The 72089-nt window shown below is 43.2% G+C and overlaps 2 protein-coding genes across 2 annotated transcripts in view; one reads left to right on the top strand and one right to left on the bottom strand.

Annotated features, from left to right (window-relative positions):
• LOC136973153 (acetylcholine receptor subunit alpha-like) overlaps positions 1-10322 on the bottom strand; it is a 12465-nt gene extending 2143 nt beyond the window's left edge. Inside the window, exons 1-3 of the mRNA XM_067267852.1 lie at positions 10069-10322; positions 1378-1422; positions 1055-1164 (exon numbers count right to left, since the gene is read on the bottom strand). Coding sequence (XP_067123953.1) covers positions 1055-1164; positions 1378-1422; positions 10069-10275 — 362 coding nt within the window. The 5' untranslated portion in view covers positions 10276-10322. The remainder of the gene's footprint in view (positions 1-1054; positions 1165-1377; positions 1423-10068) is intronic.
• A 9204-nt stretch (positions 10323-19526) lies between these two features.
• LOC136973156 (uncharacterized) lies at positions 19527-61942 on the top strand. The gene is made up of 3 exons (XM_067267855.1): positions 19527-19699; positions 57933-58057; positions 60639-61942. The coding sequence occupies exons 1-3, from the start codon at positions 19527-19529 to the stop codon at positions 61940-61942; spliced, it is 1602 nt and encodes a 533-aa protein (XP_067123956.1).
• The last annotated feature ends 10147 nt before the right edge of the window (positions 61943-72089 follow it).

The following is a 72089-nucleotide window of genomic DNA, read 5'->3' as shown; positions in this document are numbered from 1 at the left end:
TTCCGACTACGGTCTAAGAATGCCGATTCCGTCCGCGGTGTCGGGATTTGGCTTCCGAAACGACCTACGGAAGACGGACCGGACGAACGTAGGCTGTAGGTTATTTTAATATTAAAAAGGAAAATGCACCGCCACCGACATATGTCTGGCATCGTTGTTCGTCCGCTCCACCATTCCCTTCGCCATCTGGTGGGTCCGGTTTCGGTTCTGGCAGTACTGGTAGCTGTGTGTACGCTTAGCTTATATCAGCTTGGTCGTTCGTTTATTATAATCCTACAGTGTTCTTATGTTATCCGATACCTACAACTATAAGGAGCGAATTTACTGCCCTTATATCAAACTAAACTTCTGCACGATACTTTATCTGTTCGTCGTCTTAGTGTTAATTCTATCGTACCATTATTTAAAAATAAGATTTACTCTTACGTTATTAGATACCTACGTAAAATGAATTCTTTCGGTTACTCTTCGGATGTACTGCACAGTACAGTACGCGTGTGCCAGGGAGCCTAATCGACGATAAGACGTCTAAAAGAAAATCGCAAAATTCATCGCGGCCGGGGACGTTGGAAAGCTTATTACTTCCGACGAACTGTATAGTACAATACAGTACAAAAGCTATCGTAATTAAAGCTCGACTCTTCACTCTCGCCCTACGATTTCATTCCCACAAATTTCGGAACGTTTTGACCGATTTGCACCAAATTTCGTATAGTTATTCTCTGTCATTCTACGGAAAACATAATCTACCTTATAACGGAGACGACTTAACCCCCTCCCCGAGTTTCCGGACAACGCCGAGCATTCTTTGCTAATATATACGTATATACATAGAATATCTTAACCGTGGCGAAATTCTCTTCCTCGGTCGACTCGACCGGTCTTACGCCGTAATTTATTTAAATGGAAATCGGTTAAAGGGAGACGAAATCTACCGGTTCGGTTGGGCCGTTTGGCCGTTCCGAGAAAACGGTCGTTCCCGACAGGCGGGAAGAACGAAAACCCGGCGCTGAGCAAAAGAGTAAGGAAGAGAGAAAGGACAGAGGTTACCTACTTGTTGAAGAGAACGATGTCGGGTAGCCAGATGTCTTCGGCCGGCACGTGGATCATCTCCACTCCTCCGTACTCGGAAGGGTTCCATCTCAGTTTGTAGTCTTGCCACACCTATCGAGACACGCGATTACCAGTCAAGGACGGAGAAACGATTAATGTCGATCTTAATTCCGCCGTCTCGACCTCGACCGTTTCACCTATTTCTAAATTAACACCCAACCGATAAAGTTTAAACCTCGGGCGCAACGACGAGGCAAACGTCGCGTTTATGTTTAGATTTTAACGAGGTCGAAAGGAGCGAAAAGGATTTACGGACGGGCTCACCTGTTCCACCCAGACGTTGGTGATCATCACCTGCTGCTTCAGATTCTGAAATTAAAAAATCTCGGGTCGGTTACGTCGAACATTTAAATTATATAAGACCGATTTCGAATTAAACAATTTCCGCCATAAATTCTGGCGGCAAAAACCGCGGGTGAAGGAAACTTCCAAGCATTTTAACCCGGTCGGGCGGGACCCGACGAGTTACCCGGGCGAAGAGGGATCTTCCTCTTCGTGGGCGAAAGGGTGGCGTGGCCTACGAGAAATAGTCGGGGGACCGACGGGGCGCCGGAAAAAGCGGGTTAACGCAACTCGGTATGGGCCGAAGGCGAGGCGATTTCCGAGGGAAACGAAAATCGCGGGAAAATAGTTAAAATAACATTTTGGAAAATAAGAGAAAATTGGGACGGGAGGCAAAGACGAAAGCGGAGAGAGAGATTTAATAACGGCGTGGATATAATAGGAAAGAGGAAGTAATAAATGTCGATTTAAAACATTGTGTAGAGAAAATTTCTCCGGCGCGATTGGCGGTTTGATCAAACTCCTACCTTAAGGTGTTTCTTATATATATTGTATTGTATCCGTACAGATGAGATTGGGTGGAAGAGTCGAATAAAATGGAATAAAAATGAGGCGGGTCGGGCGGAAAGAGGATATAGAATCCAATCTCGACCGACAAGATAATGGGACGGCCGCCACAGCCGTAAAGGACCGGCCCCTTCCGACAAATCCTATCGGATATTAACCGTAAATCGTTTCGGGAAATATCGCAAAATGAAATTAAAGAACGATCCGGACAAAGAATTCCTTTTCGTTAGAACTTGGCGGAAAACAAATATCGCCGGCAAATTCTGCCTCCGAAATGAAAATACCGCCGCGGATTAAAGAAAACCGTGGGTTTATCCGCGAGAAAGTCGACTCGGCCACCCACCTTTTTTCTACCGCGTACGGAGGAGGCCCAAACCCGCGATTCTAACCGTTCGTCGGCAATGGAGAAAAATTGCCATCCCATCGTTTACCGGGACGGGGAGAAAATTTCTAGAAATTCTTCTGCCGCAGAAAGCCGTTTAAAAAAATATATCATATTTGCGGGCGGGAAGAGGCCGAAGAAACGTCTTCGTCTGGAAAAGAAAGCGCGGGAAGGTAACGATTAAAACTTACTCTCCGGGAGCGATATTATTATTTTACGTTCGCTAAACTTTTAATTGGGACGCAATTTTCAAATTTCAGACCTATAAATTCCTACCGACAATCGTCTGTCCGCAATTTCGTCCTTCCGTAACCCGGAGAACGGAATTAGGCAGACGAAAGTAAAGGCTAGATACGGAACACCCAGGCGCGGAGACCTCGATCGACAATCTACCAACGTTATTTCCCTCGAAAAATTATTGCGGATAGACGACCGACCGCGGTACTCTATTTTTACTGGGAAAAGCGTGATGTACGGGGGCAAAACACGACTAAATTCAATTTACTCGGTGACTATTTCGACCTAGGCAAATCCGTTGCTACGTACAGTACTTGGCTAAACAATTATTTCTTATCGAGGTGAAGTAAAATAAGCCTAGGAGATTCACGCCAATGAGGGATTCCTAGAGGCTCCGTATTAGAGGGATTTTTCTTCTCGGCCTACATTAATTAAGAAGTTTAACAATATATCTTCCGGGGTTATAGCGTACGCCGACCGCATTAAAATCCTACATCGCCACCCATTCTTACTAAATCTGACTCATTATAAATACGATACTTTCTGTTATCGCATAATTTAAATATTAGACCGTTATTACGCGTCGTTCGTCGATTTGCAATCCGCACCTTCCCCCAATTTATATCGAAACACATAAATTATGAAAAATTTATAGTATCTTTGCACGGTTTTGGGAGATAAACTTATCGCTAGAAGATAGTCAAATCCTTGTCAATGGGCGACGAGGATTTGATTATTTTCTAAATGGCAGAATATTGTGGCGTTTTCGTAGGACTATTTCGTCCAAATCTGTCCGAAGATCCGTTTATTTTACGAATTTTTAATCCACTTTTGACCGACTACTCCTTGTCCGTCCGGTGGGTGAAGGACGGCCCCGTTCCTTCCGAATAAGGCCGATAAAGAAATTCAAAAGATATCTTTTCTTCTACATTAACCCCGAAACCTTCTCCGTATGCCAATAATCTGGAAGATACGAGAATACGACTCGGATTACCCCGCCTTATAAAACCAATAAAATATTTTGAAGGCGTACATTCTTTCAAATATCATAATTGTATAACAAATAATTATTGGCCTTGTCCGACAATCCCCGATAAAAGAACCCGTAATATTTCTTGTCTGTAAACTCCACATTACCGTCAATCCATTTTTCATAGACCATTCACCATTCTTTTCTTCTACGGCCGATAACGAGACCAACGGAGCGCCTATCGTATCTCCATTATACTACCGTTAAAAGTACAGTACTGTACGTGCAAACGTATTCTATACCGTAATTAACTGGTTTGTTCGCACAATTTTAACTGATATGAATTTTCGTGTTTTCATTATTTTAAATTGTTCTTTAATTTTTTTTTTTTTTTTTTTTTTTTGTATAATTTTGAATTCAGCCAAACGTTTTTCGTATATATATTTTTTATCAATTGCACGCTTATAGATGTATCGTACCTTTTTATACAATGTCACCTCTATAAATATAGTCTACACGTACTGTATTAAATACATTTAAATTTGATTCGTATTGTAAGTATTCTAATGTTACATTTATTATTGTCGTCGTTGTTTCCCGGTATTAATTATAATGCCGATATAATCAATTAAAAGGCGGAGGTGCACCGTCGACGTATCGTAAAATAAAAAACCGATATACTAAACGAGAGTAGGCGCGTACCGTACGCTGGCAATCCGAAATAGCGTATAACGAACGTCGATGCCCGACACGTCTACGTCTTCGTATCGATTTGTATACATTAGATGGAAATATGATAACTCGAGTAATTGAAGAAATATTTCGCTTTGTTCGCGATTAACGATACGGCCTTTGTCTTTCCATTCGCTCTCGTCATTTATCCTCGTACGAACGTAAGGTGTGACGCTAAATTTTCATATTACGAGAGATTAGCGTATGTTAATTTCGTTGGTGGCCGTCGATTTTTATCGTCGTTTTCCCAAGATGCCCATTTTAAGTTTGCCGGTTAAATAAGAGTTTGGCCGAAATTATTTGTCGTCCGCGAGTTTACAAATTTTAAAAAATGGAGAAGGAGACGGATTTCCAGATTAAACGAAACGATACCAATTGCAAAATATGTCAAAATAACCTCTTGGCTTAAAAAAATTTTGGGCTTTGTAAATAATTTTCTGTTTTAGAACGTTCTGAAAGTAGACGCGACGGAAAGCCCAAAATTCCCCCGTAGAATTTTCGGGAAGACCGAGTTGGCCTTCCGAGGACTCGAAACTGCCGGGTCGAGGGCGCGGACGAAAAGTTCGAGGATAAACGGAACCTTTTCGGACCGGAGACGACAAATTCCCGGAAACTAACAAACGGACGAGGGGTAAACGTCGGACGTGTCCGAACTTACCGGCCAATCTGCATTTTTCCCGTCGGTAATCCTATTATTTGACAAAGCTTTTCGAATAATACGGAAGGCGGTGACGCGGGACTGGGGTTAAAATAACGGTAGGTATAGAAAAAAGAATTGGTTTATTAACGGCCAGGTCCGATAATAAAAGAGCTTTAAGGTAACCGAACAGAAGAGTAAGGAAAGAATAGAGAAAAAGGTAAGCGCGCTAATACCGGCGGCGGGCCGGTTCCTAATCGACGGGTAAATGAAGGGCAGAGATAAGCAAAGCCTCTTAAGAAGTCACCAATCTAGATCTCGACCTATTTATTAAACAAATAAATAAGTAGACGCCCGGCGGCAAATCTCCGGTCCGGTCCCGTCCCCCCGGGAAACTAATCTCCCGTCACAAAGGCATTTGGAAGGATTACGGCGGGTAATCTGGACGCGGGCGATTGTTCGACCCGCGCCTCCTCCTTTATGTCCCCTTTCGGATATTACGTCGGCGGTCGATTACGTCCTTCCTCCGCAAATCCCGTCGCCCCGTTTCTCTTCCTAATTAATCGTCGAGAAATTACGCCACTCGACCACAAAGGCGGCCCACTACGAATGGGAACGGTTTCCGACGGCCGCTATTTCCGGCCGATTCCGGGAGGAAGAATCTACGGACGTCCCTACCCCCGACCCCGATAAGGGATTGGAGAAAAAATGGAAGACGGAGGAGATATTTTCGCGGGAGCGGTCGAGGGCCGGGAAGGAGAACCCGCCTATACCGGGACGGTTTCCGAAGGTGCGGCGCCCTCACCCGCCCGGGGAACCCTCCCGGTACGAGAATAAAATGTTCTAATATTCTTATATTTGAATGGAAAAATCGAAGCCGGTCTGCTTAAAGCGCGACCACGAAAAACTAAAAATGACGTGTTCCGTCTTCGTTTTATTTGCATTAACATTTTCAAAACTAAGTACAGTTTCTCGAGTCGATTAATTAATCCCCGGCCCTTTTCGCTTTTCGCTTCCCGCTCTGTTAGAACGGCAAGTTTTTAACAAGGGGAAGACATTCTTTTAAAATGTTTGGTTTTTACATTTTATTTATACGTAATTCGTGTTACGACAGTTGCGGATAGAAATTACTGGCGAATCTGTGACCGGGCGTAATTATTCCGTTAATTTTCCGGGATATTCCCGGGGTTCTTTTGAATGCCAAAAAGTAACGACAGGCGTTTCATTTTTCAAATGTTTCGGAGGGAAAGAATCGATACGGGTAGGCGGGAGGAAGGAGGTCGGAACAAAGAAGAACGTGGGAAGAAAGGATTAATAAACCCGGGAAAAGTCGGACGAGTGTTTCCGCGGAAACGAGAATTGGCTAGACGCGGAGAAAAGCGCAATTTTAAACCGTACTTTATAAAATGGGGCGGAGTGGAACAAAACGGTCGGACGGATTACTTACAAATAGGCTACTTTGTAAAAATTGTCCTTCGTCCACCGTTCCCGTACTGGCAACGAGTATTTATCGCCGATTATTAAATGGCGAAATCTTTCGGACGAGACGTAAATAGGTAGCCTACGCCACGTTACTCCGCCCGCCGGCCGGGTGTCAAATTTTAAATAGAAACCAGCTTTTCGGTCTAATATCGTACCGGGGACGAACGGAAGAAAGTAACCCCAAACGGACGATGGCCGGCAGGAAATTATTCGACTTACCCACTCCGCGGGAGGACCCGATAAGTCGCGATATCGACCCGGCATTTCGGAAGCGGACGGAAATTACACCCGGCCGGTCGACGTAATACGGTTTCTAGCGGCACTCGGCCCGGCGGACGGCTTATTTCGTCGCACCCCGGTACCCCGGTAGCCCGCTCCGTACCGGAAGGTAGCGGAAAAATTGGGCCCGGCAAAATTATACAAATGTTTTGCCCGTTAATTTCCAGAGGCGGTTGGGGAAATTAATTTGCAAATTGACGGCCGGAGACGAAAAACGGAAGAAGGCGGAAAATTCGTTCCGAAATCCGACGGAAGGTTTAGCGAGGGAACCGGGAATTTTCCCCGGGATTTGCGAGTAAATTAAAATCGACGTTTCGATAAGTCCCAGAGGAAAATATAATCGAGCTTTCTCTGCCAATTTCCTAGGTTTTAATACCGTCGTTTTCTGCTTTTACTTTCTCTCCTTCTCCGTTTTGCGTGAAACGTATTACGTGTTTCCGACCGGAAATAAAGGACAGAACGCGCAACGGGAAAATTGAAGTGTCGGATAACGGCCACCGATTAGCCCGCCGGGCCCAAATTCAAATTCCATAAATCTTTATCGTCCGCCCCTCCGGCCGGCGGGAGTAACGGCATTATTTGTAAAGACTCGGAAGAGTGCGCGAGCCATCCGGATAACGTCGAAGAATGTATCTTAAAACGGCCGAACGACGTTTGCTTTTCCTTCTTCGAATCGTCGCCGGTGGCGGCCGCAAAACCCGGGTTTGTTCGCGCCCGGCCCGTCTTTTTCTATCTCTCGCGGCTTTTGCTAAAAATCGGGTTTAGGCCAAATGGCGTCCGGGAAGGCGGTGGCCGCCACCCGGACGATTCGGGTCTCCCGGGTAGCGAATGGCCTATCGATCCGCGCCTCCCACGTCGGCGTATCCGGTGTAGGTCATTTTTAGCCACGTCGGCCAATCTACTCGCGCAAACCGCCAAAATTATAATTTTCCGAGAATCTTTATATCGTATTATAAAGGAAACGAACAATTATTTATTGCGACACGGCGGTCACCTTGCCGAGTTACAATTTTTAATCGTCTTTTTAAAATTTAATTTAAAATATATGTAATATCTCGCCCCTGTACGTCATACTTTTCCCGTTAGCCGCGGAGTCGTGCCGGTCGTCTATCTAACTCCTTTTCCGAGATACGACAGTGAAAATTTATACAAGTACAATTTTTTCAAATTGCGGCCCAAAGACGAGATTTGGCTATTTTTATCGGAATATGTAGCTATAGATTTGAATTTTGAATCGGTCTGTTTTAAGGGGTCGGGATGGCGCCGTAAAAGACAAAGACCGCATTCGGACAGTCCCGATTTTCTCGTCCTTAATTTTACAAAATTATTTTAAAATAAGAAAAGAAAACGAAAGGCAAACGAAACGTAAAGAATAATCGCTATCCGTCGAAATTTATGGAATACGATCTAAAGAACCGGGGTGATAATCGTTTATCATATACTAGAAATTGTTTTCCCGGCAAATGGGTTGGTGGTCGGCACTTAAATGTCTCCCCTTTTTCTTTTTAACGATGCCGAGACTTTACTGCCGCGGCCCGCGATTTTTCCATCGGTTGTCGCACTCTTCGTCTAAGTAAAAGACTCAAACTATTACCGCTATCGCCGTACGTTTCGTTACGCCAAACCAACGATTATCGTCCTCTTTTTCGAATAACTAATTATAATGTAAATAAAATCGAAAGAAACGCGACTCGGGCGATGGTATTGTATTTTTAATAAAGACGTAAACTACCAATTCGTACCCGAACTCGCTAAGGATTACGTCGATATTATAGTCGTTACATTACGCAAATTTCGGATTGCAACAATCCCGCTTTCCAACCGAGCATCCTCTTACGTGCCGCGAAATCCGCTAGGGTCATCACCCGCGTTAAGTGTCCACGAATACGGGGTAGTAACCGGAGATTTCGACCGTAGACCTAAGACCAAAGCGTTGGACGGCGAAGATTTAACAGTTTTAGAAAAAATTACATAACCCGAAGCGGGACGGATAATTTCGTATCTCTTCGGTCGATATTACTGGTCGAAGCGAATAATTCGATTCGGACGGTTTTAAAACGGACAAAGGAGTTCCTCCGGGTGGACGGTAGGCCCGCGGCTATTTAACATACGTATAAACGACATCCCCGACGATCCCCGTACGGAACCCAAACGCTAAAAGCGCATTTTATGTTTGGTAACTTAACCGCGTATTCCGAAAGTTATAATTCGTGGGTCGGCGAAATCCGGAGGAAATTTCCGTTCTGTTATAAGAAGAGAACTTTCCACCGATTTGCGTAATAAAAAACACAAGATCCCGGGAATTATAACGGACGACGATTTCCGACGGTACCCGTAAATAATCTTCTCGCGGATTGGGCCAAATTTACTGGCACGGATAACGCTCTATCCGGATCCCACCTCGACCCGAAAAGGATGCGCTAAGCGTAGGGCCTAGCAATTTGGGGCACGGGGCCCCGGACGACGATTAATAGACCGGGGATGGAGCGAAATAATTACGTAAGAGCGACGGGCCGGTGGCAACACGGGCCATCCGTCTCCTCTAAATATGACAAAGACGATCGATAACATCCGGACTCCGTTTGAGAAAACGTATTCTGCCGGACGGTTGCCGAGTGTTTATTCCGGGCTTAAACGGTTCTTGGGTTGAGAAACTACTACACACCTCGGCCCGCTTTTTAACGTCGCCCGGTCGATTCTTTTACCGTTTGATTTGGCACGTGTCGCGCCTTTCGTCGCATTCGAATTCGAAAAGGGGCTCGACTCTTTTTCCCGTCGTGCGGCGCTTCCGTACCGGTGTCGGTATCGATTTTCGGTGGTATCGGAACGTCTCCGGACCGATTCCGTCGCGACGGTGGGTCGAAATTTGCTCGTTTTCCGGTGTCGGAATTATCATCGAGGAAAGACGTGGCGCCGATAAACGTTATCCGACGCGTGCCTTATAATTATCCGGTAATTAAAATTATAGCAGCGGGCCGTTTCCGCCTGCAAATACAAGGAGTCCGGAGGAGAACAAAATTTGGCCCAATCTGCAGAACATCGTTCTCGTCCCAACCTTCGATTGTCTTTCCGTACGAATTTAAACTCGTCGAAGAGGACGACGGGAGTTGTTCCGACCGCCGTCGCGCCTTCACCCGCCGATGAACAAATTACTGGCCCCGGGATAAAATTCGCTCTCCGACTTTAAATCCCCGGGTCGTTCCGTCCGGTTATTTCCGCTCCGCGATAAGACCCGGAAAAATAGCGGCCGAGGCGCCGCGCCGCGCCGCGCCGACGGCCACTTCCGGTCCGGGCAGCCGCGTGTCGCCATCTGGAGTCCGAGGCGGCGGAGGACGGGCGCGGACGGGGTCGGGCGTCGGAGGAAGAGGCAGAAGGAAAGGTACTCACGATGTCGATGAGCTGAGAGAGCTTGAGGCTGAGTTTGACGGTCAGCTTGACGGACTGGTTGGCCACCGGTCTGATCAAGCTGTTGTAATCGCTGAGCAGGTCGTCGTGCAGACGCTTGGCGTCCAGGTGGCCCTGACAGACCGCGGCCGAGGCCAGGCCCAGCAACAGGGCCAGGCGCAGGGCTTCTCTCGGCCCCGCTTCGGCCATTCGTCCGCTCCGTCCTCGGCCGGGATGCGCGGATGCGGTCGGAGCACAAATCGATCGACGCCGCGCGCCGTCGTTTCTCTCTCTCTCTCTCTCTCTCTCTCTCCGCTCGCTCCCCTTCCTCCCGCTCCCGTGGCGTGAAAAACGCGCACCGATCGATCGATTCCCGGTCCCGCCGTCGCTCCGGGCAGAGAACCACGTCACCTTTAACCCGGCCCGACAATTACGCTCCCCTCTTCCTCTAATCTCTAATCGCCGGCTTAAGAAATCCAATACCCGCGCCGGAAGGTTAAAGGCCAAACTCGACCAAAGGTCGGTTTTGGTAGTTTACCCGGACGATGGCGATGGACTCTTCCGTTTCCGGTTTGTATCGATTGGGAAAACGGCGGGATTCCCGACCAAGATCGATGGCAGATTTTCCGTTTCGTAGCTTACGTGCGAAGGGGGGACGGCCGCCTTGCGTAAAACTCCGTTAACGACGGAAGGTGGCCCGGGAAATTTCGGGCTATTTTTTTTTACCGGTCGAAGGCCGTTTACGCGGAACGGAAAGAGTTTGCGGACCGACTTCCGGAATCGGACCGGGGAGACTTTCGTTTGGTAATTGCCGATCGATTTAGTAGAATAATTAGGGGGACGAGACGGGGTGGCCTCCAACCCCGATAATCGCGATTCGTTTTCGCTTTCTGGCCTCGAAACGTCGGAAAAAAATTCGAATTAAATTTCCGCCGGCGAAAGAACGTCGGAGACGTCGACCGGGGTGGGGTGCAGTATATTTACGTCTTTTCCGGTCGGCAAGTTTTAGAGGATAAAGTTTTAGATTTCACCTTCCGAGTTTTAGCTCGGAAGGTGAAATTTGTTCCCCAATATAGGCTGTAAAGAAAACGTTACGTCGAAGACCCGCCATTTATTTACTCAAAAACCAACAACTAATACTAAAATTTAGATTTTCGAAGAAGACGAGTGCTGCCGACTATTTTTCCGGCCCGGCCATTTCGGACTATTTCAGCCTAGTTGTTTAAGATACAGTGCCGTAACTAGGATTTTGGACGCCTATGGCCAAGAATAAAAATGGCGCGCCTTTTTAATTTTTGTTATTAAATAAAAATAAAAATGGTGGTTTATTTCTGAAGTATATGTTGGTAGAAATTACGGATAATAAATACTGTATAAATATAATTATAGAAGTTCGTTTGTGTTATTAGTTTCGAATACATATTATTCCAAAACCTTCCCGTTGGCGCCTTTATTAAATCGGCGCCTATGGCGGGAGCCGCGTTGGCCATTCCCTAGTTACGGCTCTGCGAAGATATTATAGCGTAAGAGCGAGTCTGCCGTGACGACTTGTAGTCGCGCTACAAAAAGCCAGAAGCGCGTGAATAGAAGTCGCGATTAATCGCCACATCGCTGGCCATCAATCGCGACTTCCATTGTGAGTCCGGGAGCAAAAGCTTGATTCCGGGATTTTGCTCCCGAAATTATAATTCCGGGAGCAAAAGCCCACAATTCCACGTCGGCTTTTGCACCCGGTTTCTTGATCGCGTTACCATTTCGAACTTTGGCGCCCGTATTCTGAATGGATGGCTCTCGCATAATGTAGCCGCAGAAAAGCCGGGAGATTTTGACACCCGGTCTACCGGTGCGCGGAACAAAGATACGGTTTAAGCCATCGGCACGCCGGCGCCCGAACACTCGAATGGTCCTCAATCTGTTCCCCATACTGATGAAGTATTTCTTATATATAACACGAAGTATACGACTTATACTTCGTATATAATACGAAATATAAGTTCGGAGGCATTTGAAGAGGGTATCGGTAAGGATAAGAACGTGCGGAGGACACTACTAGTCTATACCTCAAGAACTTGCAACTAGTTGGAACTCCGGTCGACACCCGTCCATAATTGCGCATTCATAAATATAATGTATTGCGACACTCTCTCCACACGTGGCAGTTAGGCGGCGTTCGTTTATGGCCACCACATCGAGACGGGAGGAAGGTGTCGAGAGGGTGTCGACAGGGGAAGGGAGTTGATCCGAGTATTTTCGCATACGAAATAATTCGTTTATTTCGGAATATTCTGTTGTTAATTTACATTTATTGTACAGTACATACGTATGATTGCGCGAATGGGGAGGAGAGACTGTGGTGACGACGAGTTGTACGCAGAAGGGAGGTGGGAGTAAAAAATGAAGTAAAATCTGTCGTCGCAATATGTACCCCTCTCCCATAAGTGGAACCGCCCGTAGTCAGCCGTGCCCGATGAACCTCCTCACCAATGTTCCCTCTAAGCTGCGCGGCCGCGCACTGCTCAAATTGTTGTCGCGCACGAGAATTTATGTGCCGCGCAGGCGAGCATGCGCATTGATTTAAATTGTTGTTTACGTATTTCTCACTCTGTCTGCAACATGATTATTGCTACGTATATTTCGATTAATTAAATACATTAAATCTTTGATAAAAGGTAATATTTTGTCTGGAAGTATGTTTTAAAATGTATTTTAATCCTCGGGGTGCCTGGTGGGGTCTGAGAGGTCCGACTCATTTTCAAAACTTCATAACTATTTTAATATTTGCGTTAACGACTTAAGGTTATCAGTAGCTTCAGTTCTCTTCACGCGCTCGCGATCCCCACAAAATTTTTAGTTCATCGCGCGATATTCTGCGAACAAGACGTAGTCGAATAAGTGCCGGGCCTCGCAGACCCCACCAGGCGCTCCGCGTTGCAAAAGTGTAAGTAATATTTTTTGTGTTTGTTTGATTTTTAACACGTTTACGTTGTCAGTAGATAAACGTTTAAGCAGCTACTGAGCGTCTGTAAAAAGTGATCCGGATTTATTTGCATGGAACATGCGAAATTACTATGGGAAAAATGCCCGAATTCTCGATTTCAAATTTTAACCGAAGAAGATTAATTTTTATGCCTTAACAGATAGTTATATTATGTGCCATTAAAATGAAGCCAAAATACTTAAATTATAATGAGATTACGTCATGATTTCTAGAAAACAAAGTTAATATTTTTGTTACAACAAAAAAGTTAACGTTTTTTATTATGTAGTCGTGTGAATAAATATTTCACGTAAATCAATGATTATTAAGACATATTTAAAATAAAACAAACTTATTATATATATATATATTAACATAATGTTAGAATTATCTTTACAAGGCATATAATGTAGTGTTTTATTTTGGAGTCTCTGAGACCCCACCAGGCGATCGGCAGAAATTTCTTCACCAGGCACCGCGAAGGTTAATCTCTACTTTATAATTAATTATTTTAATTTTTATAGGAAAAAATAAGATTTTATATATATATATATATAGGCACAGAAAATTTTTGCTCGGAGAAGTACATGTTCCGCTCAGCTACAAAAACAATTAGAGGGAACATTGCCGCTCACGTGTGCAACTCGGTTACTCCGTCCGGTAGTAAGTGGCCCGGCAGAGAGTCTCGGGCGACCAGAAATATTCGACGCCCGGCGGAAGGCTTTCGCTGCCCGAACGGAGGGTAAAGGTCGGCCGGACTTACGAAAACTCGTGAAATACGGAGAGGCGCCGACGACACGACCTTCGGCGACGAAAAAAGGCTTTATAACACGATGTTCCGCGTGTACAATAACGCCGGTAATCGGGGGCCTGGCCACTTTTCTACGGCATCAACGACGCCGGTTTTCTAAATTTGCAGAATGAGTTCACCCTCACAATTAACTTTATCCAACCGAACCGAATCGTTTTGTAAACGGCGGAAATAAATCAATGCCTTCCGTCCTTCGGACCACGAGTGCTCTCTAATGCCGAACGATGTTTGCGTGTTCCCGCTGGGCTGGACTTTGTCCGTAATCCGAAATATTCCTGGAAGGAAGCGACCGAAAGAACGAAGCTTTCGAGAAATTATATAACGCGCTTTCGTATTTAGCCGATGAAGACACAACGGTGTCCGCGGATAGTCAACGCGTACAGAATTTTTCGGAAGCGGCGAAGAATCTCGTATTTCCTGTCGACGTTTTACCAAATGAAAAAAATAAACGTCACTCGTCCCTTCTTTCGCTCACCTTCTGTTGTTTTACTTTCCCGGCTGTTATGCCTACGTAAGGGAGGAATGCATTGGAATCGAGTCAACTTTCACCTTCCGACTTTTTTGCAAATCTCCACGTTTTGATACCTTCCGAACCACCCCCAAAAAAGTAAGAAAAAGGCTACAAAAAGTTTCCTCGGATATTTATATATGTATGTGCGTGTGTGTGTTGACTTCTATTTCGTTTAATATCTCGGAATGGGATGAAGATTAAGAAACGAAATTTGGCACGGTAGCTTTTGTATGAATTGTATGGTGCGACCAAAATTATTGACACCTTCAAATGCCGGGCTGCAAATTTTAATCGTATTTTTAATTTATTTAATTTAAAATATATCCTCTCCGTCTCACACGAATAGTGTCTTGCCCCTTACACTACCCTTTTCCCTATATGAACAGACTCGTGCCGGTCATCTATGTAACCTCATTCTGGAGGAAATATTTGGATCGGGGCCCGCTATCCTTAAACGTTTCATATCGTGTCTGGACTTTTATCTATCTGACATCGTTCTCGAGACCAAGGAAGGACGGACAGACAGGAAAGGGACGACTGTAGAAATTTATAGGTTTACAGTCTTTTTTCTTAAATTGGAGCTCAACAAAATGGTCTGCGGTATCGAAAACGTTATTGTTCCACGTGTCGTGAAAATTACAAGCAAGAAAATCAATTAAAAAATACTTACTGTAGTAATATGCAGAAATATCAATATTTTGATGTTGACAAATACGACGTAATAATCTAGTACTAATTCGAACTTTTCCGTCTCAATTGGTATCCGGGACGTAGGAACCGTTAACGAGTGATACGTACACTACATTAGAAAGTTGATAAAAGACGACGGACCAGGCGCATAGCGGAGGAAGCGATGGATTACTTCAGAATATGCGGGTTAAGAAATACAACGATAAAAGTACGTTAAAATATTGACGGAACACGCGTGCAAGACGGAAATAGACTCTACACCGTAGTTCTAATAATCGCACGCAAAATAATCGCACGCATTGTTTCGTTTTCTTCAGTTTTGGTTTTGTTTTTTCTTTGAGCGACCATTCGTGGAGTTGTTACGTAAAGAGCCACGGTTCGCAGTAGAAAACTGAAAGAATTCGATTTATATTGTAGACTTACCGATAGATACATAGACCTATATTGTTTTTACGTGTTTAATAAAATTCTGCCTTACATATTTTACAACTCCACTACGTAATTGACTTTTTTCCACAATAAAACATCCGCCAACTGTAGATACTTTCTCCTAGTCCGTTATCGAAATCGGTTATAACTGTTCAGGAATTAGCGCAGTATATATGACAGGTTTCTGTGTATTCGCAATCGCTCTAGGCCTCTAACAATGGGTACAACTTTATTCGATATTATAAAAGAGCTCGCGAGCTTTACGCGAGACGACTAGCAGGCCCACCAGTGGCCAAGCGGTCTTCCTACCCCGAATACTGGCAGTTCGGTCGTGGGTTCGCGCCTCGCTGGGACAGGCCACGTGGAATTTTCCGGATTTTCTCCACGTTTGTAACGCCTAAATAGGGACCAGTTTCCCTTAAAAAACTTTCCGGAAGGCGACCTCCCTAGGCAGATAGCCCGAGTTGCCATAACAAACAAACAAACAGAGACGACTGGCGCACCTCTTGGCGGAATGCACAGTGGCGCAATCTCGGTCGAAACGTATCCGTTGCACTCCCGTAGCCAAATTATAGCCACGACAATAACGTAATTCTGCCGTATAGTGGCTTAATTAATGGACTTTTCGACGTAACAAACGAGTCCGTAATAACGGATAATGGCGATAAAATGAACTTTCGTTATAACGGATTAATCTCTTCGGTCCCGTGGACGTCCATTATATCGAACTCTCGCTGTAATCTTTATGGAATTTGGTTAATGTTACCCTTGGTGGCAAGATGGCCGCCATAGGGATTTTTCCCTACATTCTACACGGCGACGGGGAAATTTTTTCCTCTGATCACGTGACCGATGCGTTTCCGGTCGCCGACGTGGTCTTCTATGGAGACTGCGCGTTACGCACTGTATCGTAATAACACGACCTAGTAACTCCTATACTATAATAAGCTAATTCAACCCTATTTTAATAGAAATAAAAACATTTTTTTTACTCACGTTGATTGTCTGTCATTTCCCTTTTTTACTTTTCTTCCGGCCTTTAGAATTTTGATCTCCGTTTGTTATAGATCTTTTTTTTCCCCCTTTAACGGCTTCGTTTACTACTGTCGATGACTTCTTATTTCTTCCTTTTTTACTCGCGGTGGACGATGTTTCATTATCCTGATCCTTCTCTGATTTCTTTGAATAATTCTTCTTCTTTTTGTCGACGTTTTGAACGGGTGCAGACGGAACCGTCTCGGGTTCAACCCATTTCGGAGTTTTTCCTGTCCCTGGATAAATCATAGCAAGATGTTCGATGAAAGTTTGAAATCTTTCTCCGGCAGTTTTTTTAGGCCAGTCCATGAACTTCTTGTACATGAACAGATACATGTACGAGTCCGATAAATCGGTTGTGTAATGCTTTGGCAGGTGTTTTTTATTTTTTAGGTATCCCCATAAGCGTTCTATGTTTTGAGTGTGGTCCCCTGTCTTCGGATTCACGAAGTTTTTCGAGTGATTTACAGTTCTATGCACTACATCCACGCCTTCGATGTCGTCAATGTGGTTGTACCCCTTCCACTCGTCGGTTATTATCAAACTTCCCGAATTGACGTATTTGTAAACTATCCAGTTTAGAGTTTGTTCGGATCTGTCGTTTACCTGACAAATAAAACAGTTCCCGTCCTGTCTACATATGCCGCCCACAACCCATTTCGTTGATTTCAATAACCTGCCTTTTTCGTACTTCCTTTTGCAAATGACAGTTTCGTCGATCTCTACGATCTTATTCGGCCCACCTATTTTGAAGCTCGTCATGTTACTTAGTGATATCATCATTACTAGACGTATGTGATTCGACCAATCCACACCAGCTTTTCGAGATATCCCGGATGCTAAAGCCGAAATGGTAGCTCCACATTCTAGACATAGGTAGTGCCATATGAATGACAAGATACATCCCCAGGAAAGACGACCGCACTTGCTTTTAAAAGTCCCTTCGTAAACTGAATATTTAACTCCACACGAACTGCATCTTAGAAGACATTCATTTCTTTCTCTTCTGTAATATAATTTGCATATCTTATCGCACGCAGAACACGTCGACTCTATCTGCTGTATACCTAATTTGACCGCAAATTTGAATGCATTATCAATTGCCGGGTTCAATCCCAATTCAGAATAATCTGCTTCCATCATTTTATAAAACTTCCTTGTAGTACATTTTGCCCATAATTCCTTCGAACTGAAATCAACGTCGCCCATGACTAGCACAAAATTAGTAACCGCCTTGAAAAAAATATCCTTAGTACCGAAGTTACTAAAAAATAAAAAAAAAACAATTTAACAAAACAAACGCGCAAAAAGAAAGCAATTTCGTATTGTTTGTACTTGTAAAAAATATAAATTACCTCTTTAACAATTCGGAAAGAACAGATATTGTAAAAAAAAAAATTCTATGCCAACAACGAACATGCACCACACCACTGTCTTCTACACTCCCACCAAACAAAATTTGCATAATTCGACGATCTCGGCACCAACACATTACGTCACAACATTTCCAAAGAGCTCCCTCTCACGTCACAAACGCGAAATCGCGCGTCTCCGTTTCGAGGTTACAGGAAACGCGGTCGCCACGTCGAACGCAGGGAAAAAAATTTTCCCCGTCGCCGTCTAGAATGTAGGGAAAAATTCCCCCGGCCGCCATCTTGCCACCAAGGGTAACATTAACCTGGAATTTATATGGTTTATATACGTTTCCGCGCAAAAATCGAACACTACGAGCGTAAAAGTTATTTATTTCTATTTTTCATATCACTTAAAGATTCTTGTTTTCTAACCATTTATTACGCTTCGTTACACGTTGAATAAAAGATTTCTTTAGGCGATAAACAATTTCTTTTTTAAAAAAATGTTTTTCGCATATTTTCGTACGTATCTGGTCGCTCGTATTATATTGGCCTATAAATTAGTGATTAGTTGCAGTCGTTACGTCGTTTCATTTCCTTGTCTGGCTTTGGATCTTATCTGATTTTCACAACTCCGCCATGCAATTTCATTAAACACGCCAGTCTCGAGCCCGGAAAAAGGAGGAGGATTGTTTAGACGAGTGTCGATGCGTTAACCATAAAGCAACAACACGAACGAAATCTGATGTCAACACAAGCAAAATATAAAAGATGCCGACCGGACGTCGTCCGAATAAACGAGAACCGCGACACCAACCGAACAATCGGAGTTGGGTCGAAAAAATGGCTACCGAAAATAAAGCCTCACCAGCAACACGCGTCCTTTCAATAGGAACTTGGAATGTCAGAAAGTTATGGTCACTTGGCTCTTTCGGAAAGAAATGAAGAGATATCAATGCGACATATCAGGCTTAGTAGAGATGCGTTGGACAGCATCGAGAGAACTGAGTGGGTGGTGAAGTCATGTGGTGAGGAAATAACACAAGGCACGAAGCCGTTGTTGGATGTTTGAAGCAAAGCCATTTAATATATCAGTATATGCACCTACCCGAAATAGCAGCGAAGACGAGATCGCCCTTTTCTATAAAGGTCTAAGCACGATGATAAAGAAAACACCGCGGAGAGATGTGATCGTCATTGGAGGTGACTGTAATGCTAAGATTGGAAATAATAGTGAAGGTTGGGAAAGAGTAATGGATAAGTATGGGTTTGGAGCAAGGAATGAACGAGGAGAAAGACTACTCGAAGTTTCTCTCGATCACGATTTAGTGATCTGTTACACCAAATTCTAGCAAAAAAACTGTAGAAAATGGACGTGGTGATCGAGTGATGGAACGACAAGAAACTCGATCGATATGATTTCGATCCAAAGGAGATGGTCGACATCAATTCGACAGTATCGAACATTTCAGGGAGCCGACATCAATTCTGATCACAGCTTAGTCATTGCAAACGTAAAGATAAAACTGAAGAAGAAAGTTAATGCACATTTCTAAAAGAAAAGAGACATTTCAAAGCTGAAACATGGGAAAATAGAGAGCGTACATAGAAATACACTAGAGAAGAAAATAAAAACCCTAGACTCTAGACAAGATGAAAGAGCTAGACACAAGAGTGGAAGAAATAACAAAGGAAATAGGAGAAGCAATCGAGCAGACCCTACCAGAAGAGGAAAAAAAATCAACAAGTAATGGATCGCAGAAGAGACCCCAAAGATTGTCCAAGAGAAAAGAGCTCTTAGACATTTCTGAAGAGTTGGAAAAACAGTATAAAGTGCAATGAAGTGAAAAAAGCAGTTGGCTAGAAGATCAGTGCAGAAACATGGGAAAATATTATGAAGAATGTAATACCAGAGAAGTATATAAGATGATCAAAAATGTCAACTAGAAATGGAAACCAAAGCAAATGGCAATCAAAGATGAGAAAGGAGAGGTTTTAGTGGACGGGTGGAAGTCCTACAGAGGTGGACAAGTTATTGCTCCGAACTGATATAAGGAAACGTTAGATAAAGATGAATTAGAAAATCTAGTAGATGAATTGAGGAACATATCGCCACCAAGTGTTCAAAATGAAAATGACATTACGAGGGAAGTAGTTGAAAGGGCAGTGAAACGGTTAAAAGACAATAAGAGTCCCGGACATGACAAAATCACAGGAGAAATGATCGAGCATGGAGAAGAAAGCTTAATTGGCCGAGATACATCAAGTGTGCAATGAGATATGGAAACAAGGAAAGACACTATAAATATGTATTCCGAGACCGTGTCTTCTTTTATTTGTATTTATATTCACTACTAGGTGTATTAAGATAGATATGGAAGAACCAGAAATAAAGATGTAAAAAAGCCTTGTGTCTCTTAATACACCTAGTAGTGAATATAAATACAACGAAAGATACCTAAATAATGGACAAAATCAGAATTTGTGAAAATACATAAGAAAGGCAACACGTTGCTCTAACAAGCCACATAGGAAAAATTCTAATGATGATCTTAAAAGAGAGACTAAGTAGTTTGATGAAAGAACACTTAGCAGATGAACAGGCAGGTTTCGGGAAAGACAGAAGTACAACGCAGCAGATACTACATTACGACTATTAGTTGAAAAGGCAGGAAGAAAGCGGAACGTCTACTCCCGCTTTGTGGACTTTCGGAAGGCATTTGACAGGATAGACCAAAAAGCCACCTTGGCAATGTTAAAATCTTACGGAATAGATTATAAACTAATAAACGTGTTATGTTAATGATAGTGTAGAAGCATCAGTGAGATTGTGTGGGGAGCTAAGGAACTTGTTCAAACCAAAAAGAGGAACCAGACATTTACAGAACACCCGCATCTTCTCCCGCGTGCTGTATGCCCGTGAGATACGGGTAATAACAAAAGATATGGAAAGAAAAATATTACCATTTGAAAGACACTGTACAGAAAGATGTTACAAATAGGGTGGATGCAGAAAGTCACAAACGAAGAACTTTATAATAGGATAGATATGAAAAAGAATCTCTTACAAAAAATCATACAATGAAAACTTCAACTGTTTGGACACATCGCAAGAATGAATGAAACAGAAAAAGACTCTACTCTAGTGATTCTCAACCTTTTTTCGTCACGGTACACTTAATAATTTAAAAATTCGGCGGCAGACACGGTTACTTCGGCGAGTACCGGTGACGTCGTAACAGTGATTTTTAAACGCAGTTGGTAATTTAGGTAACATTTTCTAAACGCCTTGGTAACTACCGGCAGTTACCGGGAACACCGATTACAAATTTTCAAACGCGCCTTAGAAAGATAGAACCGATTGGACTACTTGTCTGACGTCGCTTATGTATGGGTATTCGCAGTGGCGGCACACATCAGAAATCTCGCGACACACTAAAGTGCCGCGGCACAGTGGTTGGAAATCACGACAATCACTGCTCTAGTCTATGGTATTATGGACGGATCTAACAAAAGGGACGGACCATACAGAGAATGTATTGATGACGTGAAGAAGTGGTGTGGAACGAATGTACGGGCATTGAGAAAATTGGCAATGGATATGGAAAGAATTGCTGGAAAAGGCATCAGATACCAACGGGCAATGAGTTCGGGGTTAATGATGATGCTTTTTCACTCGTATTGCTCGTACGGATTTGTGCTGGACAGCGCTTTGTATTCTAAAATAATATACAACGTTCTAACCAACGTTCTACGGTTTTAATTGAATTTTAATTTTAAAAATTAATTACTATAAGTACCGTACTGGATTTCGAATTTATTTCCAAAAAAAAACCAGTTAATTTTTAAAATTTATAGCGTATTGATTAATCTATTTTTCTATCAGTTTGATAGAAGAAGAGATTACTATATAGTTTCAAGGATTTTTCCAATTCACGAGGCCAGTCGAAAAAGAGAGTGAGAACGAATTTTTTACTCGTTACTGGGTCCATGTCGATACTACTTTTTTCGAAGAAGTCTCCTTCCTTAGAAGGTGGTTCGACGAATAGGTCAGGAAACATTAGTTGTATTGAGTAGAGTACTAAATGTTTGGTTAAAAAGTCTGTCTAATATTCGACAGTATCGAATAGTAAAAGATATAGTGCCGGTCACAGTCGGATCATACGCACGTCGGACGTAATGTAATGTTCTTTTCCAGAAGCTATAGAGATAGGAATTAAAGCGGTCGAGTTTAGGTAGGAACTGCACATCTTGATGTATGGGTCGAAACCAGCGCCTGTGCAAAATGTTTCTCGATGTCTGAAATAAAGTTGCTAGTGATATCGACGCGAACTTCCGATTCCCAACTTCATTTTCCAGATGTGTTCCTTCACGGTTTTTGGTGGAAGGATACCGTACACAAAACGGCTACAGGAAGCAACGGCAGCAGTCCTCGTAGGAGTGTCAACCTTTTCGTTTCCAAGGATATTTTCTAACCCAATAGAGGAAGTAGTAGCACCTACAAAAGATGACGGTATTCAGGGTCTTTCTGACAACAGGACTCAAGATGCCTCAGTTCCGAAGACCCGGGACAGAGAAAGAGCTGTCAGATTGATACTCACACTAAGGCTCTCGGCAGTCCTTTCACACCACCGAATGGTCCCGTGTATGGCAAAGAGCTCCGCCTGATACACAGTGCAGCCCGGATTCAGGAAGCCAGATCAAGAGAACACTTTTCAATTATCAACTTTTGTGGTGTACGGTACGTACACCACAAAGGCACAATCTGAGTCTTCCTTATTCTTGAAACCATTAGTATAGATCATATATTCAGTATGATTAAAGCTCAGAGAATGGCAGCACGAGCAGCATCATGAGGCAAATTGACGAGAGCATTCCGAATTCATAAAGACAGAAGAGAAATACATTGGTCTAATGTTGATATTATTGCCTCTGCTGACTTGGCGGCGTACGTCGAGTAGAGATCGAGTGGCAGTTTCCCACTATAACCTGCATCGAATGTTAAGAAATTGTGGATTAGGCTTTAGTGACCTGACTTTTAAAATAGCTTTTTTCTAGCCTGCCGAAGTTGTGACTATGACGACAAGCACCGAGACAGACAGAAGATGCGTAGGAATCCTAATGAAAGAATAAATGCAGCGTTGGAAATCAAATCAAAGACATTACGGTTAAGTCCCCTGTTGGACAGCGACACGACGAAGGGCATTAAAAAGAAGCTGCTTCTATCAATAATGATTCTAACTTAACTTATGGTCGATTACCAGTTCGAAAAATTTGAGCTCTCGTGCAATTTCAATAGATTGATTATGTATCTTGATACCAGAGGTACGACGATAAAGAATTGTAAGTATTAACCTACTTACAATTCTTTATCGTCGTACCTCTTTGTACACTAGTACATTTATCAATTAACAGGACTTATTATACTGGAAAATTATGGATGCAGATATTTAGTCTTACAGATCAGAAATAATATTTTTTATTAGTTCACCTGAACGCATACACTTTAAGCTTGTGTTTCGGACTTTTTTGTCCCTCCTCAGCAGGCATTCAAAAAGCACTTTCTACAATCAACAATTAAAATGTTTTTTGTTACAATTATAAATAAAATTAAAATATACACATTAATTCCCCGACAATAAAATAATAAAATTCTTACAGTTTCTGTATTTCCGAACTTCTTTAAAGATTCAAATATACTCGTAATCCACATTAACCAAATAATTCGAAACGTATACCTATTTTTTATACATTATAATTAACCATAATTAAAATTTCATCTAAAAATTTTTACATTGACTACTTACATTCTGGATTATTCTTTTCTACTTAAACAATATTTACAATTCATTTCAAATCTCTCCTTTTAAGCTTTCACTTCCCTCCCCCTTCTATAATGCTTCTCCAGGATTGGTGGATTTTCCTTCCGGTATTGTTATTTATTCTTTCTGTTTGTCTGATTATATTTATATGTTCATATAACTGACCCGGCCACACGTTGTTGTGGCTCAAAATGTATCTATTATAAATGTATAACACTTCCCCGTGGGGAGAATTTCAAAAAATCCCTTCTTAGTGTACATTCTCTTGACATACCCTATTAAAACGCAATCAAAAACGCATCTAAAATAGTATAATAAAAGCCGAGTTCTTCACAGTAAGCCTTAATCCCGTCACTTTTCCCGCTGGGGAATATCGAAAAATCCCTTTTTAGTGTATATTCTGTTGACGTAATCTATTAAAACGCAATTAAAAACGCAAAAAACCGCATGTAAAATAGTATAATAGAAGCCGAGTTCTTCACGGTAAGCCTTAATCCCGTCCATCTCCCCCCACTGGGGGGAATTTCGACATGTATATTATATAAAAACACGTGCGTATTCGAATGCAACGTTGTGTCAAAATTTCAAAGGAATCAGTAGGAACAAACGAACGTTATATTTTATTTATATAGATAGATAGAAAATGATCTGCTTCAGTCCATTCTCACAGAAAAGCATAATGCCTCACAGAAAAGCAAACTTAGGTCGTCGGAAGTTAGCACCATCTGTTGGACATAAAAGCCTTAATCCATATATAAATATATTTTTGAAAGGGGGGAAATGGTGTAGGGGTATGAAAAATAGATAGTAGCCGATTCTCAGACCTACTGAATATGCATATGAAATTTGGTAAAAATCGGTAAAGCCGTTCCGGAGGAGTAAGGTAACTAACATTGTGACACGAGAATTTTATATATAAGATGTAACTGGCGTTTATAATTATTTTCTTCTTTTTTCCTTATTTTAACAGTATTTAAATCAATTTCGCAACCTTCCTTATTGCAATGTTCGGCCACTGCTGAATTTGCATAATTTCCTTTTATTGCTCTAACATGCTCGCTTAGTCTAATTTTTAATTTTCTTTTTGTTTCTCCTATGTATGTTTTCTTTGGGTTACAATTGCAATTAAATGAATATACAACACCTTTTTCCTCCGTTATATCATAATTTTCTTCTTTTCTATAACACAAATATTTTTTAGTTGAATTTATTTTTTCTTTCTTTCTTATCTTTCAAATAATTTTGGTACATACCGTAATTTAACAAATTTTTTCTCTTTGTCCATTGGTTTTGATTGATTGTCATTACGTAATTTTTCATTCCATTTATTTAGTAAACATTTTGAGTAGTCATTTAACATACACATTTTAATTATTTCTTCCTCCTCTTGTTTTTGCCTTTCTATTTCACTTGTTCTTTGCCTTATTTTATTCATATACATTTTAAATATATTATATTTCATACTAACGGGTATAACAGATTTATAATTAATTATTTTGGGTATTTGTATAGGTATAACATATTTCTTATGAACTAATCTATCATTTTTTCTTTCTATAGTTACATCTAGGTAATTTAAACTGTTCTGTTTTTCTTTTTCTAATTCAAATTTAATATTTTCTTTAATCTTATTGGTCCTATTTATAATTATATTTTCATTTGTTTTCCTTTTATCAAAAATTATTATGCAATCATCCACATACCTGCTATAAAATTCAATATCTTCTATAATTTTAATCTTTTCATCTAAATAAACAAAGCTTACTGGAATTATTTATCCGATAAATAACAACCTTCTTTTACGTTCCAGCAATATTCTATTTCGTAAAAACGTTTTCAACTGCCTTCAGCAGCCATCTTCAGTTAACCAGTACAAAAGAACATAGAATTCTAAAATACGCGCGTGGAGTTCTAAACGTATGAAAATTAAATGAAATTCGAATGCGCTCATGCCGATCGTCGGTAACGCGCATACACGCTAAAAACGGCGTTTTTTTCGATGTTCGGAATATTAACACATTCTAGCAAACAAACTGTAGAAAAGGGACATGGTGATCGAGTGATGGAACGACAAGAAACTTGATCGATATGATTTCGATCCAAAGGAGATGGTCGACATCAATTCGACAGTATCGAACAGTTCAGGGAGCCGACATCAATTCTGATCACAGCTTAGTCATTGCAAACGTGAAATTCTTTGAATTTGAGGGGAAGACATACCTTCAAACCAGAGGCGTCCCGATGGGGAGCCCTATGTCGACAGTGCTGTGTGAATTAGTACTCCGTAAACTTGAGTGCAAAGTCTTAACCACGCTCCAGAATGATATAGTGGCATACACCAGATATGTCGATGATATTTTCATCTTATGGACTAATAACCGCAATGTGTGCCACTTTATGAACGGAATCAACAACAACCCTATGGATTGACCTTGCAATTGGATCAAGAAAGTGGAGTTAACGTTAACTTCCTGGATTTAACGATAACATGTAAAGAAGGGGAAATCGAGACAAGCATATATCGAAAACCTGTTTACCAGCCGTTTTTTATACCCAGCAATTCCATAGACCCTCCGCATTTTAAATTGGCGGCGTTTCGATCCTTGATAAAACGTGCGCACACACATTGCACGGATGTCTGTGGCACTTACAATGAGTTGGAATACTTAAGAAACGTAGCGCTGCAACACGGGTACCAGAAAAAAATAATTGACGACCTGATTATGAGAAGTCATAAAAGTAAGCAGGACCAACAACAACCCCAAACGAGGCAAAGAAAAAACGTAGTTCTGGATTATATACCGTTTCTAAGTAACGTGGTTAAGAGGTATCGAAGCATAGGAACTTGCGAGTAATATACAGGCGTAACCCGACGGTGTATGGCATCTTGAGGAATCATAAGAGAAAAGAAAAGCACATCGACAGAACGGGGGTATATTCCATTCCAATTAGAGATAATCGTTTTAACACGGATCTGGTGTATGTCGGCGCTACGATGAGAAGCCTAAAGCAGAGATTATATGAGCACAAGCGATCGGTGAGCAAGAATGTCGACACTACGGTACTGGCAGCATTTGCGAAAGAGCAAGGAATAACGGTATTTTGGGATAAAGCCTCGATCGCGAGAGCCGCAAGATCAAGACAAGCAGTTAAACATATTGAGAAAATGGAAATATACAGGGCCCATTTAACCACAAACTGCATTAACCATAGAGATGCGGACACGTTGGCGATAGCTTGGAAATCTTTCTTTCATAACCAAAAACGACTAGCAATGTGTTAATATTCCGAACACCAAAAAAACGCCGTTTTAGCGTGTATGCGCGTTACCGACGATCGGCATGAGCGCTTTCGAATTTCATTTAATTTTCATACGTTTAGAACTCCACGCGCGTATTTTAGAATTCTATGTTTTGTACTGGTTAACTGGAGATGGCTGCTGAAGGCAGTTGAAAACGTTTTTACGAAATAGAATATTGCTGGAACGTAAAAGAAGGTTGTTATTTGTCTTTTCATCTATTTGATTATCTATTAGTATAATAAGTCCTGTTAATTGATAAATGTACTAGTATACAAAGATAAATTTAAGCTATGATAAAGGACACAAAGGCATAATAATTGATTGTAAGTAAGGTTTCGAAAAGACGAACCCTTAGCTATAATGATATTAAACTTTAGCTTAGTTTTCTCACCCCATTAACGGACGATGGAAAGAATATCACTGGTCGTAGACTCGGTTTCCCTCCTAGAATTGCCAGGAATCGTGACAAAAGCTTCACCAGCGTAAGCGAGAGAGTAAACGTGCTCCCCAAGATTTAGGTTTAAAAACCAGGGGTGGATCCAGGGGATGCAGAGCAGTACGCACTCCCTAAAATCCTAAAATTCTAAGTAGTGAAGTTTTCCCGTAGTAGAATTACAAACCTAGATTTATATTACACGATAACGAGAGTATCAGTTTCAATCCCATAGAGCACTGAAAACTGGTTTAAAATTTTTCCAGAAGATGACATACCCGAAACTTATTAATCCCCTACATTGCCTACAGGAATAATTGCGCTTGGCACTTGCGTTATGGTGTAAAGGTTTGCGAACAAGGGCCGACCGATGGTCCGGCCAACTCGTCCGTCGGAGGGTTCGCTATCGATGACCGATGGCGCAGACTGGCAATTAACCGTTGGATCCGACGTACAGTACAACTTACGTACGATTTAACCGCTATGTCGGCCCCACCGACATACGCACAATTTAAGTGATACGATTTAACCACAGTCCGACCCGATTTCAAATGGCGGAAAATTATCGCTGCGTTGTCTAAATAAAAGCATCAACAAAATACAAAAAAAAGTTTCGGGCGTGGTAAGGGACGGGGGCCGACATATTTGGTCGGATCATCCCGCGAAAAATTTCTGGGGATTTTTTTCGGATTTGATCCCGGGTCCCCAGAGCGGGAGGCTGCTACCTCGATGGCTCGGACTTCCGGCCGTCGGTAACAATGCAGTTGGAAAGAAGGGGGAAGTCGAAGATGTGGAAGACTTGTACAATAATCGATAAAGTGAAATTGATTCCCCAAAACGAATCGAAGATTACAACAGGCTATATGTGATATTAGTAGTAAAAATAAAAATTGTGACCGAGTTCAAACTAGACTTATTTTGAAGCAAAAAATTGATACAAGTACATGGTCGGCGTTATTTACATTTAATAAATATATAAAAATATAAATACGACTATACAAAGGTAAAAGTTTGCTTTTTGTCTTTCCTTTTCGCCGTTCACACCATCGGCGGTCCTTAGACGAATCACAAAATCTCGGAGACGACCTTTCTTTTGAGGCTACTGCCTCCGCAGAAAAATGTAAAATCAGCTAAAAGCGTCCTCTGGTAAAATTACTTTAAAATGTAATACTGTGATTGTGGCATTAACACCAGAAGACGCTTTTAGCTGATTTTACATTTTTCTGCGGAGGCAGTAGCCTCAAAAGAAAGGTCGTCTCCGAGATTTTGTGATTCGTCTAAGGACCGCCGATGGTGTGAACGGCGAAAAGGAAAGACAAAAAGCAAACTTTTACTTTTGTATAGTCGTATTTATAATTTTATATATTTATTAAAAGACTTATTTTGTGAAACACGAAGGGTAGAAAAACATTCAGAACATTTTAATACAATTTCTGAACCTTTGAATGTTTACACGCGATTTCATCTTACGAAAGAGACTGGGTTAGCAAAACCGTCGAGGCTGACATTCGGATCAAAAAGATATTCTGGCAGTCAAATCCAGTAGGGCATCCTCGTTCCACGCTGTCGCCGAAAACCGTACTGGACGGGCTGTAGGAAAGCGACAGATTCCGAGTACCGAGAAAGACGCTCATTTTGCCCGTAACGGACAGCGAGGAAACGTTCGTCGATTTGTCCATAGCGAGGGGCTTCTGCCTGTTTTTGGGAATAAACGAGAGGCGCGCTCTCTTTTACGACGGAGGAAATATCCCAAAGTACGAGGTACCCACTAGTATAAGAAGGATAGTAACAAAAGAACCCACAAAAACCGCGGCGGTTTGACAAAGTTCCGGAAAAACCAGTATAACACTGTCGAGAAGAATCGGGTCAAGAAATAGAAGTGCCACCGAGCAGAGCTGAGAAAGTCCGACGAATCACCGTGTCGAGTGTGAAAAAATCCTCGCTCGATTCGAGTAATGTGCGCACCAATCGAAGGATCTTCAAACAAGGATCCCGATTACGTATAACAAAGCAGAAAAACCCAGATAAATCCTGGCGAAAACTTGGAGAAACGAACGACACAAACAAGCGCGTGTCTCTGCGAATTTCTCCGTAAAACGAATAATTAATTTAAAATTGTTAAAACAGAGAGGGTTTGAGCCGCTTTCCAAATGGTTTCGAAAAGTCGGCAGCTTCCGCCGACCGAGTTCTAAGCTTCGGGTAAAACTTACTCCCCGCTCCACTACCCACGTTACCGTAGAAATTTTGTTCCTTCGAAGCGGCTCCCTGCCTCCGCTTTTAGCCCCGAGTATTTACGTCGTCGGTGCCCGGTTAACGGGTTTTTCGTTAAATGCCGCCCGAGGGAGGAATTTTATTTATTTCTTTAAAAACGCGCTTCGGCCGGCGGCCTTTTTCAAAGTGTTTAATACGAAACAAAAGGAAAGAAAGAAAAAGAAGAGAAAAATGCTTGTTTCCAATCATTTGTAATTGTTTAACTCTTTTTCGTTTATCCAAACCGCCGCAAAGCTTTGCCGGTGGGAAGGAAGGTGCCTTCGGCCCTCCGCCGCGGCAACCAATAAATTGTTTATCACTCGGAAACCGATTAAATGAGAGAAACGGTGCTTTTCTTGTCGTTTAAGAAACTTAAAGCCGTCCGAGAGTAGTTCGTTCTCGTATTTTATCTAACTTATTTCGAAGATAACGCGTAGAAACGGAACCCTTGCTGTTCGAATTGCCAATTGAACGGCGATAAAACGGTTTCGCCGCATTTACAGTTTCTTCGAATTGTAATACGAAGGAGAACCCCGGATACATATTCCGTAAGAAGTTTCGTTTCGGTGCGATTACGCCGTGGGCGCGTAATCGAATCCCAGTTCAAAAATGGCCTTATACTTTTCGTCATTCCCGTGAAATTAGCCCAGGCCGAAGTGAGATTATTTGCGCGTAGATTCCGTCCAAATTTGTCCTCGTCTTAGCACCTAGGTACCGCGCGTTGTTAACTGCATCGATTTTCGTATTTCTTTTAATTAGCCGTCCGTCGACCTTTATAGACTTATTCTTATCGGCCAAATTCGCAGATTTCGTCTCGTCGGTGATAATACTCGATTATTAGCGAGGTCGAGGCCGAAGTTTTCAACGCGAAACGTGTACGTCGGACGTTCGGCGCCGCTTTCCCGTAAGCCTAGAAGTTTGACAATGGCGTTTGGAACGTCGAGCGCGATTCCACTAACTTTCCAAACGCCACTGTCAAACTTCTAGGCTTAGAGGAAAGTGGCGCCGAACGTCCGACGCACACGTTTTCGCGTTGAAAACTTCGGCCGCGACCTCGCTATTAATTAAAGGCCGATCGGTTCCCATCCGCGCCATCTCGGTGGCATTTGTACGCGCACTTTTTTCCATTTACTTAGCATTAACCTTTTCGAAAGTCGTCGGGCGTTTACCGACCGACCGGAACTGCGTTTAAAAGCGGTAACGGTAACGACAATCGAAGAATTCGGGAGTAAAGTTCTTATCGTTCGAGTCCGTATTATCTTTTGGGTGTTTTTCGAGTAAAAGTCCGCCGTCTTTTACGACGGCGTAGAAGTTAATATGCAAAAAAACAGTTATAAGAAGCGTTAATTACTACGCTGGAAAACAATTGGTCTTAATACGAAAACGCAAAATATCAAAAGATTTCGACCGAAGAGCGGAGGTTGCAATTTTGCCTTTCTTCGTCGTTCCGGGGACGCTCCGGCCCGGAGGTTCCTTTTATCTCGATTTCGTCGGACGACTTTTATACTATCTGCGCCGACCGGACCAAACCCTGCCAAAGGCGACATAAATGTATCCCGGAATTCGATATAACGGCCAGATAACACGGTAGACGACCTTACTTTTACTTTCTATCCAAAGTTTTACGGAAAAATAAAAAAGGAAAAAGTAACGTAAGTCGTTTTCGTTTTATAAATTACCGATATATTAATTATGTTAACAAAAGATACGTTAGTACTGGTGACAATTTTCATTCGCACCTGTCGTCACGAGTTTCCCCGGACACCGGCGATTATAGGACGGGAAGAAACGGAAAGACCGCGAGAAACGTGGCATTCCGCGGCCAAGACTTTTCCGTATTTCCAAAATCTTTACTTCCGGTCTTTTTGTCCCGCGGGGAATAAGCGGTCGGCCACTCCGATGGTCGGCGGACGGCACCGACAATATTTTCCACACGTAATCCGACGGTGGTTGCGGCACGCGAAGGTGACCGTTTAGTTTCCCGACTTTACCACGCGGCGTAGAATCCTCCGCGTAACCGTCCTCTCGGTTTCTTTTCCGTCTCTTCCTTAAAGTAGGAAAGCTAATGGCGGGCGTTACTTCAAAATCTGTCTTCCGTTCCCGTTTTTCTCAAATACAGCGTCAAACGGAACGCTTCGCTGGAAAATAGGAGGAACGAAATGTTTATCCGACCGGATGTATTCCGAGCCCGTTCCGGTGGCATCCAGGTACGGGTTTGTCGTTCCAGGTAATAAGACGAAAAGAATGTCGCCAGGAAGAAACTTGGCAAAACTTGGGTAATGGTAAGCGGCGACGAATTTTAGGTCGTTCTACTCGCTAATCTTTCCGGGTTAAACTGGTGCAAAAAGACAACCGGGAGCGACTGAGACAAACACCTTCCTAGAGGACGTGCGCCGCGCTAAAGGCTCCTCCGCAACTTTTACGGCAAAACCGGGATTCCGCCTTATCGTCTCCGCATTTTCCCTCCGCTTCCTCGCTCTTCGCCCCGTCGTGTGCCGCCACCGCCGGTTTCGTTCGGGCCCGGACCCGGTGGAACCGGCCACCGGGCAATTGGCTAGGCCCGCGCCATTTACCCTGGCCAGAAGTTCATAAAAAGGATTATTCCTCTTATTATTTTAACCTCGGTAGAGCCCGATCTTCCGGTTTTATCGGCTCCGCCACCTGCAAATTCTCGGCCTTTGCCTTTTACGCTCCGCTCCTAAATAGCCGGGCCCGTCGGAAGACTGTCTTCTGACGGCCCACCCGCCCACCCACGGAAAACGAGAAACGGCGTCGGTCTCCTAGCGCAGCGCTGTCCAACTTATCATAGCCCGCGGGCCATATTTTCTTCACCAAACATTTCGGGGGCCAAGAAGGTTGATAAATGAAAAGTCAGTTTATGTTAATAAAAAAATATTTTATTTATACTAAAAAGAAAACTTTAAAATATTCATAATATATTAACGAGAACATTGTGGCCGTAATTTTCACATAGTAAAATAATTTTAATATTAATAATAATAATTTAGTAACAAATTTATTCATAGTAAAATGTACTCGCGGGCCGTAAAAATAATTTGGCGGGCCGTATACGGCCCGCGGGCCGCCAGTTGGACAGCCCTGTCCTAGCGGATGGATCGCCGCGCTACGCCCGCGCCATCTTTTGGCCGGGAGGGAAAGCTGGGATATTTTTATAATTTTTGGCAACCTCCACCACCTTCTCCCCGCTGGGTTAGAATTCCCCATCTCCGCTTCCGGCAGTCGACTTCTGCCCGGCGGCCCGACCGCATCCTCCTCCCGTTCTTCTCGCTTAACTAAAACCAACGCCTCTTTAGAATCGGTTCGGCCCTTCGGTTTCTTCCTCCGTCAGCGGCAGAAGGGAGGAGGAGGTTCCGTTTACCCTCCGCCGCCGAAAGTCGCCACCGGCGCATCTCCGGCCCATCCTCGGGTTTAAAATTTCTATCCGCCACCACTCGCAATCGGTCTTTTTCTCGCGGGCGTTGCCCGTCTAGTCCAATCGTATCCGACATTTGTAAAATCGAAGACGTCCGACGAAAACATCTGCCGAGGAAATTTCCCATCGATTGGCGGCCTCTTCTCCTTCGACCCGTAACCGGCCACCCAAACCACTTTTCTGGGTTTCGGGCCAAACTATTAAAACGCGCCTTTTACGTCACGTCATATCCAATGGAATTCGGTTTAAAATACGTTCCCACCGCCCGACCTCTGATCGTTTCGCTAATTGGAGCGGAATAAGAAGGCGCTCCCGACGATAGAAGCCTCCCCGGTCGAAAGCCAGGTTCCCTCCTTTACGTCGTTGAAATTTGGTCCACTCCCCGAAAATTTTGTGATATTTTGAACACAAAATACCTAATGTAAATTAACCAGAGAAGCGAATATTTTTGCTATTTCGCGCCCGAGAGCGCGGTTTAAAAATGGGGAGGCGGGCAAAATTACTTCAAAAACGGAGCTTCGGACTCCTATCGAGAAATTTGTCACGAAACTTGCGCCAGTTTTTCTTCCGCTATCGGTTGGACCGCGTGGTTCTTTCCGACACCCTCTTTTTTTCGGCTTTTTCTGGTTTTTCTCCCAATCCGCCAAAATACCTTCGTCTCTGGTATAAATTTGCTGGATGGTTTTTTTCGGTGGAGCCGGGCCTTTTCCGTCGGGAAAACCGGCGCGGCGGTGATTTTTCTATTAGGTTTCTCCGGCGGCCGAACGGAAATTGCCTTTGTAGGCGACGATTAAAAGCGGGATTATCGTCTAACGTCTCTCCACTTTGGGCTAATTTATTTTTTCCGCTTCCCTCGGCCCGCCCGCCACCTCGCGCCTCCGGATAATCCGGGCAATTACCGCCGACCCAATCCACCGGCTTCCACCCCGCCGCCGATAAGTGGTGACGTCGTCGGACCATCTGTCGCGTCGTTTCGTAGTCTATTATCCTTTTGGGTTACTCGGTTAATCTATTATCTCTTTATTTGTCCGGGAAAGCGCCCGATAAACGCTTTTCCCCCGGTCTCCGCCGCCGCGCTAAACGTTCCTCTCCCTCTCCCTAATTTGGCCGGATCGCCCGCTCTTCCGTCGGGACCGCCGCCTTTCCGACTCCCGCCCCTTTTCCACTTCGGGAACCGACGTCCCTCCCTTCGGACGGCGGGTGGCCGGCACCGGGTTGGGGGGAGGGAAGGCCGCCGTCTCCGGAGAACGTCTCCGAGATTGATTCGCAAATAACATTTGGCACCCCGACGGGCTTCGGAAGGCAGAGGTAAAATTCGGATTTCGTTTACCAAGTAACCCACGTGGGCTATAATATTGGTCGACGGGTGTCGCTTTAAAAAGAGACTTTCTTCTATCTTCAATTACGCGGTAAGATCGTCGCTTCTCTCCTAATATAATCCCGCGTATTGGAAAATAAATTATAAGTATTATTGTAAATAATAGAGAGGTTGAGGCGCAATTTCGAACGTTAAACTTGTACGGCAAGCGGAAGTACACGTTTTACGTTTTAAGCCCAAGTAAAAATCGTTGAGGCGCACGTTCGCAACATCACGTGACTCAGTAACGTCGCGCATTGACTCGCGGGAAATAAGTTGAAAAAATGGCGGCAACATTTGGCATAGAAAGTTACCAACGAAAGTAAATAAGCAAATTAAACTGTTTAAAAGTATTTATAGGATGTTTAATAACACTAAATAATTCTTTTTTACTATAATTAGCGTCGTATTTCCTCCGAGAAACATTAGGAAAGTTCCAACGCGTTTTTCCTGTTATCGCGACATTCTTCTGTCGAGGAAAGTAGTGATGTAAATCCCTATGCCTATGAAAATCCGAAAGGTGCTTGGAAAAGTATATCTGAAAATTTACGGACGTATTACACTGTCGACGGTAGAAGATGCCGGCAAAGAACAACTTTACTTCTACAGTATTACGACGAGGTAGTAGACGGCCATCTTGCCTCCCAGATATACAGTCGGTTACAAAAGTATAAGAACACCACAAATTTTGTGATTTTTCAAAATTTATTTTAATTTTTTATTAAAAAACATTTTTATACGTTTTAAGACAATTACAAAAATATCATTTTCAAGCTTTTTATCTTTTAATAATAATACAATAGAAATTATCACTTTTTACTTGTTACCAAGATATAGGTTCACTTTCTAAAATTTCATAAAAACAAATTTTAAATATATTTTAAACACTTTTAATATTTGGTTACGCCCCCTTTGACTACAATTACTCGAAAATTTTCGTTAGGCACGGAGTTTATTACTTTTTTAATTGTTCATTCTTAATTTTATCCCGTGTATCCATTATTGCAATTTTCAATCGATTTACAGATTCATATCGTTTCCCATTTTGATAAACAACGGCTGCTAAAGTCCCCCACAAATTTTCGGTGGGATTTAAATCTGGACTACACGAAAGCCAGTCAATGTTACGTCGATATTTTCTTCTTTAAATCAATTTTTTGTTGACATTGAAACATAAATAGGAGCGTTATCTCGTTGAAACTACCATTTATGACCTCCAATTAATACACCAAATGTAATCGTATTTTTGTCAACAAATACTAAACCAGTTTTACTTCCCCATCCATCCCATTTACCTTCAAAACCAAGCCTCTCGTTGCCGGCTTATTTTAACTCCTCTTTCTCTTCTTAAATCGTGCCAATAATATGAAAACCCATCGGAGCCATCTAATTTAAACTTCTCGTCGCTAAACATTATTTCTTGCCATTCTTCGGTCCATCCCATTTTATCTTTAGCCCAATTTAAACGCATCGATATGTGTTTGGCGGTTAAAGGTAGTTTCAACTTCATTTTTAAATATTTTACATTGTCATAGTTTTTTAAAGTTCTCCAAACAGCCTCAGAGTTTCTGTGGTCACTTCACATTACATTAAAAATATTAAATAATTAAATAATTTTTGGATTAAAATCGTCCGTTTCTTTGCAATGTTATTCGTAAATGCTTAAATAATCGTTGTTTTAATAAAACAGGTTAATAATCTTAACCCCAAACACAAAAAAAATGAAGAAGTTTAAGCCGATCGTATACTCACCATCCTAGACGAAGCGAACGCCATTATCGACCGTCTAGAATTGCCAGATGGCGGCGCTCGGCCGTCCGCCGTTCACGTTTTGGGCCGAATACGTGGGCCTCAACCTCTCTAATACTTAAAATAAATTGGAAGTCTTGGGATTTAGCTGGCTTTCGTCGTTACCGGCGGATAACATTCCAAGAAATTTCTCTAAATTAAATCCCAAACCGAGAACTTTCATTATTTTCGGTTTCTCGAAAACAATTTTAACTTTTCCTGTTATATTTTGATCGGGAAGGCAATTTTTTCCAACGACTAAATACGGAGTTGAAAAAATCACCAAAGGGCGCGAATTTACCGAAAAAATATAAACTGGCGTAATAAAGCGGCGGAAAAGGCGGTTTCTGGCAGAAATGGGGACTAATTTGCCGACGATGGCGCGGGTTTATTATTTTCGGAAGACGGAAGATTTCCTGGCAGACCAGACGGACTACTTTAAAGGAGAAAGACCAACGGTCAAAAAAATAAAAACGAAGGTGAGGCCGGACGTCGGTCCGGGTGGCTCACCCGCCCGATAACGCGCCCGGATCGAAGGAAGACGGACGGCGCTACACAAATCGACCGGGACCTTCCGGATCGGCCCTGGGCCACCATCTTTCCGCTCTCCCGCCTGGCGCCCAGCAACGCCACGGCTTTTTATTCCTACGGAGGACAAACTTCCTAGTTTATCCATATACCGAGATCGGCCTGACCCGGCGGTGCTGTTTTTGCTAACGTCGGGGAAAATTCGGGCCGCTGTAAATCCGAACTCGGTAACGCGTATAAAAATACGTTGCTTCCGTCGCGCCCGAAGTTTTTCCCCAGTAATAATCCGTATTGGATATTACCGGGGGTCGAGCGGTGGAACCTTCCGGCCGACGGAGCGGGGACAGAATTTCCCAGTTCTGTGTAAATACAAACGGGATAAACCACGGCCGCAAATTAGCGGAGGAGTCGAGCGGAAACAAAAAACGGTCGTCAATTCTAAAGCAAATTAAACTCTGTCCGTCCCGTTGTTTGGGATCGGCTCCTCCGCCGTCTAAATTAAAACGGTGGTAATTTATCAACCCGATAAACTGGTTTCCCGCGGTAGCCTATCTAGTCCTTAATGTAAGTCGTCCGGACCGTATTAAGAACTTCTAATTAATTTATTCTTACAAATTCCGCAACGGCAAAATGCAAATTACCTACGACTGCGCTATTACAAAGTACGACAGTTAGGCCTACTCTATTCACCCAACACAAAATGAAACCGTTATCGGTTATAGTCAATTACGTTCCGAAGATTCGCTTTACCGCTTCGAATGAGATGGCGCCCGGGTCCGGTCTCCGAAGCTACAAACGTGCCGGGCGCAAAGTTTTCGAAAGCCGCGGAAACCAAATCCAGAAGTTTCTAAGCCGTCGAGTCGAAAACTTCGGACCACGTTCTTATTAAACGTCGCGACCACCCGCGCTACTTCGGCACGTTCCGTTTTAGTTAATTAGTTTTTAGGCCGGAGCCAATATCTGTTACGGATTTGCCAAAACGGCGAACAATAACGTCTTATCCGGGCGTCGAATAAAAATAAAAACGGCGCCGAAATACGCGGTATCGGCCCAAGGGCTATACGAAATCTTTTAAATCTTATCTTCTTAACAGTTTTGAAAACTATTAAGCCGCCGATTCCGGTGTTTGAACTACATTCATTTTGTCGGTCTCCGACCGCCGACTTTTTAAGCGTAATAAGCAATTCGGCTAGGAAGAACGATCCGTCGAAAGACTTCCCGTAAATAATTGTGATTTTTACCACCGTAGCCTTTCGTTACTATTGTTCTTCGCAGTTTTATAGCTATTGTTTATCGCGACAAGTATTCGATTCTTTTGAAAAATTCCAATAGATATATACGTACAAAGTAATATATTCTTCGAAATATACATAGCTTTATAAGAACAGCAATTTGGCGGGGGTAAAAAGCGGTTTTAGGCTTTAAAATTTATAATAAATCCAAATTTTTACTCACCCAAAAATGTTAATGCCAATATATAATTATTAGAAATGTCGAGATATAATTAATAATATCGAATGGAAATTAATGAGACGTAAGGTCCCGGCATTTAAAAATTTGTAGAAAAACACGACTACCCACCCAGCCTTAACGCGACGCGGTACATAAGCCGGAGGTTTCCCGGCGGAAGGCGTTGCCTCCACCCTTCGACCAATCCCGTCGCGACGGGCGGAGTTTGGGAGGCGACGGAACACCGTCCTCGGCCCGGGTCCGAACTATTCGCCGGTCACGGCCGCGGCCGACGCCCTCCTCCGCCCGACGGAAGGCGACCCCCGAACGAGAAGCGGGAGAAGAACGACGGACTTCCTCTCCGCCCTAATGGAAAAAGTCGGTGGGAGGGACGCCGTAATTAATTAAGTCGGAGAATCTTCCGGAAGTCGGTACGAGTACGATCGTCTTCTACGCGATTTTTCTAGGCACGACGACGATAATCGAAAATACGACGACGACGATAATCGAAAATACGGTCGGCCGCCTAAAATATAACTTCCGTTCGACCGGATTGCCACGCGATATTACGTATAACGCTACGTCAACGACGCGAACCAAATACGCGTAGAAACGTCGACTGGGAATACGTACGACGGCGGACGGAAGTACCGAGTACTAAAATTAAAATTCAATCGACCGAGACGGACAAAGGTAACTGCTGCGGAAAAATGTCCGTAAACGTTAAATACGACGCAAAAGGAAGTTAGGTGCGGACGACGAATTGTAAGAGATAAACGCGAATAGCTTTAACCGGCGCGACGGTAGCGAGGACAGAAGGCGACGACAAATACGGCACGTAATCGAAACCGAGTAGCCGGGGATCGAAAGAGACGTTCGTTAAGATATATCCTTCGCGAGATTACGCAATCGCAAACTGTTACCGGGATTATTCGAGACGTCGCCAGACGAAAGTTTGCTTTTACGTTACCGTGTTATAAAGTACGAGCAACCGAAGGCCGTATTTGGAGCAACGACGCGTATCTTTGCGCGCCTTTCGATCGAGAAGAACTCCGAGGAATTTAGTGGTGGAAATGTCCGATGCGTGCCAACAAACCGGCAGTTTTATAAAATTAATAGCGTAATCCTTCGGCCGCTTCTCGAACCCCTTTTCAAATTTCTCCATCTATGGGTTATCTTCTCCGTTTTCATTTATTTTATCCATCAATTCGACGATTCGAAGTACGAGAGATTTTAAAATACAACGGGAAACGTTTTTCGGTTCGAATACGAGGAAGAAAAAACCAAAAGTTAAATCGAAAATGCGGTAAAGAGAGAAATTGGAGCGGCCGTCGTCGGCGCGAAATGTACCGGGCGCCGTCTTTAACGGGATTTCCCATTGTATTCTACGTATTGTTTATTTTATTTTTGGGCGATCGAAACGGGCGGAGCATCGACTAGACCCGACGCTATCTACGGCCGCGCTAGCGTGGCTTAGGACTCTCGGGTGCGGTGGCCGTTTACCCACCCGAGTGGCGAAAAAATATAATGAGGATTTTAGCTTCCCGGTACCGACCGTATACGGTCGGTACCGGGGAGCTAAAATCCGGCTAACGGTCGACGATAACGAAAATGGAAAAACCACGCCGACTCGTAAAGAAGGCGCAATGATTCTATCCGTACAAAGCCATTGCGCCTTATTTGCCAGTCGGCCGAGAAGACGGAAATTCGACGGAACACTCGGTTTTGGCCGGTTTGGAACTCGCGCGTTATTACGCGGACTTACGCCGGGCGTACGATGTCACGCGTTTAGGGGCGTGGGATACGGTTTCCGTTATCGCGTAGTTTCGACCGTTAAACGTTACTTTTAGCGGCGCAAATAAAATGGGCCGACTTTAATCCCCAGCCTTTGACGCCACGGTCCCGCCTAAGAAATAGTGGCGGCCGGGTAAAATCCGACGGCTTCGGTTTCGACTGCCTTTGTACTGTACAGTACCTTATTTCGTTTCGCTCTCGTTACGTCTACCGTAACCGTCGACCGTCGGTTCGGCCGCCTCCGTACTAGCGGCCGTCGACCTCGGAAGCAGCCACGGGATTTAGGATGAATTAGAAAGTTAAGGCGTAAACACAAGAAGTAAAAAGAAAAAGAACTCGAATAGGGCCAAATACGTTGGGTGGAAAACGACGGCGGCCGGCAATTATTTCTTTCCGGAAGAGCGACGGTTCGATAGTTTGAAAGTTTTTAATTTTTAATTAAAGGCGGGGGAAACTTTCTCGCATCCGGCGGCATTAAATCTGCCGAAAAGGACGGAGCCAAACAAACGCGGATCCATTGTGGTGGTCCGGGCGGACGGGGACGACGATACCTCGTTAACGAGATCCGGTGACGGAGATCACCGGCCGGAAGAGGTAACGAGTGACGTGCACGGGGAAGAGTCACGCTCCGACGACCTTCCACTCTCGATTAAAACGAAGAAGCCATTTTTTTGTCGGCGGCGAAGAAGAAAGAAGAGCACAAATCGCGGATTTCTTTCCGCTCGGCTCCACCCGACCCTTCCCGGTTCTGTTTCGCTCTTTTCGATTCGTCGGTTTCCGGAGGAAATCCCGGCTCGGGCGCCGACAAAAAGTGGCAACGGCGCCCAATTAGAGGGAGCCGGGAAGACCGCCGCGGTCCGTCCCTCCCGTCCGCCGGACCCGAAAACTCGGACCCCTTCCGCCGCGCCCTACCCGAGTACTTTTTGTGCAAAGAACGGACACGACCGTCGTTAACGGTGGAAAGGGCCGCCCTTTCTGTTTCCTAAATAAACTTCGCTCGGGTCGAAGCCTGGGGTTTTTCGCCATTTCGTCAACTTCGTAATAAGCGACGGACCGGATCCCCGGCTAACGTCGTTTCCCTCCGTACGGTTGGCGCGCGAGTTGCTCCCTTTTCTCGGGACTGGTTTAAGACGGAAAGGTAAAAACCTCGACCCGGCCGAGGTGGGTGGCTTCGGTGGAGATTCGCGAGTTACGTCGGAAATTTCCACCTTCGAAGTAGCTTAAAAGCCGGTTTTTCCGGACCGGGAGGTTTGCGGAAATCCAATACACAAATAAATTTTTGATTTACGCCCGGACGTTCGGTGCCCGCACTCGGTTCTTTTCCCACCGCCCGGCGAAGTCTTAAGTTTTCCTCTCGGCTTATAACAAACCGGGAGCGTTTTCTCGTCGCGCTTACCCCAAACTTTATCGCTCGTTCATTTCTCGCAATCTCTTCACTGGCGTGTTATTTAAGCAAATAACTCTAAATTTTGCAAAGTTTGCCACGTTATACGAAACGCTTTCTTCGGGTTCTTCGATCGTTCCTTCGAATTTTTCATTTTAACGCTTTCCGCCCGCGGCCGAAGCCACCGGGGAAAGGCCCGGCCTAACCGTAACGGACCGCTTCGAAAAATTTCTGGTTTTTCGCCCGCCCGGGGGAAAACGACGCGCATTATACACGCGATTTCTTTAAATCGATTTTTAACTTTCCACCCGTTCCCGGAGAACGTCCCGCCGGCTTCGACCATTCGTTCAAAAACGTCCCGATCGTCGGTGGATTTCCGGTTCCGCCGTTTCTACGCCATTTTCCGCGGCGATTTTAAGCCGAGTATTTTATGCCGGGAAATCGAGCGGATGACGTTTTATCTTTTATCGTTTTAATGGGAAAAAATGGAAGTAAAAATTGCTCCGGTACTCGGTTGCGGAAGGCGAATTCGGTTAATGCGTCGGCTCGTTCGATTAACCGGTCGGTAAATTATAATTCCTACTCGTCGCTAATATAAGAACGGACGAATTCGCCGCCGTCCGAGTTACGGCGTATTAGCTCCTAATCTGTAAATGGCCTTCCGCTAATACTCGAACGTTCGAGTCGCGTGATCTCGGTAAATAGCGTAAACGCAAACATTCGTCCGTTTTCCGTTTAATAAGGGCTCTTTTGCGTCGATAAACATTCGAGAAATACAAATAGAAAACCGGCTCTTCCTTAAAATATTTATTCCGCTCCTAAATTCCTTCCCTTATCGGGAACGAAACAACGACTCTATTTGGATTATACAAACCCCTAGAAGGGAGGAATTTAATAAAAGTCTTTTTTAAGGCCTTAGTCCTACGACCGTCTTTCCCCCACACGCCAAGATTTAATTTAATCCGGAGTGGACGAAAACTTTTTCTTAAATCCACAGACCGGGTTTAATCGTCGACCTTTATTGCCTTTTCCGTTCCCGAATTTTTCAATTTATACTTCCACTCTCGTTCTCTCCGCATAAATCCCGCCGATCGCTCCGTATTTTCCCGGTATTTAAATCGGTCTCCGGTTTGACAAAATTTCCACCCACGACCGACCGCGTCGGTGGAAATTTGTAGTCCGAATTCGGCGTAATTAAGAGAGTACGAACCGCATTTTTCGTCTTTCTTTATTGTTGGAAACATTAGGCGTATCGCTCGATAAAGCCGACGGCCAACGTCTACCGAGCGCGGTTTTACTACCGCCGAGATTAAGGCTCGTTTATTATTTGAGGTAAATGTTCTTTATTTTTTTTTACGTCTCGATCTTATTTTTCTACGTTTAGAATTCTGGATTCTGCTTAATTAAGTGTGTAAATAAAACAATTGCTTAAGCGTAAGGTATCCGTTGTTATTAATGCCACTCGTTTACCGCCGCAAACACCGCGTAATAAACTTATCGGCCGTAACGCGAAAAGTACCCCGAGGGCGAAGAGTGTTTGGCGAGAGTACGGATTCGTACTCTCGCCATCGATTACTATTTGGTAATATTAATGGAGAGGAATTGATTAAACTAGCTTCGTTACTCGAATCTAACTCATTTAATTAAAATCGGCAAATTTAATTTAAACGGAAATATACTCGGCTCATTTGCCTATTTGTTATCGACTAGAGGAACCTAACCGTATTTCGACATCTCTTTGGGGATTTAAGCAAATTTTTAACCGACGACAACTCGAGGAGCTTTCTCGATACCGCGATACCGATACCTCGATACTCGATACCTCGATACCGCGCGGTGGTCTTACGACCGAGGACGTCGGGTCACTAACTCGCCGACTGGCAGAAAAGAATAAATCGAAGCGTTAATTCGATCTCGAGCTTCGGTTAGCCGGAAGAGACCGGGCTTATTTTCTTAAAAATGCCGAGAAATTTAGCGAACCGTCCGAAGCTTCGAGTGTCGCTCCGGCAGCGGGTTTCGATCTCTCGCCGGTTGCAAAATTTTACGATACGCCGCGAGAAGTATACGATAACGTAAAATTTGGTCCGACGAAAATATTTAACGCGGCGAAAACGAAATCTTCGCGGTTCCCGGAGAATTACCGAAAGTAAACTCCGAAAGGGGCGAAAGCCGCGTTAACAAAGTCGCGTCTGCGACGAAAAATGTGAAGAACCTCCGTCCGACGGAATGGATAAAGCGTAAACAATGGTGCGTTCGAAGAATGCATCGCTTACGAAGGATCGGGACGATTACTTCGCCTTCTTTGTTAATATAAAAATGTAAGATATATTGGCAGAATCACGCGCGTATTAGTGGGGAAACAGTGCGCGTAAGAAACGGTTACGCTAAACAGTGTTTTTCGTGTCCGTTATATATATACTAATTAGATAAATAAAACACTAGTAAAAGCTAAACGCGTATTGTATTGTTTTGTATAGTTAGAGTTTAAAAATACCGATAATTGCCAGCGCATTAATGTAAAACGCGAAATCCACATACTCTCGCCCCACATTTCCTTACATCTCTCCATTTACATCTTCCTCTCCCGGGTAAGAGGGTCCGGAAACTGCGACGAAAACGTTATCGGAGTGGCCGGCATTTCATTTTCGAACGGAGCCGCGGTATCGCCGGCGACTTTTTCGGCCCTACGTGTCCGATAACGTTCGATGCTTCGATTTTTATACGGATCATTCGGTGACTTTTCTAACGTAACGGCGAGATACGAAACGGAACGCGTGGCGTTTATTTTATAACCGACCGCCTACAAATTTATCGTTTCCGATTTGGATTGGCAAAAAGTGTGGCCGATCGCGTCGATTAGCCGTCGAATTACCAGGACGGACGAGAGGCGATGAACTATTTGCCCGGCGGAAATCTTACCGTCGGAATACGCGGCAACGCCTTATTTTTATAACCGTAAGGATAAACGGTGGACGGAGGCCCGCGGCCCGAATACGTCCCGGCGGTAAACCTAGCCCGTAGTTAAGTAAACGGGAACTTTAATAACGAGAATTACTCCCGTTTTGCTTCGAATACCGTAATTACTTCATTTACGGATTGCGGGCTGTGGCCGTCGACCGAATCGTCCGTAGATTAACGGAGGCGTTTACCAGTCCGGGGACGACGCCGGATTAATTCGGCCGCGATAAAACGGAACGAGTTCCGCCACGGAGGTCGACTTCTACTTCGGGCCGGTCGCCCCGCGCCCACCGCCGATCGGATGCCGGAAACCCGACGACGATTTTAATAAGACGGATTAATCTTTAAACGATAAAATCTTACATTTTTACCAAAGTCCGCCGACGCGTTAGGTGTATTAACTCGCCGCCATTTTATTTTTATTCGGTCGCTTTATTTCGTCGTCGTCGGATATAAATTAATCGCTGCTCTATTCTACAAATAATATTACCGACCTAAGGTCCGGTCGAACGGTATTATTTCTCGTCGTTACTCGAAAACTTTATATCCGACCTTTTCGGACATTTTTATAAATAATAAAAACCTAAATGGGAAAACATAATTCTTCGGCGAGAAAGACTTACGCTAAGCCCAGAAAAACTAACCGAAAGTTACCGTACGAAGCGGAATAAAGCCCGACGTCGAGTGGAATTTATTCCGCGCGAAGATCTTTTTCCGGGTGGAAAGCCTCGTCGTTCGTCGCGCCCTCCCGCGGAAAGTAGGCGCTTCTTTCCACCACTTTCCGTCGGAAGTTGGATATTTCGGGCCGCGCCGGTGCGCGGGTACGATAAATTTCGTCGTCGATAAAGGGCACGCCGGAGGTCGTCGGCCGAGCCGAAAGCCGGGCCGTCGTCGTCGTTTTACGGACGAATTACCGGCGATAGTTCTACCGAGGGTGGACGACGTTACGAGGGGACGTAGCCGGACGGTCGGAGGAAATCGCCACGGCCGGGAATAGTCGGTGCCGGACTTGGGTAAATCCGGATTTACCGGCGCAAACTCGGTGGGATCCCGTCTCTTTCTCGTCGACGGGCGGGTTTACCGTCGTGACGGTTAAATCCCGCATTAATCCGACTTTCGTTTATCTTTCGCGTATTTCCGAAGATACGAAAACGGATCCGGTCCGAAGATTGCCGGGGTTTTGCCCACAAATAATACTGTTAAAATATCGCGCTCTTAAATTAGCCGCGAAAAGGTAACCGGCGCGGAACTAGGAAAGGTTTGAACCGGGTTTGACGGTTACTATGGAAACCGGTTCAGAAATTCCGTTCTGGGTTTAATTGCCTTAACGACCGGATTCGTTTTCCGGTCGTTTTCTCCCTCTTCCGGAGACACCGAGCGGTAGACGGACGGGCGGACGACGTCCGGACGGAGAGACCGGAGACGAACGGAGCGCCTTCCGGAAGAGGCGGGATCTCCGCTCTCCACGGAACAAAGCCGGACGAAATTAGCCCGGACCTCGCATTCGCGACCTTTACCGGCGCTGCGCCGGGCTTCTTCCGCTTCTCCGCCGTTTCTTTCTAAAATCTACGTCGGAGCTTCCGATTTCCGACGAAACCTATTTGCCAAAGATTTTCCTAACGACGACCGTCCCTTTCTTCTTTACAAAAGGCCGCCGAGACGAAAGGACGGGCGGCCGTCCGAAAAGGCACGGAGCGGCGCGAGGAAACAAAGTATTCCCCGGACGGAAGTCGAACCCAGGTCCCGATCGCCGTCTTTCCCACTCTTCTTCTCTTCTCGGACCGACGAAATTCCTCGTAATTCTTCGTTCGTCGGTGATTATAATGCCGCGACCGTGCACCGTGTTTTTTACGCTCGAATACGTTAGTCTACGGTCACAGCCACTAAAGTACGCCCGGTAACCGCGGATCGCTATTTGAATGTCACCGAACGATACGGTCGAATACTTCCTAAGGTGGTGTTTTTCTAGAGCCACGCCCGGAAAATTTCTCGTCCGGTAATGCGAAGAAAAACCAGAATTAAAAGTCGACGTGGTTTGAAGGAAAAAAAAGAAAACGAGTTCTTCACCTCCCAATATCTTCTGCCCGAGGAAAAGGCCGGTGGTATTTGAAGGAACGAGCGCGGGAAATCCTTCCGCTCTTCCGGATTCGGTCCGAAAGAGTTTTTCTACTCTTTCGGACCCCAGGATTTTTGAGGCGGGCCTCCCGCCACCCGGCCGGTCCCGACAGATAAGGCGCCGGCTAAAAAGGCCCCGATAGTGGGAGAAGAGTCGAAAAAGGAAAAAATACAAGTAAAACCCAGTTACTTAATTAGGACCGGAGGTAAACCGGTCGGTAAGAACACTCGATGCACGCGTGCAGAAAAGCGCGCGTGTGCCAGTGGCGGTTTCGATTACGAAGGTAGAAACGTGAAGGAGAAGAACCGAGTGAGCGAAGAAATCCCAAGTAGGATTATTAAGGCAAAATCGCGCCGCTTCGGACAGCTAAGAAACTCTTCTCCCGCCAACTCTCGGCCGGTCCCGAGAATACGGAACAATTATTTGGCCTATTTTAACGCCCGGCTCCTAAGACAGAAGCTAAACCGGAAAGAAGACCCTCGTCGCCCGTCGTCCGGCGGGGTTAACCGGATCGGGAAGAAAAAGAACAATATCTGGAGCGGCGACCCGAAGACGGCGGAGGCGGCACGGTTGCCCGCCACTCCAGTCGGAAGGGGAAAGGTAAAGTCTCTTATCGGCGTGGGAAGTAGAGGAGTTTGCGGACAAACGGCGAAGAACGGAGTCCCGCACGAGGACAATACGGTGGCCGGAAAGTGCCCGGGCCACCCGCCCACCATTAGCCCGCAGCTACCGACGAGGGCCGAAAAATACGCAAACTGACGGAAAGAAAGCGCCGACTCTTACGTGAACCTCGAAGGGCGGCGAATTTCCTCCGTCCAAATTTCGGTGCGGTCGACGGAAACTGCCGTCTCCGCTTAGCCGCCGGCGTAAACGTCGGAGGAAGAAGCCCGAGAACTCGTAAGGAAGGAGAATGACGGGACGCGTTTTAACAACCCCCGTCCGACAAAACGAAGTAAATGATTTATTCCCGGTCCCCCTAACCGCCACTAAATTCGTCCGGACCGCCAAGGAAGGCGGAAGATTTGCGGAGAGCCGGAATTTCCTTCGGCTTCTCGGCCTCCTCCTCCGGGTAAAAGTCGAAGATTTCCGGAGTGGATCGGCCCGAGTATTTCCTCCCCGGACGAATGCCAGAAGATTCCGCGGATACGGACGATAAATATTTATTAATCGGGACGGTCGGCTGAGTTTTTCCCCTTCCGGCTGCCCGGCAGACGGGGACGGGGAGGAAAAGTAGTAGTTCCTTGGCCGGGTGAAAAGTCGACTTTTATCCGGAAAGAGCGCCGTGCACTTTTTTCCGGAGAGGAAAAAGAGAGTAAGAAAGAAGGAAGAAGTCGCGTGACGGCGTAATTACCACTCGGCCTCCCCGCGGCCAGACGGAAGCGGCCTAATCCGTTTCCGGAAGGAGCGAATCCGAACCGGAAGGGGCGGCGGGAATCGGGAGGCCGGGCCGAGTCCTCCCGGAAAATCGTCGGGCTTCCTGTCCTTCCGCCGCCGGAAGTTCCTGATTTTTCCATTAATAAAGAGCGCCGGCTCATTAGCGGGAGTTCTTCCCAACTCCCGTATCGGAAACTTTTCTCTCTTCTCTTAAAAGGGCCTTTTCCCGCCATTCGGGCGCGGAGCGGGAAGGGGGACGGAGAGTGCCGTAGAAAAGCGCTCTTTCTCTGGTCAAACATCGGAGGAGCGCTCCGGAGGGACCGAAAGCCCGGATCCGTGGACGAGACTCGGTTTTACGACGTTAATATTTCGGTCGAGAAGACGGACGCCTAGTCGAAGCGGTTTTGGAAAGTTGGTATTCGCGGAGGCGGATCTTTTTCGGGCCTAGAGCTTATCGAGGGCCAACGGGGCCCCATTTTTGTTAGATTAGGGATTTTTAAATTGTGTTAAAAGTTCATTTTTAATAACATCAAAATCAGAGTTGAAATATATTTATTTATGAAATGGTGTCGAATGACATTCTTTATTTCTTATATACTATAAACAACCGTAAGAAATAAAGAAGTGTTTATATCGATTAATTACTGACCAGTTACGTTACATTGTTTACAATAAAAGAAATAATGCTATAAATTATCGTTATTATTAATATTAGCTTTTTTTTTTTTTTTTTACTATACGACAAGTGCTTATTGTTAATGAAGAAGTATTAAAAATTTATGATAATAATTCAATGTGTGGGCGCTTGACACTCGGAGGCCCAGGGCTTAAGCTTCGGACCGTGGCTAATCGGCGGAAAAATTTGGCAATAATTTATGGGCGGGGAGTCTGCACCGGACGACGGAACTCCGTGCGGTTTTATTAATCTTGTGTTAAAGGCGAAGAATTAAGGCAAAATCGAAAGCGGTCGGGTACACCGACGAAGGAAGAAAAACGTTTTTGGTCAAAATTGGCCGGAGCTAATTTCTGTCCCGGATATTTTAAGCCGGCCATTTTTTTATTTCGCCGTGACGAGTGATCGGGCGGAAATCTAGGACGAGTGGTCCGACGTTTCTATCTGTCGGACGGCAAATTCAGTCCGGTCCGGCGGGAATGAAGGATGGGGCCTTCTCGGTTCAATATTTCAGTCGGCGGCTTTTTATTCCGCCGGGAGATAATAAAATCGCTAGCCTACGTAACCAGAGCTTCTCCGGGCCAAAGGTTAAATATATATCGTTAATAAAAATTAAAAAAAAATGGAATCCCGTCATCCCCGAGCTCCGGGAAAAACCCGGGGAGGCGATTTTAAAGGACGTTCCGCATCCCGACGGCGTAAAGTTTACCTTTTAAAGCGTTTTGACGGAACGCTTTTCTACAGTGTACGACGGGACCGGCCAGCTTATTGCGGGGAGATGATCAATTTTCCACCCTAATCAAGTTATTTATCAAAACATAGTTGCATTTCGGTAATTAACATTCCGGCTTTTTTTATTTTTTTTTGTGAGGACCCTAAAGTTTCGCTTCTCTCCGGGGCACCCGGGTGAACCGTTTGTGGTACAATAAAAGAATTTGTAGATTAACGACTTAAGCCCGTCGTTTCCCAGGCAAAAAATAAGAACAACATTAAGATTATTAGATTATTTCGTATTTCTAATTTTTCTATTATATTACAGCATTTGATGTATCTAACTACGAAGGTTAATTAACAGTTTATCGCACCGAGTGACCGATCTAAGACATTTTAAAAATTCTTTAAATTGCGTACGGCGGAGGAATAAAGAATTTTTAAAATGCGTAACACGGGTCACTCGGTGGGATAAACCGTTACCTAAGATAACCTTTGTAGTTATGTAAATCAAATACCATGATGTAACAAACATTACAACGACAACCGTAGAAAGAGTTTGGTTATTTTAGCCTACCGTTGTCACGTTTATCGCCATACTCGGATGGTACGAAATGACACAATTTCATCGATCAAATAGACAGGAATTAAAAATATATCTTAAATTTTTCGGATTTTATATTATTTTCTAACGCTAGCTCTAAGAAACCGTCCATTCCGAATATTAAACGGTAATCTGCCCACCAATCGAATTTCGGAAAAAAAACGGATCAAATACGGGGTGTTTCGAAAAGAATCGTCCGATTTTAAAAAATCATAACTATTCGGCTTTTAATCCGTTTTCGTCGAACGATGTACTGTTAGAAAGAGGAAATTCTCGAGTTTTAGTGCAATTTCTCGGAAAAACGTGTACGGCCCCTTTCTCTTCTTAGAGAACACAGTTACGGAAATCACGATATGCTCGAAAACTGGCTTTTCCCACAGTTAAAGGCCAATTCGGATGACTTCGTTTTCCGGCGGGACGGGGCACCACCGCACCGGAGCCTGGAAGTTCGAGAATTTTTGAATACGCAGATTCCCCAACGAACGATCGGCCGTATGGGACCTAATGGTTCGGCTTCGCGTAACTGGCCTCCTAGGTCGCCGGACCTCACTGTTTGCGAATTTTTCTTGTAGGAGTTTATAAAAGATTCTGTTTATGCGCCTCCTCTTCCAGCTACAGTGCTCGAACTGCGAAACCGCGTAACAGCGGTGGATCTAGATATACTGGCAAAAGTTTGGGACGAATTTCGCTACCGTTCGGACGTATGTCACGCATCCGAAGCGGCGCGTATTGAGCACCAATAATTTAGTATGTAAAAAAACTTGAAGATTAGCCGTGTAATACAAAATTAATCTTAAGTGTGTATTTTATATAGCAGCTCTTCTTGAATTTCTTAAAATCTCTACGCTTCTAAATTCTTCGATCTTTACTTTTTCATAAAAAATATTCCGTCGTGCATGATGGGAGAATTTCTAGTAATATATTTTTTAAAGTTATATTCATTGTAAGAATTATATTTAGTTTACTATTTTCTTCGTTTTTGCCAATAGATGGCGCTACGTGTAAATCAGAATATCGAATGTAGACAAAAATTAATTGATATATTGAAATCCAATCGATATTTTCGGATGATATTTATGACATTATTTGACTCGGAAGCGTGTTAAAGGCACTCGCCGATTGTCGTAGCAATTGATCGAACGGCCTGGGTTTGCATAGCGAACAAACAAACATTCTCATTTATATATGTATATATATATATATAGATAGATTACATCGTGTGTAGAGTACGTTTATTTATTAAAACAATAAAAACTCGTATAATCAATTTAAATAGGTTTTAATTTTGACAAGCACGCTTATTGTTCTTTGGGTTTCTATTTAAAAATCTTCAAAAATTTTCGCGACACACCGGTTAAAATCGTTGCCATAGAGCAGGGGTTACCAAACTACGGCCCGCGAGGTCGGTTCATCCGGCCTACCGCCGCACCGTGCCATAAATGAGATAAAAGAAAATTCTTTATATGGAAATATTAAAGTTTGTAGATAAACTTACTATGTACAAAAAAAATTAAAATAAGTGTAATTAGAAATGCCAGAAGTGGTCCAATCTGACTTTTGTATCCGCCAGTAATATAGGCTAATTTTTAGAAAAATCGACGAATTGAAAAATTCGGTGACATTTTGCCACTTTGGATATCGGAGCACTTTTTGTGTAAGAACCTGCAATGAAGTTTCTAAGAAAAGCCATTAGCAACTTGCTGCAGCCATCGTGTTTGTCTATTAGTAAATAAATATGTTGGGTTGTCTATTTTTTATCTATTCGATATACTGCATCGAACAAAATAGTTATGCGGCCCACGCTCGTCATTCTCTCAGAAATCCCACCAGTGGCCGAGCGGTCTTCGTTCCCCGAACACTGGGAGTTCGGTCGTGGGTTCGCGCCTCGCTCGGACGGGCTGGCCACGTGGAGTTTTCCGTGTTTTCTCCACGTCCGTAACGCCTAAATAGAGGCCATCTAGAAAGACCTCCCGGAAGGCATCGCCCAAGTATCGCGTTGCCATAACTAAACAAACAAACGTTCTCTCAGTTATCTGGCCCGCTGTGACCCCCGCCATAAAGAATAGTTAAGAGATTTCTCCGTGTAAAATATAGATTTAATATTCCTATTAAAATTATCAATGTTTTCGAGTTTAACCATCTAAATTATCTGCCATCGACAAAAACGATGCGCGGATGGACCGGTTGACCGCGACCGACTCGTTGGCAGTGTCTGGTCTAGAAACGGGGCGACCGATAGTAACCCACGGCTAAATGCAGTTCGGGTCCGCGAGTCTGTAATTAAATGCCACTTTTTTACCATTCGTTCGATTAAACTCGGAAGCAGAGACCTAATTGCTGCATCCATAAATCCAGTGTAATAAGTCCTGTTAATTGATAAAGTATATACTAGTAGACGAAGATAAGTTTAAATTAAGTTAAGGATACAATAGCGTATTAATTAAACTCGGGAGCAAAATGTACTGTACCGGCGGCGGTATAAGAAACCTTTCTAGACGAGTGGAAAGCGTCCGCCGTGGGCCGTCCCGAGAAAACTCGAAGCGGGATTAAAGAACTCTTCGGTCACCGAGAAAGTAACGGAGGGTGGGCCAACCGGAAAATAAACTTCCCGCGATTTTTCCACGCGAGGAACAGTCGGCCCTTCTAGAAGTTCCTCCGGAATGAGCCGCCGAGTGGGGGGAGAAGACGAGCCGATTATACCCGGTGGTGGGCGGCGCTTTCTTAATAACCGAATCGTTAACGGTACGTAACTGAACGTTTACCCAACGGACACCCACCCACGCCGGTGAAGGTCGACCCGCTATTTAGACAAACCGTAGGCGTACCCCACCGTTTTCGTCCGCCCGAGATAGGCCCAGTTGGGCGCCAAATTCTTTTCCGTAGAATGTGCTTAAGTACGCTCCATTTTCCGGTAGGAGCGTTTCTATCCATCTCTCTTTTTACGCCTTCATTTAAAAAATAATTTTCGACGGCGCCTGGGTCACTTATTTATAAAAATCTGTTTTAAAAGATGCGACTTTCTTCTAGAAAAAATAAAGTTAACTTTCTAGGATTTGACACGGATTCTGCCCCTAAACTTTTCTCCGGGTTTACAACTTTGTTAGAAGGAGATTGTGGGCGGATTTCCTCCTCTACCCTCTGTAAATTACCGACGGCTCTCGTCTTAAACCGGAATAAAGTAAATGACCGGTTTACGAAAGGCACAGTTCTTGGTTTTGGCCGCTGGATCTTTCTAGCCGTGTCCTCGCAGGCGGCGATGTTTGATGGTAAACCGTTATTTCGTTAACAAGATTAGGAGGATGTTTCCTGGCCTTTCTCTTTCGACCTGCCAATAGACCACTTTCCGAACGCTTTCGAAGGCTGGAAAATGCCTTTACCCATCCGATTCGCTTCGCATTTGCTGCAAACCTACCTTTTTTCCTTTCCTCCTTCCTCCTGTCTTTCTTCTTCTGGCTTTCGCTCCTTCGACCAATTTCTAACGCGATTATGTTTAAAGCAATTTTTGTGTGTTATCCATCCGACGGAAATAATACTTTAACTCGTTGTCTTTGGTTTTTTCCGAATAATTCCCTCGGCCGGTCGACCTTTCTTTTTACGTTATTACAATAATTGTACTGTACCTCACGTCTTTATTTACCTCTTGTGATTTTTTATAAGGTCCCTTCTTACCGTCTAGCAGTAAACTTGTTTGGCCCGATCACGGTCAATTAAATATCAAAGTGTAACACTTTGTTGGGATATGACTTACGGTCGTAGACCTTTTCTACGTCGAAAACCCAAACCGTTTTTCGAAAGTGCGATAATGCTCTACGGCTAACTTATTTTCGTGGATTTATTAGTCTGTATTTCTCCTATTGTACTGTACAGTGCTAGGTCTAGCCGTCTTCTACCGCCAAACCGGTCCGTCTTACGCGTGGCAGAAATATTTTTGACATCATCTTCCGGAAATATTTTTGAGCCACGGAAGACGACGAGATTGGTTTACGTAGTCTTTATAAAGGATACGACTTTTCGGTAGTTTTAAAACAATTCGTAAGAAGAATACGATTTCTCCGAGCCGCTTTCCTTTTTCTCAACTTTATAGTTTTAATTGCAAATGGCCGCCCCAACGGCACCGGAAATATTTTAAAAGTATTTCTCGTCTAACGGAAAGAAAGAGAATAACCGGTTTGATAATAAAAAGATTTCGTCTTTACTCCGAAATCGATAGGAAAATGTACATACAAACAATACACTTTCCCCACCGCGCAGCTGCGATTATGGAATTGTTATCGGAAAAGCAGGAGGAGCCTGGGTGGGAAGCGGGAGGGGTGGGAGCTACCCGGGAAAAGGGTCGGTAAATGACAGCTGCGTGGGGTCTGAAAGGAGGACGGAGGTGTAAAAGAATTTATTACGGAGATAAACAACAATACAAACCCAGAGGCGGGCGAGTCAAGTGTTTATATTGGATTTACAAGGAGGGCGTACGGTCGAGGATCGACAGTGGTAATAGACGTACTAAAAGGGAAAGAAAACACGACGTTTTCGAGAGGAGGCGCTCAGAAAGGACCGGTTCTAAGCCGTCGAAACGACGTACAAAGAACGTGCCATCGGCCGCGGACGGTACACGCCGCCTGCCTTTATAAGCTATATAATGGTCGCCGCGAATAGGCGGTGACAGAAAGCGCTTATACTTAAACAAAGGATTGATTTCCGCGGCCTTAAACTAATAAACTCGGTAAACACGACGGTTTTGTAACGTAACAAATGTAGGGGACGAGGCTTCTTCCGTCTGTCGGGAAAGTATTTCTAGCGTCGATTACCGTGGCACCGCGCAACTCCGGCGGTCCACCCGCCGCCACAACTGCGCCAAGAAACCACCGGAAATCTCCCGATTCGAAGAGGATTTGTTTGTAAAGGAAAAAGTCGACCCGGCGTAAAATATCTTTACTTTTTCTTTGGCCGAGAACGGATAACGCCCGGTCTTTGCCCAGTCTTTGCCCCTGCAGGCAAAGACCGGGCTTTGTTTTAAGAAAGATCTCTCTTAAAATTACTCGAATCGCTCTTCTTCCTCGTATTGTGGCAAGAAGAAAATCCGCCAGTCGGTCACCGACGTAGCCTTACGGCTTAGAGAGATTTCCGTACGTTTAAAAACGGAATTCCTTTTAATTTGACGGTCGCCCGTCGTCCTACAATTTCTATCGAAAAAACACGTAACCTCCAGTTTTCTGTCGTCTTGTAACCGAAATCGGAATGAACTGTGACGAAAAATTTCTTCTACACTTTAGTACGGAGAGAGAAAACATCCCGTTAACTCGGACGACATTCGTTTCTTAATTAATCCGAGTTAGCCAGGCTTCTACACTATTTAGAGAAAAGTGTGGTGGAGATTTTAAGTCGCCGAGGAGGGAAGATAGAAACGGATTTCGGAGATGGAAATTTTCATTACCGATAGGCTATAAGTGAAACGAAGAGGCGGTGTAGGCGGGGCCCATCCTCCTTAGCTAAGTATGAAGAGTCGATTTCCCAAACTTCCACCGAAGTTAGTACGAAAGGGAAGGACGGTAAGGCGCCGCCACCTCCCGTCTTCCGGCCGGGCCCGCCAAAAAAAGTTCTACCAAACGGAAAATAATTAACCTCCGAGGCGCTGTATCGGCGACTTTCGGTCTTCCGACGCCCGGCCGCCTTTACCACCCCACCTAAAATACGGATTTGGCGTAATAAAGTTTCCGGCGCAAATTGAGGTCGGAGACGAGCTTTCTCCCGCCCTGAAAGGACGAGGAAAATGGCATCCTCGAAAAGAGGACGGCGTGGCCTGTGTCCTCCTACGCCCCCCCGCCGCTGATCGAAACGGGCCGACAAATATAGTTTTGGTCCCGGGAGAACGGCGCTTTTTAAACTTAGAAGAAAAACGAAAGCCGGACTTTTGCTTTTCGTCGGAAGTAAGGAAAGTTAATTACGGAAGAATCATTCCAATCGTCTTCTTTCTCCGGCATTACAGAAATTGCGCTTTTTTACTCCGTATTAAGTGAATTTTAGTCCGGTCCGGCTAAGGGTTTGCGGAAAAGTGGTGGACTCGGTCGGAATACTTTTCCTTACCGTCCATCGGCCATGAATTTATAATCGGACAAAAACCATTCGTCGGGCGTAAATCCTAAGCTCGGAAGTTTACTTTCCGGCTGCGGTGGATTTACTGTCCAATAATACTTTCTTCGCGGAACTTTTTCTCCGTCCGGGGATCGGAAGCCGAGTCTCCTCCTTCGTCCTCGGCTTTTTTTCGCGCCGTTTTCCGGCTTACGGAAGAACGACGGAAGAGTCGGGCCTTCGTTTCTGTCTTTACTCCGAAGGCCGTTTCCCCTTCGACCGTCGACTTTATCGGTCCCAGGCCCGCGCCCTTTAGTTTAAGTTCGATTTTTTCTCTTTTCTTTTCCGCTTCCTCCGTCAAGTTTTACGACGTTTGGTTTCGTTTCCCGTTGGGGTTAAATAAATCTTATCCAGTCTTTAAGTTTTTTTTCGGGAAGGAAATTTATTTGTTTCTGGTGGTTATTGTTGCTTTTTAAAGACGGCTACGAAATTCTTAAGAATTTCACCGGCTGAGCAATCCGAGAGGGCGTAGGAAAAACGGAACGGAAGTCGACGTCCCTTTCCCAAAGTCCCGCCGGAAGCGGAAAGTCGTTGGGTGCAATCGCGGTTCACCGTGTGACGTAAACGCCTATTTTTATTCGTCCAACTTTACATTTGGCCGAGGAGCTTTTTCGGAATAAAATGCCGCCTCTCCGGGTATTTTTTCCGCCGGTATTTCTTCTAAAACTCTACCCTCGGCCCTGGCCCTACCGGTCGCGCGGGCCGTCCCGGACGGGGGTTAAACTTCCCAGTTAAGCGATTACCTTCGGCTGGGCTTTTAGTAGGCTCGGGCTTACGGATTAACTGGTAACGCGGACCCTCTCTACTACTCGGTTTCTCACTGTTCCTTCGCGGGTCCAGATCTGGCCGTAGTTCCGTGCGACGCGCTGATCCGTACCCTTAACCACGGGCTGCCCGGTCCTTACTTATTTTATTTTTCCTTTCAATAATTGGATCCGGCAGTTTTCTCGTTTTATCCACCAGACGGAGTTTTATTTCGTCCTTCTTTCCCTTTCGAATTTTCCCTGGAAAGGGGACGCGGACCAACGTTTGGCAATCTCCGGACGTTGTCCGCGTCCAAATTCTCGGACTTCCGCTTCCGAAACGGGTCCCCGCCCAAAAAGTGGGAAACGCCTTCGCCCGCATTTCTGGTTTACCTGTCGGGTAGGCCCCGTCGCCCTTCTTTCGGACCGCGGTCCGGAAGAAGAACCCCTTCGGAGAATGAGAAAAGACCTCCGTTAATCCCTGGCGGAGACGCCCGCGCCTCCCAATGGGCCCGTCTTTCCTCAATCTCGAAAACGGAGTTAGGAGACCAGATAAGGAAACCTTAGGGGCAGGAGGACCCGATTAACTATATACCAACGTCTAATATAAATCGGAAGTCACGTTATTTCGATTCAAAAAAATTTTTCCCGAAAGGTGTTAGAGAGATGACCGGCACGACTTTATTGTTAAAGGTAAAGTATGATATACGGGGGCAAGTCACTGCCCATTTTAAATGAAATTAATTAAAAATTGCAGCCCGGCATTGTAGAGCTGTCACAATAAATAATTGCTGGTTAAATAATTTCTTTTTTCTGCATTCCCGACAATGTTACAAATTCTTCGGCTGGATTCGAAGCATTTTCCAACCCTGGCATTCGGTGTCGACTAAGGTATTCCGCGGGAAATTTTAATCAATAATCTGGCGAAAACTTCTACAAAGTATAAATTAAAATATATAAATATGGAGGGGTGACTGGCGGACAGTTCTGTCCATAGAACATAACAGTAAATTGTTTTGCGTTTCTTCTTCTTATTTGCATCTTCTCGCAGCGGAAAGAAGTTTAGGCACGCTTCCCACGGTGTGTAGTTATTTTTGGAAGAGCGCGAGCTCTAAGGCTCTACTTTCGAACTTAGTTTTGGCTTACGCAGCATTTTAAATTTAATGTTGAAAAGCAAATATACGAATAAAACCTTAACTTTTCTAACAATCCCTACAGAGACGTTGACGATGGACTAAAGCGTAACGAAGTGTTTACTTACGACGTCACAAAATACGGTGTGGCCAAAACGTCCCTGGTCCCGAAGAAAGAAGACGTATTGCAAATTACAGACGAAAGACACCGTAAATGATTTTTACGACGCTTAATGTAATCTGTGTGATGGCCGGGTCGAGACTAGTGCGAATACGGAGTGCTGTACTGTACCATACACCGCAATACCATTGAAAGTGTTGTACGCGCATTCGAATACAGCGTTGTGTACGAGCGGGACTTGGCGCATACCTCTGCCGAAGTGGCGGGTGGAATGTGTGAAGAAAGTCACTAATACTGTATCTGGCCGTATCCTACCGGAATCATACCCATCCAATAACCATAACCGAGGTTGTTGGGCTGATGCATTCACCGATGGGTTTTTTAACGTCGGTACCGAGAGATATGCGTGTGAGTGTGGTCGTCCAGAAAGATGGAGTGATCACCGAACATACTTTCCGGACGAAGTCACGATTACACGTACTGTACCCGTTCACGCCTCCCGATCCACTTGCAGTACCCTCATTTGGAAATCGGCACGTTGGCTCCACGGTATAAAACCGAATCGTAATAGCCCATTCATCGACAATAGTTACTAGTTTTTCACCGACATCGCCGATTTCGTTAACGATTTCAATATTACGCTTCGGACAAGATTTTGTCTTTTGTCTTCCTTTGTCGGGGTTTTGATTTTTACTTTTCTGGCTGTTTTATATATAACGGAGGAAAAGTATGGCCATCGGTCAAAACGAAACTCCAAAATTTTTACATTTTTGGACTGGGAACCTCGAAACGTCGTGAAATGCAAAAAAATTTCGGAGGAAAGAAAGAATCTTTTCTGCATATAGGAATGATTGTGTGCGCGTGCATGTGTATGTGTAATTTCTTAGTACTTTTGGTCGAAAATTTCAGAAATTTTGCAGGGAGGTTTGCGTATTAGGTGAATCGATGTTTGGTGGTTAAAGGTCGAAGGGTGAGGAGATAGAGGGGATCGTGTGACGTATTTCGAATGCGGTCGGAGTTAGTGAAGATTTTACCGATTATTAGCATTTACAATTTTTTTATAAAGTTCATCTGTACTCTGAAAATTAAGCTGTTATTTTATAATACTTAATAATATATAATGTTTTGAAATAAAATCTCGTAACAGATGACGCCACACGTAATTCTAACCATTTTGCCGGAAGGTTAGGAAACTGGTTGTTAAATTTTTACTTTCCTCGGTCTGTTGTATACAACAAGCTAGAGTATACCACGTAGAGTGCCGTGACCGTGATTACAGCGCTCTTGGTGGCAACGACGAGTACTATCGATCGCCATTTTACTTTCGGTCAAAACATTGAAGTCGATACCACGTGTGGGGCAGAATTGTCACTTTAAAATCTATATTTCTTATCTATATCTATACTGTTCTGTTTGCCCTTAGATTTGGTATTAAGGCAATTAGATAAGTGATATAAATCTAGATTGTTTCATTTCGAATTTAGCTATTTTTTAGATTTTATTTAATTATTATAAAGAAGGTAAGATCAAAGTTTAAGGGGTAAGTTTCCTACTTAACCCTCAATATAACAATATTTTTATAATCTAAGTACGAGCCGAGTCTCGAAGGGTTTTACTCTCAATCATACGATTGTTTATTGATAGCATACTCAGGTCTGTCTGATCCGTACCATACTCAGTACGTTGTTGAATTTTTTCGGACTGTGTTTTTTTTCTTTTGCAGAATATAAATAGCGTTCTTGTGTTTTTATTATAGTTATAGTTTGTTTGTGAAAATGTTTCTTTCAACTTGTGAAAATACAGTAGAGCATCGGTTATCCGACTTAATTGGGGACTGGGGTTTGTCGGATAACCGAAAAGTATGAAAAAATACATTATTAGTATAGTGTATTAGGCCTGGTTTAAATAGTAGCCTCCCTTTCGTGGTCGAGCCAGTGCTGCCTGCTAAAACATGTAAAAATTTAACAAAAATAACATTAAAGTAGCCATGACAAAACCGAATATTGTAGCGCCGCATCACTAGCGGACATTTGAATTTGCCGACTAGAACGCGGTCGGATAATCGATGCTCTACTGTATTTACGATGGAAAAGTACCGTACATTTTGACCTTTGTCGTTTTATGAACCATATTGCTGAAGTTAAAATACTTCTAAGAGGTAATAAGGAGCTAATAATTATGGGAAATGGGAGAAGTGTTGCATTTCCAATTAAAAATAGAGAAAGAAAACGTGCTAGTAAGTGAAAGAATTTGATGCGTAGAAACTGCACCATTAGGATCTGTACAAATTGTGCATTATGCGCATCATTCCGGATAACAAAAGTATTTTAACACGAACTCCTTTTGTTCGTTATGTTGTAGACAACAACCTTAGACATTGAAGTCGCGAGCACGAAGAGGGGTTGGTAATTTTCCAATCCCTCTTCGAAATGCATTGTTAAATGGGTGAAATAAAGTGAACCGTTTTAATCTCGGTGTCTGTTAATTGCGGATAATTAAGAAAGATATGATAAATAACACTAGTCTCACTACTAAAAAAAGAATCTTTACTTATAACTTTTTATATCTTTTTATTATCGAATGGCCAAAAAGCTTAATTTTGAGGGTAGTGATGAGGTTTTTAAAAAAGAATTGTAAATGTTAATAACGAATAACATTTTCAAATTAAAGCACCTGATCTGTGGCTAAGAGATCCGGTAACGGTGGTCAAAGAACTACAAGAGGTTTACTTAGTTGATGACGAAGTTGGGACTGTACTGGATTACGAAAATTTGTTCCCTTCTATCAGGATTGAATCTTGCGTAGAAGCACTTTTGGATTTTCTGACCAGAGTAAACCCTGCTTTAGCACATCATAGGAATGCGTTGGTAGAGATGGTTAATCTTGTTTGCTGCGAGTCTTTCTTTGCGTTTGAAGGACAAACGTATAAACAATGCCGAGGGGTCCCTATGGGAAGCCCAATTTCTGGGCTATTGTGTGAGCTTGTTGTCAGTAGGCTTGAGGTTAAAGTTTTGCGTAGTTTCAAGAACAGCATCGTATACTACAAAAGGTATGTCGATGATATATTCATAATTTGGAAAAGCAATCGATTAATTGCTAGATTTATTGACAAGATCAATGATAATGAAGATGGCCTAAGCTTAAAACTAGAGCAAAAAAGCTCTGTTATGATACATTTTTTGGACATTAAGGTTATTTTTAGAGAGGGACGTATATCTACCGGGGTATTTATTAAACCAACTCATAGCCCGCTTTATATTCCAGCTGGCTCTAACGATCCCTATAAGTATAAACTAGCAGCGTTTAGAGCGTTAATTAGGAGGGCTTTTTTATACTGCGAAAATGTTATAGACAGGGATGCGGAAATAGAAAGAATCACGCAGGTAGCAGAAGCGTTGGGCTACAAGAGGAATGTTTTAAAGGGGATTATCAATAAATTAGAAGTCGGTACCGATGCAGCACCTGGTCGCGGGCGTGGTCCATCTTCATACACGAAATTTACGTACAACAAGCGCTTAGGAAGCATTATGAAAGAAATCGCACACATAAAGGATACAAAGATTATCTTAAAAAGAGCTCCGAATCTGTACAGTATTCTTAGAAATGATAAAGGGTTAATTAAGAAAGAGGATAGGTCCGGCGTTTATAGAATTCCATACGAGAATCAGATGTTAGGAATAAGTAAAGATTATGTCGGGGTTACCACCAGAAATCTAGGAGTTAGGATAAAAGAGCACAGATATGATGTTAGAAAAGGTTCTAATGCCACAGTATTGTCACAAATGGCACAAGCGGAAGGCTCAGTAGTAAGATGGAATGAAGCAGATATACTGAAACAAATCCACTCCCCGACCTTGGCAAGAACGGCCGAGAAATTAGAAATCTATAAAAGCAAGCTTAAAGGGAATTGCATCAACGCAAGAGATGCCGAGGGGCTTCCTTCCGCATGGAAGTATGCAGTTATAAACTTCTAATAAGAGCAGTAGCTTTATTAATATGTACAGTTTAATGAAAAACTCTGTACAGCTTATTAAGCAGTGGTATTATTTAGTGTTATTTATCTGTTTTTTAAGGCAGAGGTATTAATATTTTGTATACACTTTTTGTTTGTTATATATTAATATTTTATTTTTAATTTTAGCAGCATTTTTATTAATTTGTTGATATTTAGAAATGATATTGTGCTGTTAGTTACGTTTTGGTTAGCCGTTATATATTTTTGTATTTTGAACTTGTTGTTCTATTTTTGTAATGTTCGAATTTCGCCTGATGATGATCCATTGATTGGATTGAAAACGATGTGAAAATAAACTAGTCTCACTACTAAAAAAAGAATCTTTACTTATAACTTTTTATATCTTTTTATTATCGAATGGCCAAAAAGCTTAATTTTGAGGGTAGTGATGAGGTTTTTAAAAAAGAATTGTAAATGTTAATAACGAATAACATTTTCATTAAACCCGACCTCTCTCGAGATACGAGACACGACAACCCTCTATCTCCCATCGCTTTAATATTAAGGAGCCACGATGCTATTAGATAACAATATGGAGAATCGATGCTATCGAATTCTTTAAAATTAAACACAAGCTATCCTGCCAAGTTTCGTTTCTTATAGACGCCAACGCATAAAAACGTGGCATATTTCTTCCTTCTCTTAGGCCTAACTTTGTGATTCAGGGGGTTTCAAAACGTGAAGTTTTACAAAAAAAAAAAAACTCTGAGGGTCAAATCTGATGATTTTCCTTATGTATACGTAAAAGCCGAGATAGTAAAATTAAGAATGTTTAGAAATGCATTAAACTTATTGCTACGGAATATTTTATTTTATTTAGAAACGTTAAAATAAAGGGTTAAAAAATGTCTGGTTATTTACTTCGAAAATAGAAACAACTAAGTAGGGTCATTTTGACTCGCACCGTCTCAGTTAAGGGATAACAGTTCCACGGCGGAGTCCTTTTATTTGAGGCTACTCATCCACCTCTATATGCAAAACGTTTGTATTGTCTTTTTAAGAATTTTGTTAAAATTTTTATCGAAACAATAAACACGAAATTACGGTATTTCCAATCTTCGGGACGATTCGCTAACAGGGCGTAATAATTTCATACAGGTATCAACGTCGCTAACTTTTAACTTTTGAATTTAAAAGACTACGCAGCTGACGTTGCGTCTGATCGTTTCATTTCCTCTTACATCCGTTTCGTCTTACGTCTCCTTTGATAAACAGTTTAATACCACGATTTATAAGAACACGCAATCTGATTTCTTAAAATTAATAAAGTAGAATACCGTAATACACGCTGCCGTAAATACGGTACAGTACGAAGAATACGTCACGAATTATTTGACAGAACTATTTATTTTTCTGAAGTAAACGAATAATTTCATTGGTAATAGATTACAACAGAGGCGAGTCATACGGGACGGCGACGGTCCTCCGGGCGACAAAATAAGAAGTGCATAATAGACAAAATACAAAGTTTTAATTCTTTTCTTTATTAAAATCGCCATTCTCTTCTATCGGGAAATTTAAATAATATTTTTTAAGGAACGAATTAAACAAAGAAAACGAAACACTCGGTAGGTCACAATGGTAGGTCTAGGAATTTAGGCTAACATCTCCAACTTGAATTTCTTAACTCGAAGTATTTCCAAGTGGAAGTGTTTAACGGTCCCCCGCAAGGATTTATGTTACTTTCGACTTCCCCGACTCGAATTATAATATTTATTCGATCCGAAGTGATCCTAATTATCGGATCTCCACGAAATTTTCAGACAGTTTTATCTACTCTCCAACACCAATTTTCAGATAACGTTCCGGTCTAAAGCGAGACGTCCTCTCGCTTTATCTCGACAAGATGTACTGTACACTGTGCAGTACCTGCAAAACTGTACTGTACCATTCCGTTAGTCGCGTTGAACATTTATTGAAAGGCGTTATACGGGCTGTTTAAAAATTAAAAAAAACTATCAAAGATTCTTTATATAATGCAAGAGATATACAATTTTATTTTTACTCTATTCTTTACTAACTCGAAATTTTTTCCTACCCCTGCAGCTTCGAGTAAGAGAAGTTTTAATGTACTGTACAGTACAGTACATTAAATTAAAACTACAGTATCTTATACATTCGATTCAATCCACATTAAAACAAAATTCACAAAAAGTTCTTCGAAAGAATCGCTTTTCTTCCATGTGTTTTGTTTCTGGCACGCAATATTAACCGAGCTACGGTACAGTACGTTGTTCCAGAACGCTTTTTTCCTAACTTGGAGATAACTCGTACCTCATAAGTTTTAACAATATTTACATATATATATATATATTACCAATATTTACAACATATGTATCCGCCAAATCAGACGCTCGATAAGGGTAAAAAGTCGTCCGAGCGACGTCGCCAAATTAACCGTCGCCCATCTGACTATCGCTCGATTGAATTTCGCGTAGCCAGCCATTATACGCTTTTTGTACAATTTCTATCGCAAGCACGTAACACCCGCAAACATTTTTCTCCGTTTCGTATCGTCGATTACGATCGACGGTGTTGCGGGTTTAGGATTCACTTTATAATAACAGTTTTTAAACGTCGCGAAACGTTCTTCGATGGCATTTGACGATTAAAAGCCGTAAGGGACGTCGACTTCGGACAGATACGATGCGATTACTTCGGAATGGTGAAATTTTACCTTATTCGTTATTAAAGAAAGTCCCGGATATCTCTTCGTCACGCAGAAAAGATAAAACGATTACATTTCGGTGTTACATTCGACATCCGATGGAGCCAAAACAGACAAAAGACTTACGTTTCTTCCCCCGTTCGTCGGACGAGTTATTGCGGCGTTTAAACCTTCCGGAGAATATCCGTCGGACGGGTTTATCCCAGTTTGGTCCGAAAAAGTAATCGTCAAAGTCCAATATGCGCCCGTAACGGCGCGTAATTCGTTTATCGAACTCGGATCCGAAGCTATCGTAATCATTTTCTTCAGACGCGTAATGTTTCTTCGCGCATCCGCAAATCGAACTGGGACTTTTCCTTCTATTATAATTTTCCGACCTCGCCTCGAGACCATCGGCGGTAGAGAAATTACCCACCTCTACGATTTCGTGCACTTTTTTCTACGTTTATTCTCCTTCTGCCGCGTCTTTTAAAAAAAACTTTTCCCTTTATCGAAACTTTCTACTCTCTTCGAATTTGCGTGTATATTTAAACTTAGTGCTCCGACTTACTTCCATTCGGGAAGATTTATAAGCGAGATAATCTTTATTCTGATCATTCCCGAAAGGAATTTTACACTCTTTATCTCTATATAAGCGTAGGATTGCAGAAAATAAATTATTAAGAAACAGCGTAAACTGTTTAAAATTCGCAGAACGTGTTTAGTAAAACGAGACAAAAATTTCACGTCTGGGAGAGGAGTTGGCAAAGACGAGGCTGGCATGGCGAGAGACGAAGACGACGTCGTTTATAATAAGAGAAATATTTGCGTAAATATCAAAGTTTCAATACTCTCGAGTATGAAAAGAAAAAGCTTTCCCAAATGAAGAACATCGGTCATTTCTAAGCGGATGACCGATTGCCTGTTTTACCTTCTTATTAGCGCTTAAATACAAAACGCGGGAGGTAAATGCCCGGAAGCGGTTGGCAAAATATCTTTACCTGTAAAAATAAAACATAATCTTTTATCGACACTTATGTATCCTTTAGAAGTATTGAGACAAAAGAGGGACTGGGAGATATAAAATGATATCTCCGTAGAAAAATTATGCATTTTATATAAAGGTTGTTAACGATTTAATAATTGTGTTTAATTGTTGAACTACGGACACACTGTACAGTACTTCTCATTTTTAAAAACCCCAGCAACGAGTCGCTTAACTTTTTCGACGACATTTAAACTTTTGGCGCCATCTGTTTATTCTGGAACCATTAAATATTTTATTTTAAACATTTTTACGTTTTTAAGGCTAGGGATGGATTTTATAAAAAAAAATTGTAAATGCTAATAACGAGTAAAACCTTCGTTAAGTCCCTCCCTACTCGCGATACGACACACTTTATCTCCCTTTATCTCCCCACCCATCGACCTTTAACCACCAAAATTTAATAACATCAATCCCCTAATATACAAATCTCCCTGCAGAATTTCACAAATTTCCAACAAAAAGAACGAAAGTTATTAAGCTTAGAAGAGACTGAAGAAAATCGTGCCTCCACACACAAGTGCATATACAGAAAAAACTTCTTTTTGTATTTCTCCGTGTTTCGAGGCGTCTGTAGGTAACCCGATCCGAATCAGCGGATTCCGCCCCGTCGGTTCGTCACACAAAACTAAAACAGTCAAATACGTCTACACGAAAAAAAAAAAAAAAACTTTATTTCACTCTCAGAAACCATCACTTCGCCCTTCCTCTCTCTCCCGTGTCCCGAACTCCTCTCTCTGTCCCTCTCCCTCTTTTTTCTCCCGTCCTTCCTCCTTTCTCTTTTTTCCGTTTTATGACCCTTTCTCTATATTTATTATTTCTTTTTACAACCCTTTATTACCGAGTGCAAATGGACCCGGGCCGACAAGCCGCAACTGAGGGAGGACGAGGAGGTCCGATATCGCTACAGCGTCCTAAGTCCAAAAATATAGAAATCTTGAGAGGGGCATTTTTGACCGATCGCCACATTTTCCCTCCGTTATACATAAAAGAGACCGGAGAATAAAATACAGTTTTCTATTTAAAGCCTGTGTTCAAAGAGGATATACTATTATACACATTATAACTGGAAATCTGATAGAAATTGCGATGTATTGCGATATGTTGGACTTTTGAAAGCAGAAAATAGAAAAATTCGTCTAAAATTTTGTGCATTCGGTATCTTCTATTACACTGTAATTGGGGTAAATACTGCAGTAACCGGCGCTTATTAAGATATTATGGCCTTAACTTTTTACAGGCATCTCGGTTTGAAAAATAGAAAGAAGGAAACAAGCAAATATATATATTGACATCCGTATCCGAGACTATTATGTTTTTTGCCACTTTCATTACAAATATTAAGAAACAGATTTCGACGGGTTCGTAATAATCGAAATTTTTCATTCTTTCCATTGTTACTTCCCTTATTTTTGAATAAAATTCTCGGGAGGGTGGAATATTCTAACAGCGAGGAACAATTTTTGGGCTGCAATTTGAAAAATTGTAGACCTATAAATTCCACTGTCGTCAGTCTGTCCGTTTGTCCGTCTTTCCTTAATCTCGAGAACGGAATTAGATAGATGAAAGACGAGACCAGATCCGAAAATCTTAGAGACAGAAGGCTCCGCCCTTAACTACGCACGAAGTCGCGTTATTTTAATTCAAAAATTTTTCTCCGAAAGATGTAGATAGACCACCCGCCCGACTCTATGGTTAAAGGAAAAGTACGGTGTACGGAGGCAAGCCACTAGTAATTTGTGGTGGAAAGCATATATTTTAATTTAAATAAATTAAAAATAAGTTTAAAAATTGCAGCCCGGCACTGTGCCGATGTCGCATTAAATAATTGCGGGTTTTCTTTCTTTTCTTTCGGTAAGATCAATTCTTCGCTTTACTTCTTCGGCCGTCATCGACGAGTAAACTTATATATAGGTAACAGCAAAAAGTTTCGGAATCGCGTCAGACTTGACCCGGCGGACTTTTTGCAAATATCCACGTTTCGAGACCTCCGGAACCCAGAAACGTCAAAAGGGGGAAATTCTGTAGATGCGTACGCGCGCTCGTCTGTGTGGGGGCACGATTTCGTTCGCTCTTTTTCAAGCGTAATAACTGTCGCGCTTTTTGTCAAATTTCTGAAATTTTGCAAGGAAGTTCGGTTATTAGAAGGATTAATGCTATTAAATTTTGGTGGTTAAAGGTCGACGGATGGAGAGACGAAGGGGTGGTGTTTCGTATCCGAGTAGGGGGGGACTTAACGACGATTTTACTCGTTATTAATTTCGATGCAATATGGAAATTATCTGGCATTCTCCGTAACTTCCGAGTACCGGGAGACCCGACGGGTGGTGGGTAAATAAAGTGAAACGTAACGTAAATATAAATTTGGTTATAACTCGGAGACGAAAGAAGAGACGGGTGACGAATTAAAGAATAGTGTTTCCGAAAAGGTTGATTACGGTCGACTTAGAATGCCGGTGACGGACACGTCCTCGAAACTTATTTAAATTTATTTAAAATTTACTATTTGTACTGTACAGCGGTGCCGTAACTAGGATTTTGGACGCCTATGGCGAAGAAAAACAATTTTTAATTTTTGTTATTAAATAAAAATAAAAATGGTGGTTTGTTTTTGGAATATATGTTTGTAGAAATGACAGATCATAAATACTATATAAATATAAATATAGACTTGTTTTGTTTTATTAATTTTGAATACATATTATTCCGAAACCTTCTCGTTGGCGCTTTTATCAAATCGGCGCCTAAGGCGGGGGCTACGTTGGCCATACCTTAGTTACGGCTCCGCCGTACAGTACGTATAAAATGGAACGGCCGCCGTTCGCCCGTCCGCTCTACGCTTATAAACTCTTCGATCGACACGCGCCCGTATTTTACCCACTTTTCTGGGACGTTCCAACTTATCGGCCTTCGAATAGAACAAAAATTCTAAAAGCTCGTTAAAGAATAAATATTTAAAACGTCGATAGCCGGAATTTACCAATAAATGAAGATTTAAAGACGGGCGTGTCAAACGCGAGTAATAATAACCGAAGACGAGCCTTATCTCCGATGCGCCGGTTACGAGTAGGTGGGGGGTCACCGGGCATATATTCCGAAAAAGGCTCTCCTCGCTTCGGGTTACGGCGTCGACTCTCGCCTCGTCTCGCGGGACCCAGGTTCGAGTCTAGGGAAATCTGTAAAACCAGGTATTCGCGTCTGTAGAACGCTACTACTATATATTACGGTATCCGGTAGTCTTTTCGGTATCAATATCCAGTATTAACCACTAATACCGAAACGCAGAAACGTATAATACAAGCGTCGATACATACGACTTCTTTACACTCGCGAGTCAGAATGTTTTCAGTTTTCTTAGTTTTTATTCGATTTTTACTACATCGAACGTTATCGGTTTTTTTCGTCCGCCGCCATCACCGTTACCGAAGCGTTACGCGTGAGACACGCGCTACGGCATCGAGAACCGTTACGTTACCTTTCCGACCAGCGTGCGGACGAAACCACCGCTGGTCACCCGGACTGGTAAGGAGGCGTACGGGTATAATTATGTCGGAATCTGCTCGAAATGCGGAGAAGGACAAACGGTTTCGTGATTTGCCGAAATTGGAAGCGAAGATATTTTGCCAACGCTTCCGGGCATTTACCTCTTCTTGTATAGAATAAGGTAAAAGAGCAATCGGTCATCCGCTTAGAAATGACCGATGTTCTTCATTTGGGAAAGCTTTTTCTTTTAATACTCGAGAGTATTAAAACTTTGATATTTATGCAAATATTTCTCTTATTATAAACGACGTCGTCTTCGCCTCTCGCCATGCCAGCCTCGTCTTTGCCAACTCCTCTCCCAGACGTGAAATTTTTGTCTCGTTTTACTAAACACGTTCTGCGAATTTTAAACAGTTTACGCTGTTTCTTAATAATTTATTTTCTGCAATCCTACGGTTAAATGGCCTACGGATACGGAATGTCCGCCGTAAAAAAGGAAAAATAGAAAAAGAACGGTCGACCGAAACGTGGTAGATGATAAATAACCTCGAGTAAAATTGTACGATACGTATTTCTTCGTTTTTGGCCCGTTTCCTAAATCCTTTATTCGGTTTATTCCGCGCCGGAAAGGGAAGACCGAACGAGTAATTTCCGACTAACCTGGTTCGTAAATTATGCCGTGTCCAAAATCCGATTTTACGCTAAACGTATTTCTAGTTAACCCTTTTTCCGGTTGGGATTTTTTGCCGCGGAACAATCGTTATTACAAAACTTTATATTTATTACGTTATGATTTTACGACATTTCGCTTCCCTGGGTGACTGCCGAGTCGCCTTTCCCCGCCGACTACGCGAAACCTCGGTGAGTGGCCGTTGCACCGGTTGGCGGGAGTGGAAAATATCCGCGGCCACGTAATTCGGCGGGAGGTGGGTACCGGACGATTATTCGTTTCGTCGGTGGCTAACAATTAGAGGGACTACGCCCGGCCGACATTAAAATTCCTCCCGTCCCGCCCTCGTCCGTCATAAACAATGCGGAGAGGAGGAGGTTGGCCGGCCGGGATCTTTCCGGGACGGAACTTTACCGGAGTTAGTCTTTCTTCTTCCTTACCCTTCGATCCACTTCCGGTGAAACGGAGGCGTTCTTTCCTCCCACCCGGACGGGCCGAGACGTTTCCGGCCTCCGCCATCTGCCGGAAGGAGCGGGTTTGGGTTCGGAATCCGGTATCTTTTCGGCCACCCGGACGATTCCTGGCGGAAAATAAAGAGAAAGTTTCCGTGATCGAGTGTAAATGGTTCGGCGCTTTCCGTCCGCCGTTGGACGAAGCGGCTCTTTCCTCTTACGTGGCTTTGGTGAAGAGCGGCGAAGGAATTTCGTTAATAGTTTAAAACACAGTTTGACCCGTCGGCTTTTTTCAACGTGTTTAATGAAAATACACGAAAACGAGAGTAAGAAAACAAAAAAATCTACAAAGAGGCAAAAGAAAGAAATTAAAAAAGCTTTTTTTAAGCTTCTTTTAAAAAGCTCGTAATTGCTTAACTCTGGTTTCGTTGTGTAGACCATTCCGAAATCTTGTCAGCCGTTTGGCCCGCCGCGAGTACAATTTCTGGAAAGAAATAATTCTCTTTCGTTTCGCAATCGTAGTTTGTTGGTCGAGGACGAGGATGTCCAACCCGCGGCCCGCATAATATTTTTATGCGGCCCACTGCACCCTAAAAGTTTTAGGTACGTTTTCATTTATTTTGGTAAAGAATGTTGTAAAAATTATTCTCGTTTCACCGGATACACTTTGATGTCGTATTGACGTAATCGATGCTAGAAAACAGTGCTACCCCGCACCGTTGCCAACGATTCCCTTCGTGCACGAAAAACATTAAAACCGCCGAAAGAAATAGGTTGAGTGATTCCCATTTACCTAACATTGCTAGAATTATGTCTAGTACCATAAACGCAGTTGTTGACAATATTATAAAAGGAAGGAAATGTCAAAAATCGCATTGAATTTATTTTTATTCTGTGCGAGTATAATTTGTTTAATGTAGATAATACAGCATTTCATGTGATTATATATTTCTTATTAAAATTTGATATTCTCAATTTGAACTTTTTAAAAGAATACATTTATATAAAGTATCTTTGTGGCCCGCCGAATATACCCAAATTTCTAGTTTGACCCATTAGGAATGGTCGAGGATATTTATTGACTAAATCGAAAAGAAAACAGACGGTTTTTTCTCGCTTAAGGAACTTAAAACAGTCCAAACGTAGGCGCTTTTCATAAAAAGTTAATACCGTATTTTATCTCGAACGTAATAGGTAGACACAGAATCATTATAGTACCGATTACGAATCGATGTGATAAAACGGTTTTGTTATATTTCAAATTATTTAAATTATATTACGAAGAGGAACCCCGAATTGATAAGTCTGGGAGAGCTGGACCAGCGGGTGAGATGAGCCAGTCGAATACGGTATTTCTTGAGCCGTGGGCTAGAATGTGTCGATGGTATTGTCACGTGTTCTCCATAGATGCGAATAATATACTGTTTTGTTTTTGCCATCTTTGCGCTGGTATTTCGGCTAATAAACTGCGAAATACAAATGGAGGAATCAAAAGTTTTTCGATATTTTAGATGATAAGATAATACCCGAGTTAACTGACGATATTTTTCGACCCGTGTCTTACACGAAGCGTAATAGTTTCGGTTTCGACGGAAGTGTGGCGGCAGCCCGGTCTATGTCTCTCCGCCATTCGGGAGTTCTAGACTGGAGAGACGGACCATTTTTATGCGATTTTGATACAGAAATAAGCAAAGTTGTACGACTAACGTTAAACTACAATGTCGCGTGTACAGTACAGTACATACGGTACAGCGCAGTAATTCGTTAATGATAAACAAATGGCGATAAATGTGGCTTGTATGGGAAAAA

The sequence above is a fragment of the Centruroides vittatus genome, unplaced genomic scaffold (assembly GCF_030686945.1).
Source record: "Centruroides vittatus isolate TY-2023 unplaced genomic scaffold, ASM3068694v2 contig_3093, whole genome shotgun sequence".
NCBI lineage: Eukaryota > Metazoa > Arthropoda > Arachnida > Scorpiones > Buthidae > Centruroides > Centruroides vittatus.
This window is presented reverse-complemented; position numbering and strand designations above follow the sequence as displayed.

Bases quoted from the DNA above. Each gene is read 5' to 3' on its own strand.
- LOC136973156 (XM_067267855.1), top strand. From the start codon at position 19,527: ATGAAAGAGCTAGACACAAGAGTGGAAGAAATAACAAAGGAAATAGGA. The intron at 19,700-57,932 runs GTATAAAGTGCA...CAATCCCTACAG, and splicing joins TCTGAAGAGTTGGAAAAACA to AGACGTTGACGATGGACTAA. The intron at 58,058-60,638 runs GTAAATGATTTT...TTCAAATTAAAG, and splicing joins AATTACAGACGAAAGACACC to CACCTGATCTGTGGCTAAGA.